Source organism: Magnolia sinica, chromosome 19, assembly GCF_029962835.1.
Source record: "Magnolia sinica isolate HGM2019 chromosome 19, MsV1, whole genome shotgun sequence".
In the NCBI taxonomy this organism is placed as follows: domain Eukaryota; kingdom Viridiplantae; phylum Streptophyta; class Magnoliopsida; order Magnoliales; family Magnoliaceae; genus Magnolia; species Magnolia sinica.
In genome coordinates this window covers 14,925,292-14,975,760 of record NC_080591.1, presented here as the reverse complement: position 1 = coordinate 14,975,760, position 50,469 = coordinate 14,925,292, and the positions used below count along the sequence as shown (strand labels likewise).

The following is a 50,469-nucleotide window of genomic DNA, read 5'->3' as shown; positions in this document are numbered from 1 at the left end:
CCAAACGCGGCCTTAATGCACTCTTTCACTTATAGTCCATTACTTAGACCAACAACGCTGATGTACCACTCATATTTTCATCTTTGCACGGCACAGGTTTTCAATTCTGACAAGTGGGGTCTATTGTTTTGTCATCCAGATCCAAACGTGGCCTTAATGCAAGTGGGGTCTATTGTTTTGTCATCCAAACGCGGCCTTAATGCACTCTTTCACTTATAGTCTATTCCTTAGACCCACAACGCTGATGTACCATTCATATTTTCATCTTTGCACGGCACAGGTTTTCGATTCTGACTAGTGGGATCTATTGTTCTGTCATCCAGATCCATTGTCCTGTTGAGTCCGACCGGGAGGGGATTTAAAAATGGGATTTTTACCATCAAAATCACTCGAATGATTGAATTTGATCGCATGGTGTTGTAAGAGAAGAAACTACATTACCGTCCCCTTTGCTTTTTCTTTACAACAAAGTAGAATATGGAAAGTTGTGGAGCTCATGTGGTATGTGTGTCACATTCAACCCGTCTTGCACACTAAAATTATTATCAGACAAATAAAAAATACGGCAGATCCAACCATAAGTCCATAAAAATAACGCACACCAGTTAAAGTGTCTCAATTCAAGTATAACCCAGCGAATGCCCTCCCACGAACAAAAAAAGTACGGTGGAAAGATGCCCTCACTTTCTTGACTTTTTCTATCCGTCGGTTTTGATTTAATTTAATTGAATGTGTGGTTAACTTAGATATAAAAATGTATTTGACTTGAAGTTGTCACTAGTCATGATAACACTTTAGAATCTATGGTTGGCTAGCATATGTAGAATCGCCTAGAGAATGAGAGATCTAAAAGAATCTCGACTTAAGTGACTTCCGTGTTGATATGCACTATAGATTCTGGGTAAGGGCCTCGGTTATGAAAAAGAAATGGATTAGGCACAATTTTCCTCCTATGTAATACATGTTCTCTACCTTACAAAATTGTATGGTTTTATTTATTTATTTTTTGGATTTAGAGTAACTTAGAATATTATAGAGTTAAGTCACGCTAGGCTCTAAAGGTAGAGCAGATAAAGTAATCTAAAAAAATGAAGCAATGGCTGCGTATGTATAATATTAAGTCATATTACACCGGTTTTCGAAGACCCGAGTTGGTAAAATGGAGAAAATAAAAAAGTATTAGTAAAATAAAGAGGGTATACAATATTAAGTTGTACTATGTAAGTTTTTTAGAATCCGGATAGGCGAAATATTAAGGAAAATAAAAGCAAAAAATATGTGAGTATATATATTGTTGGTGTATAATACATGTGCGGAGTGAAATATAGCTTAATTTTTTTATATGAGAGGGAAAAAGAAAAATCATACACCATTTTAAAAAATGAATAACCAAACATCCCAACAGCTTCGACCATACTCGTTGACTTCAATGTTATTTCTTTCTTTTGACTCTCAATTGCCAGAATGGTGGTTAAAAAGTGTTTCCCAAGACAACAAAGGATTGAAGTATATTTGGTGGCTCGTAGTGTTAAACAACCACTTTCCTTGAAAGCTTGAGCCACCATAGGATAGTGTATCAATGTATATCAATGGACTTTAATACTCCCCCGCATGTGTGGGTTGGAACAATGCAAGAGAATATAGTAGACAAGGGTTGGGTAGAATAAGAGTTTATTGATTTAAAATTAGGAGTCACCTACAATTTACCTCTGACTTGGACAACCCATGCCAATTCACCTGACTTGGGTAAATCACAACTTGACTCATGACTGAATGAGTCGGCCAGAGTCACCAACTTGTTTAGTACTATGCTGTTAAGGTAATCATCTAGTCCCCAATATGCTTTGAGTTGGACTATTCACAAGTTTGTTTTAAACCACGGTTTTCATAGGGGGTTGTAAGGTTATGTGTTCTTCACCTTGTTCTTTTCCTCTCTCTTTTTTTCCCCCTTCTTTCAGCCTTGGGTGATCTTCATTTTCCTCCCATCTTATGCAAAGCTCAGATGTCCTGCACACATGCCAAATTTGCAAGTGAGTTGGGTTGCATGTGATCATAATAATTATTGTTGATGCAGAAATCTGGTCGACCCTGCCCCACGTCCTGTTAGCCGGGGTACTTACAATTTATTGGAAAACAAGTGAAGACATTAGGGGCGCCGGTTAAGGCCGGAGACCCTCCAATGCCCAAGTCAAGTAGTTCCGCAGGAGAAGTAAAAGAATTGGTATAGTTGTTATACCTTTTACTGTAGAGGAGGCCTTTATTGGCCGCCTTTTAGGGGCGGTGGCGTATATGGAAATGCCTCTCTATGATGTATGCATATCGTAGAACGGATCTTCTTCCAGATGTGTCGTGGATATCTCCCCGATATCCACTTCAACGATCTCGAGAAGATCTTCTTCAGCTAAGATCTCCGAGTAGTCAGGATCTGAGGAGGTCTGGGTAGATGCTTGAGGCTGACCTCCAGGACGACTGGGTCGAGATCTTATAGATCGAACTGAACTGTTAGACGTGGTCGCGAATGGTATAAACTGAGCTAAAGTGTTGATCGTGATTGAGGCTCTTCTTTGAGGCCGAGGTCGGTATCCGAGGTCGAAGTTAGCACCCGAGACTGAGGTCGGTATTCGAGGTCAACCTCCAAAATCTTCAAGTTTGTACATCTGGTCAGTCCATTTTTAACCATAACAGTAGGCCCCTACTTCCGAGCTTTCTTCAGGAGCTCGGGAAGTAAGTTAGCATGGATTGACATTATGTGATGCCCTGCATCGAAGAAGTCAGGAGGTCGAGAGGTCGGACGAAGTAGACCCAGTGGGCTGAGCAATCGTAAGATCGACAAGTTGATTTTTTAGTGGTAGATCGCGCACGGTAGAATTAATAGGATGGACTTTTCTTCCCTTCAACTGAGAGAATTCCCAATCATCGAAGGGCGATATAGAACTAATATGAGAGCCTTTACTTCCCTTCAACTGAGGGAAGTCCTAGTCATCGATGGGCGATGTAAAACTAATATGAGGGGCTTTTATTCCCTTCAACTAAGGAAAGTTCTAGTCATCGACAGGCGATGTAGAACTAATATGAGGGACCTTTCTTCCCTTCAACTAAGGGAAGTCCTAATCGTCAATCGCATAACTCGGATAGTAAGATTTTGAAAGAAATTCTCCTCTCCTGACCTAGGGAGATTCTTTCATAGTAGAATTCACAATGGAGAACTTTCTTCCCTTGCACTAAGGGAAGCTCTCGCAATTAGTCAAGTAGAGGAGGACTTTCTTCCCTTGCACTAGGGAAATCCTCATAATAGATTACGCAATCCGAGTAGCGTTGCCAATTGTGGTCCGACCTCTTCTTTAAAGGTCGGACGACTTGTGAGAGGACTGTTTTTCCTTATACTATAAGAAATCCTCGGTAGACCATGTAGTTCGAATGGTCGAGAAATCATTTAAAAGAATTTTTTTCCCCTAACTTGGGAAAGTTCTTTTATTGTATAAGCCCATAAAGCAATAGAAAATACAATAGTATATTCATGATCACATTTTTTTTCCTTTTAAAAATGGAGGTCGCCCGTAGTCGAGTAGGTTGGGGTTGGCTAATGAGTTTAATTATCGAGCTTGATTGATTAGTTCAACTCGGTTGTCAGGTTTTCTTGACCAACCCAACTTCCTTAAGTGACTGCTCTGGCTTGGTGTTCAAATGAGTGTACCAATAGAAGCGACTATCTGGATATCAATTGATAGAATGGTCTCGATACAATGGTCTTGGTCTTGGTTGTTTTCTTTCTTTCTTTTGACATTAACGACGGAAGGCTCCCCTTCTTCCCTTCGCTTCATATCCTTAGTCGAGTTGTTTCCTTCTCGAGCAGCTCTTCGTGAACTAAAGAACTTATCGACATTGGAATATTTTTTAGCTTGTTTAAGTAGGTCGGCGAGGGTAGTCAAGGGGTTCTTACTAATTGAGAAGAGGAACTTTCCTCATTTAAGGCCGACTACCATGGCGGCTAGAGCTATCTAGTCAGAATAATCGTCGACTTGTATAGCTTCAGCGTTAAAACGGATGATGTAGTCCTTCAGCAGCTCGTCCTCTCTCTGGGTAATGGTGATAATATGAGTTGTCGGCTTTCTCCTAGCATTTTCATTGATGAACTGGGTGATAAAGGCTTTGCTAAGTTGTATGAAGGAGTTGATGGATCTCATCTTCAGCTGCCTATATCATTTTCATGCAGTTCTCGACAGAGTCAGGGAGAAGGCTCGACACATAATTGAGCTCGAGTGCCATTGAGATCCATCCATGCCCTGAACGATTCTAAATGCTCGGCCGGGTCAACAGACCCAGAGTAGGGGATGATTTGCGGCATTCAAAATTTGGGCGAGAGTTGGGCTCCCATAATATTGTCAATAAATGGAAGCTCGGTCTCCACCAGCATGGCCTCGATGGAGGTCAGTATTTGGGTGCGGTAAGCTTGAAGGATATCACCGATCTGACCTCGCAGTTCCTTGAGTTCTACCTTCCAAGGGTCCTTGTTCTTGGCTACCGCCTCGGGAGCCTTTCTATGCCTCTTCTTCTCCAACATGTGACGCAAGATGTTGCTTGGTTCTTTGCAAGTTGACCTAAGCTTAAGCTGGTGCAGAGACCTCGTGGCTACCCATGCATCTATCCCAAGGTTGATAGGTGGGTTTTGTTTCTCTGAGATCTACATTATCCGATTAATGTTACCTATCAATGCTTCGACTTAATGTTACAAAGAGACAAGCCAACCTCCTTAGTTTCAAGACCGTTGCGCAGGGCCTGCGAGTATGGAATCAGCCTAAAGTTGTGAGAGTAAGTCTTTATGGTCCGCAGACTGCTCCGCTGGTGGGGGAGAAGTTGTTGCGATCACGGCATGTACCCTCTTCCTGCTTTTCACCATTGTAGAACCTTGATGAGATGGGTGGCGTCAAATTGTTTATGTAGAAATCTGGTCGATCTTGCCTCACCTCCTGTTAGCCAAAGTACCTATGATTTATTAGAAAATAAGAGAAGACATTGGGGGCACCGGTTAAGGCCGCCTAAATTAGGTAGTTTCACAAGATGAGTACAAGAATCAGGATAGTATGTTATTTATCTACCCCATCCATTCATTTTAAAAGATCTTTTTAAGGGTTGATCCAAAAAATGATTCATATCGAAGCTGTAAATAGACCACATAAAATATTAACGATAGAATTTTTTTTTTTTTTTGGTGTAGTCTACTTAGACCTTCAATCTACTTACTTTTTAAGCTCATCTACTAAAATTATATATCAGAATTTATGGCCGGCTTAGATAAGACACATATATTCTAATAGGCCCCATGGAGCCCCTTGAGTACCATCAATCTCTAATAAGCTGCTGGTGGAAGGTAGGTTTTAGCTACAGATAAAGTAGGTTTCAACTACGGATTAAATCTATAGCATTCTAGCTACAATTTATATCCGTAGCAAAAAAAGAACGTGGTCTGCATCCTTTGCCCCTTTTTTTGGTAGTGAGTTGTCGTACCTTTTACTGTAGAGAAGGCTTTTATTTATAGCCTTTCAGGGGCAGCGGCGTATATGACAATGCCTCTCTATGATATATGTGTATTGCGGAAGGGATCTTTTTTCGGATATATCGTGGATATGTCTCTGATATCCATGGTGAAGATCTTGGGAAGATCTTCTTAAGATAAGATCTCCGAGTGATCAGGATTTGAGGAGGTCTGGGTAGATGGTTAAGGCCGACCTCCAGAACGGTTGGGTCGAGATCTTACAAACCGAACTAAACTGAGTTGTGGTCGAGAATGATATAGACCGGGCTGAAGTGTTGATCGAGATTGAGACTCTTCTTCGAGGCCGAGGTCGGTATCTAAGTTCGAAGTTGGCACCCGATACCAAGGTCGATATTCGAGGTCGACCTCCAAAGTTGATGATAAAGGCCAACCTCTGAAGTCAAGGTCTTTGGTCGAAGCCGACCTCCGAGGCCAAGGTTGGTACCCTAGGCTGAGGTTGATATCCAAGTTCGATATCCAAGGTTGGGGTGATTTTTTGTCCCTCAAGCAATCTATAGTATTCAAGTCTTACATATGGTCAGCCCATTTTTACCCGTAACAATTTATATATATATATATATATATATATATGTGTGTGTGTGTGTGTGTGTGTGTGTGTGTGTGTCCAAGGCCTGTGTGTGTTTTGAGTTATTTTTTTATGTCCAGTTTTCTGGTTGTGAGGAACAAGTAACTTGAGACGCAGCCGTATCCACTCCATCCATTGGTGTTGAAGCTAATTTTAGTACATGATTCCAAATTTGAGGCAGATCCAAAACTAAAGTGAGTTTTAATATAAGAAACAGTATTTTGGATGGAAACTATAACCGTTAAAATCTCCTTGGACCCACCATGATGTTTATATGCAACTCAACCGGTTCATCAGATGATTCCCATCAAGATGTGGCTGATTTTTTGGTATTAACCACATGAGCTGATGCATCTGGTGGTTGAAGTAAATTTTAGAAACTCACATGGTGGAGCCCACCTGAGCCAATCACTCCTTTGCTCTCACATAATTAAGGACAGTCATGGTCTGATTCACAGGAGCCAGCCAACGGACATGTATTGTTAAAAATCATTTTTGAATATTATATCATGTTCCTATAATACAATGGGACTCATCATGGAGGGACTGGATACTTTCTTCTTCTTCTTCTTTTTACATTTCAGACCTTAAATTATTTCAAGATCTTTTCTTTGCAGGGCTGGGCAGCCCACCGGGCAGGGCAAGGCTTTTTTAGCCTTATTAGGGTGGTCCCGCACCAAGGACTAGGGTAACCAACCCTGTCCTGACCCTAGCCTACCCCATTGCCACCTCTAGTGGCCCATGGTTGTCTCATCCAACCCATTAGTCTAATGCCACCTCGGTGAACGAACCATGGTAAAAAACTAATATATATATATATATATATATATATATATGGAAGATATCAACCATTGAATCTTTGACTTTTCTCCCTTGAATGTGAACTGTTCGGTGCATTATATATAATCCCATCTGTGCATGCCCACGTTGGAAAGGCTGGTTTTGACCAAAGAATGAGATTTTATTTATTTATTTATTATTATTATTATTATCTTTGGGAGGTCTGGGCAGGGTCTGTTCATCATAATGAGGTCCATTAGATCAATGGGTTAGACAAACCATCTATGGGCCCCACATTTCGAATTTGGTACACGGCATGGAAGTTTGGTGTTCATCACAAATAGGAAACTCGTCCTTTTTATTTTGTATTGTTTAATATTAAGTTGAATATTGGCAAGCGAACAACCACAATAGGACAGAAGATTTCTAAAATTCGAATCTAAGAATTAGGCTAAACACCGAGGACATAATCCAACTGGTCCACATACCACCGTCCTATTACGGTTATGTAAGAATCAGGGCCCTTCATCTACTGTCCCTATCATTCGATTGGTCCATGTTTGGTATGACACATTGACATGACGTTTGTGTCCATATAATATAAAACAAGGGACCTACACCCATGTGTCCCTGCACGTGATCATGCCTGTGTCTATATAATAACATGAGATGGTAGGTGGGGCCCACCGTAATGTTTGTGAGAAATCCATACTGTCCATGCATTTTGAGAGCTCATTTTAGGACATACCACAAAAAAAAATGAGGTGGATCCAAAACTGAAGTGAGCCACACCAGAGGAAACAATGGGGATTCAGTGACTAACGTTTGAAACATTCATATGACCACAAAGTTTCATATCAGGCAAATTTTTTGGTATTTTCACTTCATCCCAATGGGAATGACCTTATAAACGGTTTGGATGTAGATTCCAAGAAGGTTTCAATGGTTGAAAACTCTTTCCCCGATTTTCCATCTAATGCGGCACACTTGAGTTTTGGATCCACCTCATTTTTCGTAGCATGTCCGAAACTGAGCTCTCAAAATGGATGTACAGTGTGGATTTCTTACTAACATCACGGTGGGGCCCACCTAGCATCCCAGCGCAGGTCCTTTGTTCTGTGCACCTGTTCTTGTGGATCTGAATGTGATATTGTCTCGTTTGGCCCTTATTTTACAATATCTAAAAGCATCTCCAGCTAGCCAATATCTCATATCGCTTCCCAATAAAGATTTGTCCAACTGTATTTGTTTCCTGACCGTCGCTTTGAAGGCCACTAATCAGATGGATAGGATCATCAACCCATATATGTTTAAATTGATCTGTTTTACAGCCAACTAGATGAACGGTCATGATAGATTAATACATCAACATCTAAGATGTATTATGAAAAGATGACCGCATCATATGCTTGACTTTCTCGCTGGAGAAGGCTATCTCTCTTTTCTAACTTCTTTCCTGTATAGCTACTTGCTCCCATGATATATTCAATAGATTGCGTGGTGGTTATCACCAATTGTGAAGTGACACATCCCTTGTATCAAATTTCAAGAAATCTGCTGAATCAATTAGAAAATGGTGGATTGTTTTTTAAGTCACCCTAGCAATATATTCATTTCTATTATTTCTTACCTGACTAGGAAACAACACCTCCAAAGACTATCACATTAAAGTATTCTTAAATTTCTAATTAAATAAATTCAAGCTCTGTGGGCCCCACCATAATGTGTGATGGACATCCATTCCATTAATCAGATGCACGCCTCTATGATGAGACATGGGCCTAAAAATTAGCCTAATCCATGACTTAAATGGGCCACACCATAGACAACAGCTGAGAGTCGATGCTCACCCATTGAAATCTTTGGGATTGTATATAGGGCCGAGTAAGATGTTGTTTAGACATCCAGCTTTTCCATCCTGCATGTCCCACTTAAACGAGGGGTCTCACCAAATTTTGAGTCATTCCAAAACTCATGTGGACCCACCCAGTGCTTTTAAATGTTTTAGGCATGATTTCATATGATACGGTGCACTTGAGTCTCAGATATGACTGATTGACAAATCCCACAACGTAAGGGGGAGAACCGATTAGGTGAGACCCTGAATCCTAGACAACCCATTATCTAAACGCCTTTCATGTAACTGACGCTGAATGGATGTTGATGGTGAGGGCCGGATTAGGTGAGACCTATTGCTTACCTAACATGTGGCCGCATGTGTGTGTGTGTGTATATATATATATGGAAAAAGTTCTATACCGTAGAGCTCATGGGAACTTCTCATGAGGTCAAGCTGTGTGGGCCCCACCGTGATAAGTGTCGAACATCTACCCCATCAGTCAGATGCACCATTCCATGGTGGGCCTAGGGCATAAAAATCAAGTCAATCAGTGACTTTTGTGGGCCACACCACATACAGAATTTGAGAGGGACTATCCTTCATTAAAACATTCATAATCATTTGTTGGGCCTACTGAGATGTGGTTTACTAACTTTAAATTACAAGCCCTAATTTAGATTGACATTGATTTGATTTTCTAACCTTCTTATATAAGGGCTTGTTTGGATCTGAGGAAAGTACAGTAAAGGATATGTTGTTTATAGAGAAACCTTGTTTCAAGGAAAGCATGAGAAAGGAAACACTTTTTAACACTCCTTCGTATGTTTGGTTATCACGACATTTTTTATGTTTTTTGCAAGAGGATTGGCAAAATACCATTTCTCAAGTGTGGCAACCTCCCCTTCATTTGATGCGGCTGCTCATGATCATCTTATAGCCTAAAACTGGCCTGATCCAAAACTCAGATAGGCCCTACCATGTGGAACAGTATAACTAGATGATGGAACATAGACACTGTGGTTGACCTCACATACAAACTTATGAAAGGCATTTTCTTCCATTGTTGCCTATGGCACTGGCTCACTTGACTTATGGCTAGGGCTGATTTTTGTTGGGGATGCAACAAGCCCTAAAATGACTTGTTCGATTGGAAAGCAACCTCAAACAGAATGAAAGAGTGTAATAGAAAAGAGAAAAATTCAAACAACTATAGAGAAAATATGAATTTTATGTAAAAAAAAAAATCCTTGAGAGAAAAAACCACTGTATCAAGCGACAAACAATTTAGTATGAACAAAAAGTTATAAGAAATGGTACAAGTTACAGATTTAAAAACCTTAGTTTCCTCCCTTCAAAATTCTTGGCTCTAAAGCTCTCACAGTTTACTCTCTCAAAGTTACTCTAATCTAACATTAACACGATTTATAAAACCCTCGTACAAAAGTAAAAACAAAACTATGCACGATCACACCTTCCTTCAATTGACCGAGATATCAACAGAGTCTCTTGGTGAACCGAAGCAGATCTCGATCAACCAGGACATTACAGTGTGCTTTGGTCGACCCAATAATATTTTGGTCAATCGAATGGCACTGTACCAAATTAAAAGCACTATATCAACAATTTCTTAGTCCCACTACCCAACATTAAAGGGGCGCACCTAATACACAGAGTAGATCTTATAGGTGAAAAATGGTGCCATGTGGTGCTCAACAAAAGTTATCATGTCACCTCTTACACAAATCTTACGAAGATCTTCAGGGGAGTATTTGATAGCCTGGCAAATGGACAAATAGCAGGCACTTGAAAATGATATATTTGGCATATATTAGCTCGAATAAAACCTACCAAACTGTGAGCCCCACCGTCACTAAGTTACAGTTCAAAAACTAGATTGATTGGATAAAAAGCTATCCTTTGATGCTAAATACTTGGTTTTGAAAATAAGGGCCGTTGGATACTCTTCATTCTTAACTGTCAAATAAAGCTCGACCAATCCATCTAATACTCAGATGATCAAATAATCAAAAGTTCAACTGTCATTTCAGTGTGAATTTCGAATGATGGCCTATCTAATTAATCTCACACAGCTATGACCAAATGCGTTTACGTGGATTGTTTTAGCTTCCTATTCGAAGTTTCTAACCATGACTTTGATCGGGTCTTTTAGGTAACGTTTGGCAATTAGGTTACCCATAGCTTAAGGATTTGAAATTTTCATCTCAACTTATTCAAGATCAATGTAGCAGACATGTCTTGATCATCACTACTTTGATCCAAGTCGCAACTCAGATTGAGTTCGGCTGAGTTGTTCTTGTATTTTAAAATACATTGGTGTTTCAAAATTTCCGCCGAGCCGGGCTGGGTTGTGACCGTTGTCACAGGTATACACGCGGATGTATCTTTTCATGCAAATACAAAGAGTTGAACTCCTCATCTTTGTTTTGAATTTGTGTTTTTGGACTCAAGGATCCCGATAGTTGGGTATAAACCCAATAGTCACAACCTTGTATGAAAGGGTGTCTCTACACCATTAAGGATGTATACTCAAGTCTATAAATAGACTTCCCCTCATCTAGTTTTACATGTGAAAAGATTTTTTATTTTTTTTATTTTTTATTTTTTCTTAAAGTCCGGTTTTTACTTTCAAAATGAGATTTAAATGTTTTCTAATTTGAGTTACTCTCAAGTGGTTTGAGCCCATATACAGTGAGTGTGATGTTGAGACTGGGTGATTGTCATTGTATCTTTGATTGTCCAGATAATCTTATTACACTTGGGACACGGTCCAATGAGGGTAAATTCGATTTCAAGTTGAGTGGTTTCAAATGACGCCTTGACTTCTACAAATTGATAGGTTTTCTCTTTCACTTATTTTTAATTTTATATTGTTCAGCTAATTTTCTAAACCTTAAAGTCCAAACATTCCCAGTCAGCTACCTGATTTTCAACTATGCATTTAGACCAAAATTTAGTGAGCCTGTAGATAGTAAAGATATCACTAACAGTGGAAATCACTATACTATGATCGATAGTCCATTGAACTCCTCTATATGGTTTCTCTATGATATTCACTAGCTGAGCACCCCTCTCCACACACAGCAGACCTACTTTGGCAAGTTTTTGGGATATACAAGTGGGCCTCAACAGCAATCAAGGCCCTTTGCACAAATCAAACATACTCAGCGAAGTTTTTGGGACATCCAAGTGGGCCTCAACAACAATCACAACCACACCCAAGAATCGGCCTCGTCCACTCATCAAGAATGTCAAATTTTTGTTTTGGATGTAGAACTTTTGGAATGTTTTTCTTCAAGTGTCCATTGTTTTCTAAAAAGGGAAACCAGATTAGAGCATTTTTGCATATGCCTGTCTTTTTGATGGAGGCCACCTTATTCACCACCGCCGATGTCCCAAATTTGACAGGCGAACACTTGTGCTGCTCATAAACTCGCTGTGTATATTGAAGACTCGGACTCCGTCGAACCCAATCTGATTCAACAGCACAAGTCACCCCCGACTCAGATGAATCTGACCAGTTCACACCTTACCTGGGTGAGTCACAACTTGACTCAAGACCGGACAAGTAAGCCCAATTCGCTGAGTCTTAAATCCATAATTAAAACGACACTTCAACCTCTACAATCTCATCAACCAACAGAAGAGATTACCGGTTGCACAACAAAGACCATGATTCCATAAATTGTAACTGAGCACCGAAATCTGGGGTATACATCATCTCCCACCACTGAAAAAACCATTGACAAGAACCTATCAAGCATTACTAAATTCGATTTTCCATATATAACTACTTTGAAATACAAGTTAAGATTTCTCCAGCCGTCATTGGATTTCCTGTGGGAGATTCGCGTTAAGATTCCCATCCATCATTATTGGATCGAGTATGTGTGCACTGATGCTCAATACACAATATGCACACACAACTGTCATCGTAGCCTCCTAGAAATTTGTAGTTGGCTTCGAAATGATAAGAATAGCAAAAGATTTACAGTCACCTTCAGGCCATAAACAACTTTCCTCTTTCACCCTGTGCTCTTGGAGCTTGCCATTGCAGATGGCTGTAGAGAATGGCAGGGAACACATTGCCAATCACAACACACCAGCAAACACTTCGGGAGTGTTTGTATGCGCAGACTCCATTTCGATTCCATCTGTAACATATTGATTACACAATGATATTTTCCATGGTCACCATAGAAAATAGAATTTGACAAATGCAACCCATTTTGATACCATTTGGAATCCTCAAACTCAGTGACTGGAATCTGCACATCCAAACGGCCCAACTATCTTGTCAGTGGAACAAAAAAAAACAAAAGAAAAAACATCCATTTCCCCATGGATTCTGCGTATCCAAACAGGCCTGAAGGGTTTTGCTTTTCAGGAGGATAAAAATCCATGTACTGACTACCTTTACTATCAAATAAACAAAATACACAGTTCGCAGTCTGAACTAGTTCATATTAACATCCTCATGGCTGAATATTCAAGACAAGAATGCAAATAATTAAAATCGATAAAATATAATAAGCACTAGTGTTCTAACCAATTACAAGACATAGGGTGGAGACCCCATGCATGTACACATACATTAGCCATCTCCCACAAGACTCTTGGTAGCTTTTAAGCTATGTAAATAGACAGACACTCTCACATGAGCATACCACTGCAAGTTTACATAGTCCAAACAGCACATACAGACGGCAAGACTACAATTTTACACACAAACCTTTTATTAAAAGATCCTACAAAAATCCATAATCAAATTTACGAAAAAGAGAGAGACCCAAGAACGATGGTCTTAGCTGACACGGAATTCCCCGCTCGCGTGCACTTCCTTGACCCGCTTATCATACTCGTCCTCGTCATCCTCCTCTTCCTCCTGATCCACATCTTCATCCTTGTCCTCCTCTTCTTCTTCCCCAACCCAGCCAAAGCCTCCGATAGACCGGGACGATGGCGGCGGGGTTCTTGCCTCTCCAACGATTTTCATTATGTCATCAATGCTTTGGAGGGAGAAGCTCGGGTTATCTCTCTGATAGTAGATTGCTTGTTGTGTTTCTGTCAGCTCCCTTGGCAAGTTTTTCAAGAACCATGGGTGGCTCTTAATTTCTTTAATTGTAATCCTCTGCAATTTTAGAGAAAATGAGTATTCGAAAACATTGTACACTGACCGATCATTTCCTCCCTTGTAGGTGGGTGTAGACAGCCATACTATGTAACAATTGTAATTCATAAAAAAAAATTAAAAATTAAAAATTTAAAATTTAAAAAGAACCATTCACATTCACATATTGAACAAGACATTGGAGTGTGCCAATCCTCCATTGGGTGGCAACTCACCATTCCAAGCCTCAGTAAGTGTGATTGACAAATGCCTGCCTTTCTCGATTGGAAGTTGTAGGCCACTGATAAAAGGTCAGGATCTGGCAACTGGGAGATTTTTGGAAAACCACCATCCAGTAGGACCCATCAGATTATGTATGGTCTGGATCACCAAACTCTAGGCTCACATGTACAGTTGTGCCTCAATAAAGGGAACATTTGCTGAGACCCAGGACATTCCTCACTTGTCCTATTATGGAGCATATCCTAGGATTAGACACATGGATGGTACGGTCATCAACTCATGGTAAATGGTCACGCTGGTAATGGTGGGCGCTGTTACATGATACGGGGCCATAAAAGAAGGCCCAAACGGGCCCGTAATGGTCGTAACGAGCTTTTACAGCCCTTTAAGGCATGTAAGCCTGTAATAGACCATGTTTGGATAGTGGTAACAGAAGCTGTAAAGCCTGTAATAGGCCATTTTTGGATAATGGTAACAGAACTTTTTCACCAATTTCTTTAGAAAAATGGTAGAGGTGATTAGGAATGTGACTTGGTGGGATAAATCCCATAGATTGCACTAACATGGATTTAGTTATGGATATTTGGTGCAAATCTACATAAAATGATACAATCTATTTACCCTACACAAACTTTTTATCCTACATAAAATTTTATTATAAGAATTTTTTTTTAAATTTTTTTTTACTCAAATTTCTTGGGGGAAATGGTGTGTAATGATTAGATATGTGCATAAGTGGAAATAAGGTAAATAGAACTCAAGCAAACAGTGACATGTTTCACCATCACATACATGTTCAAAACCAGTAAACGATACAAATTTCGGATCCTCCTGTTTTTCTGAAAACTTTTGATACTCTTTCACTTTTCTCTCTCTCTCCCTCTCTTTTTTTTTGCTTGTTTTTTTCTTCTTTTTTTTGAACATGATGGGGCCATAACGGGCCATTACAAATCTTAACAGCCGGAAGGCTGGCTATTACAGCCACCATCACTGTATTGAATAACTCGCATCAACCAGCATGACGATTGGATTTGTCTACAACAAAATACTAAAGTCGAGTTGCAAATATTTGTAATCTAATGTTTAAGTTTTATATACAAAGAAGGAAACTGGTATGCATGTGGTAAGAGAGCAGGAGCAGTGGTGGTAGAGCCTAAAGAGATAAGCTTGACTTCTAACAAGCAAGGTGTTTTTGGAATAAATGGCTAAGGGTGAGTTTGGTTCCACCAAATATTATGTACCATGAAATTTCATGATATTCGCTAGATGATACAGCTAAGGATGCAAGTTTGCAACATTATGGGTATTAAGTTTCAAAAATGGTTTTAACCAGGGCAATTTTGAAACGGGGCCCTCATTCACGACCGCTCATGTTTATAGTATCACTATTCGTATTACATTGCGCCAGTGTTATAAATAGCACTTGTGGTGTACACGATGTAACATAGCACAGCCGTAGAGCTACGTAGCATAGCTAAAACTAGATGTCCAAAAACTCGGTGGTGATATTAAAAAGAAGGGAAGACAATGCCCATTTAAAAATAAATTGATGGAAGAAGGAAAGTGGAATGTCGAGGAAGAAGTAAACATTTGGTGAAGTAAGATGCCTAAGTGCATTAGGGAAGTGGCAAGTGGAATGATGATGTACAAAAACTATTAATGGGAAACGCGCACGTTTCCAAGCCTGAGAAGGAACTAGAAACAATGAAAATCTTAAATAATATAGCAATGCCAAAAAGATTTCTAAGAAAGTAAAGAGGCTAAACTTAAGGCTTATGATGATCCTTATAATAGATTGGAGACGAGAAGGGGAGAAGGATGTCTTCAAACTTGCAAAAGTGAGAGAGAGGAAGAGTAGGGACCTAGATAATGTTAGATGTATTAACAGTGATGACAAACGGGTACTAGTCAAGTACAATGAGATCATTAAAATGTGGAGAAGCTATTTTTAAAACTTGATAAATAACAATCACTTAGAGAGCATAGAGATAAAGGAACTATAAACTCAAATAACGCAGCAGTTCATAGATACTTTTGTAGGTTTAGGATATCTGAAGTGAAAGAAGCTTTGAGAAAGATGAAAACAGGAAATGCACGACAAAGGCATGAGATGAATGTATAAGAAAATCAGTTTAGTTTCATGCTAGAGAATTCTACCACTGAAGCTATTTTCCTTCGTAGACAATTGATGGGGAAATTTAGGAAGAAGAGGGATCTCCACATGGTTTTTATCGACTCACAGAAAGCTTATTATAGGTCCCTAAAGAGTTGATCTGGTGGGAGTTGTGAGAGAAAGGAGTTTCAAGAGGATATGTATGAGGGAGAGGTAACAAATGTGACAAACACTAGTGCAGAGACAAGTTCCTAATTACTATAGGCTTACACCAAGGGTTGGCATTGAGCCCGTCACATTGGTTATGGACCAGTTAACAATGCATTTGCAGGAAGAGAACCCATGTTGTTTGTGATTTGCAGATAACATGATTTTGATTTACAAGATGGAGGGCATAAACAGAAGACTAGATTTAATGAGAGGTGCTTTAGAATCTAAAGGATTTAAAATTCGTTGGACTAAAAAAGAGTGTGGAGTGCAAATGAGGACTAGATAAAAATTGTTGACCAAGTAGTTTCCCAAAATGACCACTTTTGATATATTGGGTCAATAATTCATGAGTGGAGAGACTGAGAGGGATGCTACCCATAGAATTCAAGCAAGGTGGAAGAAATGGAGATGTTCCTCTGAAGTTTTATTTGATCATCGTGTACCATTAAAACTGAAAGGGAAATTTTATAGGATGGCAATAAAACCAGCCATGCTTTATGGGGCAGAATGTTGGGCAGTTAAGGAACCACATGTCCATAGGATGAGTGTAGTTGAAATGAGGGTGTTGAGATGAATGAGTGGCAAAGGTAAAATAAGGATGTTGAAATGAATGAGTGGCAAAACAAAGATGGAATTAGAAATGCTTAAATTTGAGGGAACTTACAATGGCAGCAATAGATAATAAGATCCGGGAAAGTAAGCTTAGATGGTTTGGTCATGTGCAGAAGAGACCAAGAACCATGCCAGTTAGGAGTGAGTTTGTACAAGTTGAAAACTCTAAAAGGTGATGGGGACATTACACGCACACGCACGCCGCCCCCCTATGCATGTACACAAGGAGGGCCTCACCATCGATTTGGCTCAATGACAATGTGGCCTCCAACTTAGAAGATGAAGTTTTGATTCAAAAGATTGGGCCCGATAGTCAAGAAAAGCCCATCATGGGATCTCATGATCGTGGCCCACTAGTCGGATTGATTTCATATTTAGGTTTTGCTTATTTATATTATTTAGAATATCATGAACCATTTAGATTTCTTTGATTGGTTTTTATTTTTAGTTTACTTCATCGCCAATAATAGGTTGCGCACATGGCGCGAGTTTTGGAGTATAGGATTTTCTCTATAAATACGCACCCCTTGTAGTTCTTATGATTCATTGAAGTTGAATAAAAAATTCATGCATGTTTTTCTACTCTCTGAGTTTCTGAGTTATGAAAAAATTCAAGTGGGTGTGAAGCCCTCCCTTTTCGAAGGGTTAACTACCGTGGTGCGAAGCCACGTTTATCTTAATCTGCCCCTCCATCTTATTTCATCCATCATTCGATCATCTTCGCTTCAAATCCACTTGTTTGCAGCTGCTCGTCTTCCTACAGCCAGTTTTTAGAATCTGGCCCTGCAGAGGGCTGAAACTTCAGCGGAGCACCGCGCCTCAACTGTATGTCAGATCGCCATTAAATTTCGAGGGTTTGAAGACCCCCCCGGCTGACCAAAGTCAAGGAGTCCCTTTTGGAGGGCATCCTCCACACGTGCGACCACCCTACTGCACACGTGCGTCAGCTTCTGCCCTGTTGTCCGCACAGGGGAGTTGTTCTAAGTTCAGGATTTTCTTCTATTTCCTTTTTCTTACCTAGTTTCATAACCCTAATCCTAGTCTGCATTATCCATAATTTTTTTTCCCATTTTTTCTCACCCTAGGGTTCCTTGAATTGAAATTAGTGAATCCCTTGAATTAGGGACTGATTGTTGTGCATGTGTGGATGATTACTGCTGATCTTTGAGCATTGTTTGGTTTATAATTTTAACAAATCCAGCCCTAATATCCCAATCCAATCAAATGGTTCATACATCTCATTCAGGATATGAAATTTGTGTAATTGTTTCTGAACTAACGTGATCTTAAGCCTGAAATCTCGCACATCATATTTGAATTTCATGTCCTGCATCAAATTTGGTATCAGAGCTTGGGGTTCTTATAGGGGAATACATTACATGTTTAGGGTTAGTTTGTTTGAGTCCTTCATGCATCCAGTTCATCACATATAGCTGTTACAAGACCGTAGTCTCTGATATTAGTTGCTGAAATTTCTGTTAGCAGGAAGTTAGCAATTCACATTGCTGTAACTTTCTGTTATTTCCTTATTTTGACAACCATGTTGCTAGATTTTAGTAGCACTACATAGTTTCCCTCATATAGAGTCTCATACGATCATCTAGTCCTATTTAGTTGCATATAGTCGTCATAGAAAGTCCTTAGGTGGAGTTAACAAGTGTATGCATTGCCCATAAGTACGGGTCATGGTTTTGGCTTGCACCCTACACTAAACGTGGAGCAACTACTAGAATCACTAAATAAACTGTCCCAGCAAACCGAGTCTTTGGGTAAGCGCTTGGATATGGACCAATGCTTTGAACAACTTGATGTGCGCATTACCCAACTTGGGACCTCCACCAGGACAAATCCCACCATTGGGATAGATGTCCAATCTCAGGAAAGTAGCCAGGAGGATAGACCAATGACTGGATTTGGCCAAGGAATAAGTTATGGGCATGCACCCATGCACCCATCCCATGAGAGACATCAAGACTACTATTTTGAGGGGTACAACATGTGCGGCCTTGTGGCTGAAAAGAGTGTACCAGAGGCTAGTATAGAGTTACCCTCTGAGGCCGTTCCGGTAGTAGATGAGTTACGTAATGTCTTTCCTAATGATCTACCGGAGAGTCTCCCCCTAGGAAGGATATAGAGCACACTAGAACATAGGACACTGTACCACCTATAGTCGAGTTTGCGTTTAACAGTTTTGTCGATAAATCCGCAAGTCCAAGTCCTTATGAAGTCGTTACTGGTTATAAACCTAGGAAACCTATTGATCTTGTCACTATGCCACTGTCTCATAGGCCGTCAGAGCCTGCAAAGTCTTTTACGCATCACATTCATTCATGGCATCAAGAAATCAGGCAGAAAATCACTACTAGTAATGAACATTACAAATTTTTTACAGATCAACATAAATGTTTCAAGGAATTCGATGTAAGGGACTCTGTGATTGTCCGCATCAGGCCCGAGCGGTATCCTCTGGGAGTCGTTCGTAAGTTACACGCGCGTAGCGCTGAACCCTTCAAGATTATAAAACGAAACGGTCTCAAAGCGTATGAGGTAGATCTTCCACCCTCCATGGGAATTAGTTCCACATTCAATGTGAATGATCTAGTTACTTTTCAGGGGACCGCTGATACTTTGTCCGGCCCTTCGCCCACGCATCCTGAGTCCCCAGATTTTTCCCCTGATCCATGCCCCCCTCCCGACCCATCTTCCCAGTCTCTACCTCCCATACCTACCCTTCCCGACCCATTTTTCCAACCTCTACGTCTCATACCTACCCGTCCCGACCCATTTTCTCAACCTCTACCTCCCATACCTACGCATCCCGACCCATTTTTCCAACCTCTACCTCCCATACCTACTCTTCCTGACCTTTCTTCATAGCCTCTACCTCACATACCTAACCTTCACACACCAGAGAGGAAATAGAGGATATCCTGGACCATCAAATAGTTTCAACATCGGACGGCGAGTTTCAAAAGTACCTGGTCAAATGGAAGTCACGCCCAGCTTCAAACAGCACGTAGCTCACTGAGGAGGAACTTCAGAGACTTGATCCTGACATCTTGGAGCGGTTCAGGAGTTTTATTTCACCAGTGGCAAAATCTTCGCAGCCGAGGATAATTATGGGGACATCACGCGCACGCGCACACGCACACGCACGCCGCCCCCTACGCACGTACAGAAGGAGGGCTCCACCGTCGATCTGGCTCAATGACGACGTCCAGGAGGGCCTCCTAGTTAGAAGGCGAAGTTTTGATTCAAAAGAGTGGGCCCGATAGTCAAGAAAAGCCCATCATGGGATCTCATGATCGTGGCCCACTAGTCGGATTGATTTCATATTTTAGGTTTTGCTTATTTATATTATTTAAAACATCATTAACGCTTTATATTTCTTTGATTAGTTTTTATTTTAGTTTACTTCATCGCCAAGTAATAGGTTGTGCACATGGCGCGAGTTTTAGAGTATAGAGTTTTCCCTATAAATAGGCATCCCTTGTAGTTCTTTTGATTCATTGAAGTTGAATAAAAAAAATTCCTACGTGTTTTTCTGCTCTCTAAGTTTTGGAGTTGTGGAAAATTTCAAGTATGTGCAAAACCCTCCCTTTTCGAATGGCTAAATTCAAATGGGTGCGAAGCCCTCCCTTTTCGAATGGCTAACTACCGTGATGCGAAGCCACGTTTATCCTAATCCACCCTCCATCTTATTTCATCCATCCTTCGATCATCTTCGCTTCAAATCCACTTGTTTACAGCTGTTCGTATTCCTACAACCAGTTTCCAGAATCTGGCCCTGCAGGAGGGCTAAAACTTCGGCGGAGCACCGCGCCTTAACCGTACTTCGGATCGCCATCAAATTTGGAGGGTTTGGAGACCCCCCCTGGCCGACCAAGGCCAAGGAGTCCCTCTTGGGATCCGAGCCTCCTCCACACGTGCAACCACCCTACTGCGCACGTGCCTCGGCTTCTACCCCGCTGTCCACACACAGGAGTTGTTCTAGGTTCAGGATTTCCTTCTCTTTTCCTTTTTCTTACCTAGTTTCATAACCCTAGCCCTAGTTTGCATTATCCATAATTTTTTTCTCCCTTTTTTCTCACCCTAGGGTTCCTTAAATTGAAATTGGTGAATCCCTTAGATTAGGAACCGATTGTTGTGCGTGTGGATGATTACTGCTTAACTTTGAGCATCGTTTGGTTTGTAATTTTAACAAATCTAGCCCTAACATGTGTAGGCCTAGACCCGCATAGATTCCCCTTAATTGAATGGTTTGGACTTTCATGTGGGATATGGAATTTGCGTAATTGTTTCTGAACTAATGCGATCTTAAGCCTGAAATCTCGCACATCATATTTGAATTTCATGTCCTACATCAAAAGGGCAAGGGGAAGGCTCAAAAGAACGTAGATGGAGGTAAAATGAAAAAACTTGATGACATATGGTCTAACTAAGATTATGGCCCTTGATACAGTGGAATGGTGGAAAAGGATTCATTTCATGTAGCTGAATGCAATTAGTTGAGGCTTAGTTGATGATGATGATGAAGATGACGATTCTTGTACTACAAGTAGAAAGAATGGGCACTGGTTGGGTGTAGATGGTGATTCCTTTTCTTAGAAATAAATTATATAACTATTTAATTAAGATTAATGAATTTTCTATGATATGTAAAGGGCATTTTATGATAAGCAATAGCCACAATCTTAAGCTGATGGTGAATTCTATACTTATTAGAGTAGTCCGTGTTGGGGAAGCAAGTGTGTGACTGTACAGGTAAGCAGTTTGTAGCTTTCCTATACAAACTTTCCTAACATGAAATCAGCAAAGCAAACTTATGGATTTGTACATGTTTCAGTGTACTTCTTTCTATTTTGTGCAGCCAAGCACCTTAGCATGCCATTTCCTTTTTTTTCAAATGATGGTGCATGTGTGTGCCATCATCCTTGTGGGCATGTCTGACACACCATGCTCTAAAGCCTAAACATTCACATATTCACATAACATAGATAAATGGAAATTCAGTGTTCAAGTGTACAAATATCCCAATCCAATCAAATGGTTCATACATCTCCAACAAAAGAATCATCGTGGTGGAAAGCTTAATCTGGAAGTCTGAATAATGAAGGATAATATGCACGACCATCTATCAAACATTTCAATGCATGATAGGGGTCAAGCCCATCATAGCATACACACAGCTTGGGCTCTCCAGACAACAGAAGGATTCGTATAGTGTCGTAGGATGCGTAAAGTATCTGCTTTATCTCCAAAGGTTTGCTAGATGCATCCCTGTAAGGCTACAGAATGCACAGGACATCTACCACCACCCACTTCAATCGTGCATGAGTCATGATTCATTAGACAGACCACCAACACAAGCTCAAACCAAGAAAGCTTGAACCCAACTTTAACTACTTGCATATACAGTGGGTTGTCGTAAGCTTTGTCATTTAGTTGCACGAAACCTTCACCAAAAAGGGGCAATTGTAGACATCCTACCCTACGTGAAGGTCAACAAAACTGTTTGAATGATCCAAATCATGAGGGCCAACCCCACTGCTCTCACTCCCCACCGTAATCAAGCCTTAGAACTCATCCAATCCCAAGATCCTACTATAATCAAGATGCCAAAATGATTCATGTGCCCACGTGTCCGTCTGCACATGCCAATCCATGTGTCCAAGATGGGTCCATAGGGAGTAGGTGGGAATAAGATTGCCGCCAACGTATGACCACATTTTAACGTGTTTTTTGCATACCTCCCATGATAATTACCCTTTTAGATTCATAAATTACGCTTACATTTATATCTATTTTTAAGAAATTGCCATGTGGCAACCCCATGCTTTTATCCTTAAGGAAACTCTAAAAAATTCACCTACTTTGAACTGGCACCCTCCATGCTTTCATCCTTAAGGAAACTCTGAAATTACAAACCGTGCAACCCCTTGGCCTTACGAGGAAGTGACATGTATCCCCTTGCATCCATGGCCAAACAAGGTAATGCCCCACGTCCTTGATCCTCCAACTTCACCTAAATAACTCAAAAATCCACCTACTTTGAACCAGTTTCCTCATCCCATTTCTTAAGCACCTTCATCCTTGGTGAGAAAACCCTTAACCTCCCTACAACCTTACTATCACCCTTAACCTCTCTACACCACCATTTGCCTCTCTTTACGAGTCTTAGGAATCTTCCATTTGGGCTTTGGTACAGGAGTCCACCGGGAGGAAATGCCTTTCAGCCATTGCAGTGGGGAACATTCCTCCCTCAGATCTCCAATCAATGCCCTCGAGGAAACAGTACACACCATCTAACGAAGTTTCCATTTATCTTTCTTTGCAACATTTCCGTCTCCTCTACACCCCCTCACTTTCACATATTATCTTGCATTATCTTTTTATTTTTGTTATTGTTTACATCATGCTCTTTGTTTTTCTCTTATAGTGGAGATCTTTGCGTTAAGCACTAATTCAAGAAGACCAAATCCCGCAAGGTAGAGACTACACCCACATGCAAGCGGAGAAAGTGTCCCGTGCCTTCCTTCTTGCGTAACTAAGGCCCTTACTTGAATCTTTGAAAGCTAGACCATACTTGGAGTCATTCAATCAAGGGCATCAATTTGACATTCGAGTTGTCTCTACCAACTTAGCCTTCTTACTGGTTTGTTTTGATGCAGGACATGAAAATTTAAACATGCTATGCAAGATTCCAGGCTTTAGATCATACTAGTTCAGAAACAATCACACAAAATTCCACATCCCACATAAAGTTAAGCACTCAACAAGGATAATCTATGCGGGTCCAGGCCTACACATGCTAGGGCTAGATCAATTAAAGTTATAGACCAAACAATGCGCAAAGGAGAGTAGATTCAGCCACACATGCACAGGAATATTTTCCCCAATCCAAGGGATTTACAAGTTTCAATTCAAGAAACCCTAGGGTTGGAAAATGGGCAAAGAAATTGGGAGTTTAAGAGAATCTAGGGTTAGGGAAATCACGTAAGAGAGGGGTGAAAGAGAGGAGAGAGTGGACATAAAGCCCACCCGTGCATGTGGACAGCAGGCCACGCCCGACGCACGTGCATTGAGGGTTGTCCACACATGCGTGGGGCCCACGAACCCAAAAACCCCCTCCTTGGGGCTGGTTGGCTAGGGTTGGGCTACAAACCCCACAAGTTTCGGCCCAATCCGACATACGGTCCGTGCGTGGTGCTCTGCCAAAGTTTTAGCCCTCCTGCAGGACTAGATTCCAGATATCTGTTGTAGGGAAGGAACAGCTGCAAAATAACGATGGATTTGCAGGTGGAATGACTGTGAGAGAAGAGGAATATGGATGGTAGAAAGTGGGGACGAATCGGGATGGGTGTGGCTTCGCACCACGATAGTAGCCCTTCGAAGAAGGGAGGGTTCTACACTCAATTAGGTTTTCACAACTCAAAGATGAGCAGGAAAACTCAAAATTTTTATTCCAATCATCAATGAGAAAAAAGACTACAAGGGGTGCTTATTTATAATAAAATCCTACACCCTAAAATTGGCGCAATGTGCGCACCCTATTACTTGGAGACGAAGTAATAAAAAATAACAACTAATCAAAGCAATTTAAACCGTCCATGATATTCCTAATAACAATAATAAGCAAAACCTAAAGTACTAAATTATTTAGAATAGTAGGCCACGATAATAAGAACCCATGGTGAGATTCACATGACGATTGGGCTCACTCCAATGAACCAAAACGCAGTTCTCTAACTAGAAGGCCCTCCCTGAACGTCGTCATCGATCCAGATCGATGGTGGGGCCCTCCTCTTTGCGAACATACAAAGGGGGGGGCGTGCGTGTGAGCGTGATGTCCCAATCAACTCTCCCCAGCTGCGAAGATTTCGCCACTGGCGAAACAAAACTCTCAACCGCTCCAAGATGTCAGGATCAAGTCTCTGAAGCTCCTCCTCAGTGAGCCGCATACTGTCTGAAGCCGGGCATAACTTCCACTTGACCAGGAACTTTTGAAATCCGCCGTCCGACATTGATACTATCTAATGGTCTAGGATATCCTCTATCTCCTCTCTGGGTGTGAGAAGGGTGGATATGGGAGGTAGAGGCTGGGAAGAAGGGTTGGGAAGAGGCCATGGATCAAGGGACAGGTCCGGAGAATCAGGATGGTTGGGCGAAGGGCCGGACAATGTATCGGTGGTCCCCTGAAAAACAACTAGATCCTCCACATTGAATGTGGAACTAATTCTCATGGAATGTGGAAGATCTACCACATACGTATTGAGACCGTTTCATTTTATAATTTTGAATGATCCAGCGCTACGCGCGTGTAATTTACAAACGGCTCCCTGAGGGTACCGCTCGGGCCTAATACGGACCATCACAGAGTCCCCTACATTGAATTCCCTGAAACGTTTATGCTGGTCTGCAGAAAATTTATAACGTTCATTAGTAGTAGTGATTTTTCGCCTGATTTCTTGATGCAACGAATAAATGTGATGCGCAAAGGACTCTGTAGACTCTGATGGCCTATGGGACAGTGACATAGGGACGAGATCAATAGACTTCCTAGGTTTATAACCAGTAATAACTTCAAAAGGACTTAACCTGTGGACTTATTAACATAACTATTAAATGCAAACTCAGCTATACGTAGTACTATGTCCCACGTCCTGGTGTGCTTCCCCACTAAACATCTGAACAAACTCCCTAGACTCCTATTGACCACCTCAATCTGACCATCGGTCTGAGGGTGGTAAACCGAAGAAAATTGGAGCCTAGTATTCATCATATGTCATAGTGTCTTCCAAAAATAACTTATGAATCACACGTCACGGTCAGACACTATAGTTTTTAGTAACCCATGAAGTTTGACGACCTCACTAAAGAACAGCTTGGCAACATGAGATGTATTAGCGGCTATTTTAGAAAAACGGTCCACGACATCAAATATGAAATCATGTTTCCAAATAGTCTTAGGGAGCCCAAGCACGAAGTTCATACTAATATCCTGTCACGGGATGAATGGAACTGGCAAAGGTGTGTATAGTCCCGCGTTCTACTTTTTCTGCTTTGTTAGCTAACAAGTACAACACTGCCCTAAAGTTTTGGCCACGTCTCGCTTGAGGCTTGGCCAATAGAACTTATCATCCACTAGGGCAATGGTCTTGTCTCGACCAAAATGACCCGCGACCCCTCCTGAATGTAACTCCCAAACAAGAAAATCGCAGAGGGAGATGCGAGGTATGCATAAGCAGTCACTCCTAAACAAATATCCGTCCAAAATCAAGTACTCACTGCTAGCTCCTAACGGACTCTCTAACAACGATGCGTACACAACTCCAAAATCTAGGCACTCAGAATAATCTTCTTTGATGCGCTCGAGGCTTATGACTTCGACACTCATGGAATTGAGTAACGCGGCTCGACGACTCAAAGCGTCGGCAGGCTTATTCTCTACACCGGCCTTGTGTTTAACCACAAAAGTATATTCCTGAAGGAATTGCACCCATTGGCGTGCCTAGGGTTTAATTTCTTCTACGAGTTCAGATATCTCAAAGCCTCGTGATCTAAGAACAAGACGAATTCTTACGGCAATAGATAATGACGCCAGTGGCGCAATGATTGCACTATCGCATAGAACTTTTTGTCATAGGTGGAGTATTTTCGTTTCGCCTCATTCAGTTTCTCACTAAAAAAGGCAACAGGATGCCCTTCCTGACTACATACTCCTATACCGACTCCTGACGCGTCACATGCGACTTCAAAAACTTTCGAAAAATCTGGAAGTAGCGTAACTGGAGCTTCGGTCATCCTGACCTTTATCTCCTTGAAGGTCTTCAAGGTTGCCATTGTCCACTGAAACTCTCCTTTTTTTATGCAATGCGTGATGGGAGCTATAATGGAACTGAAGTCTCAAATGAACCGCCTATAGAAGGTGGTTAAGCCGTGAAAGCTGCACACCTTGTAAATATTGCGGGGTTCAGGTTAATTGATAATGGCTTTGACCTTCTCGGGATCAGCCGATACTCCCTCAGCTGAGACAACAAAACCTAAAAAGATAACACTACTAGACAAAAATGCACACTTCTTTATGTTGGTGTACAATTCATCGGCTTTAAAGATCCCACAAACATGCCTCAAATGGTTGAGGTGTTGTTCCTTAGTCATGCTATAAATCAAGATATCATAAAAGTATACGACCAAGAACTTCCCCATGAAGGGCCTTAACACTTGAGTCATCACACGCATAAAAGTACTTGGGGCGTTAGTCAGCCCAAAAGGCATAACTACCCACTCGTATAGCCCATCCTTCGTCTTGAAGACCGTCTTCCACTCATCACCAGGGTGTACGCGGATTTGGTGATAACCACTTTTGAGGTCAATTTTCAAGAAGCTAGTAGCATTGGTCATTATATCCAACATGTCATCAAGACGGGATATGGGAAACCGATACTTGAATGTGATTTTGTTGATGGCCCTACTATCAACACGCATCCTCCATGTGTCATCCTTCTTAGGTGTAAGAAGGGCGAGCACGGCACATAAGCTCATGCTCTCTCTAATGAAACCCTTTTCTAGGAGCTCATCAATCTGCCTATTCAACTCCGCATGCTCCTTTGGGTTCATTCTGTAATGAGGGATGTTTGGTAGAATCGCCCCAGGGACTAAATCAATGGCGTACGGTATGTCCCTCATAGGGGAAAGCTCATCCGGTAGATCCGCAGGAAAGACGTCACGAAACTCATCCACGACCGGAATAACCTCAGTAGGTAACTCTACACTAGCCTCTGGTGCACTCTCCCTAGCCACAAGGGCATACACTATCAAGTCCGACTAAGTCTCTCGCTCAAAAGTCCTTGGCATTTAGAATATGGAGAGGCTTGGACTTGGACTTCGATTCCTTCAATTCTTTGGAGCCACTCACACCACTCTTGTGTGGTGGACTCTTTTCCAGTCATGTTCTTGGTGGAAGTGGATTTAGCTTGACTTTCTTACCCTCAAACCAAAATGTACACACATTTGAACGACCAAATATGGTAACATCCCTGTCATAAAGCTAGGGCCTACCCAAAATGATATGGCCAACATCCATGGGAACAACATCACCAATTGATGCCACATTGGCACAACTACCACTGTCCATGATCATCTTGCAACTCTTATCCCCATACTTAGCATAGGTATAGAAGATCGTGTTACGGCGCCAATCGTTGGTATTCTTTGCATGAGTAAAGGCGCAACGCACAACTGTCAGGGTCGCAGACTCTTACGTTCCCTCTTCCTCATCAATAGGGGTTTCTGCTGGCTCATACTCTTCCTCCTCACTGTCACTTTCTGGGGGCACTAATTCTACTTGCCCATCAATAAGGAGCAACTTGGTGTCCTCTCTCGTGCTGCACTGGTGGGCAAAGTGACCATACCCTTGACACCTAAAACACCTAGTTGCTCCACTCCTACGCGAGCTAAACCCGATAACCTCTTTACCTTTATTATCCTTGGGCCTATACTGAGAACTACTGGAAGGTTTGTTTTGGTACCTAGTACTAAGCTTAGCCCCAGAAGGGTTAGCCTTAGCGCTTGAATCGCGAAACTCAAACCGCCCTCTCACAGATGCTTTGAGGCATTGCTCGACCTCCAACACTACTTGATACATTTGTTCAAGAGTGTCTGTCCTTGGCAAGCAACTCTCTCCTAATGTCAGAACGGAGGCCCGTCTTAAATCGAGCAAGGGTGAGTACGGGGTCCTCATCAACTTCGCAACGGGTCATTTACTCTTCGAACTTCTCAATGTATTCAGCAACACCCATGGAACCTTGTCGAAGAGACAGACATTCCTCAACCAACCTCAAGTGGTAAGAAAAGGAGAGGTATTTTTCTTTAAGAGTTTCTTTCATTTCTCCCTAATGAACTATTGGGAGCTCCCTCGCCCTTTTTTTCTTTCGCTATACAGTAGCCCAAAACCTCTTTGCTTGACCCACAAGCTTCATCTTGGCAAATCGGACTCGACGAACATCTGACATGTCATACCACTCAAAATAGTGGTTCATATCCGCCAACCAATCTAGAAAAGCTTTAGGGTCTAAGTGGCAATTAAACGTGGGGGCATCTACGCTAACTCCCTTAAGGAGTTTCGCATCGGGGTCATAGTGGTCTTGATGTCCCTTACGGGGTGGGTGCACGAGTGCGCGCCCATAACCGATTCTTTGGCCACCTCCATTCCTTAGTCGATCCTCCTGACCACCTGTCTGAGATTGAGCATCTTCCCCAATGGTGGGGTTTGCCTAGGCGGAGGTATCTAATTGGGTAACGCGCATATTAATTTGTTAAAGGCGATGGTCAATACGTTATTCCAAGCGCGTACCCAAATACTCAAACGGTCGGGTTAGGTTGTCCATTGATTCTTGCAATTGCTCCATATTTAACGTACGGTGCAAACCAAAATCACGACCAGTACGTGTGGGCATACAACTACTCCTCAACTCAAAAACCCTCTAACACAACTGTATGCATCTAAATGAGCCTAATGATCCTACAAGACTATGATGAGAATTAATGCAAACTAAACATGAATAGACTAAACCCTAAATATGCAATGCATTCCCCTATAAGAACCCTAAGCTCTGATACCAAATTTGATGCAGGACATGAGAATTTAAACATGCCATGCAAGATTCAGGCTTTAGATCATACTAGTTCAGAAACAATCACACAAAATTCCACATCCCACATGAAGTCAAGCACTCAACAAGGGGAATCTATGCAGGTCCAGACCTACACATATTAGGGCTAGATTAATTAAAGTTATAGACTAAACAATGCTCAAAGGAGAGTAGATTCAGCCACACATGCACAGGAATATTTTTCCCAATCCAAGGGATTCATAAGTTTCAATTCGGAAAACCCTAGGGCTGAAAAAAGGGCAAAAAAATTGGGAGTTTAAGACAATTTAGGGTTAGGGTTAGAGAAATCAGGTAAGAGAGGAGTGAGAGAGGAGAGAGTGAACATGAAGCCTACCCACGCGTGTAGACAACAGGTCACGCCTGACGCACGTGCGCTGAGGGTTATCCGTACGTGTGTGGGGCCCACGAACCCAAAAACCCCTTCCTTGGGGCTGGTCGGCTAGGGTTGGGCTATAAACCCCCCAAGTTTCGGCCCGATTCGACATACGGTCCGTGTGTGGTGCTTCGCCGAAGTTTCAGCCCTCCTGCAAGACCAGATTCCAGAAATCTGTTGTAAAGAAGGAACGGCTGCAAAATAACAATGGATTTGCAGGTGGAATGACTGTGGGAGAAGAGGAATATGGATGGTAAAAGGTAGGGGCGAATCGGGATGGGTGTGGCTTCGCACCACGGTAGTAGCCCTTCGAAGAATGGAGGGTTACGCACCCAATTAGGTTTTCACAACTCAAAGAGGAGCAAGAAAACACAGAAATTTTATTCTAAACACCAATAAGAAAAAAGACTACAAGGGGTGCCTATTTATAATAAAATCTTATACCCCAAAACTGGAGCCATGTGCGCACCCTATTACTTGGAGACGAAGTAATCAAAAATAATAACTAATCAAAGAAATCTAAACCACCCATGATATTCCTAATAACAATAATAAGCAAAACCTAAAGTACTAGATTATTTAGAATAGCGAGACACGACCATGAGAACCCATGGTGGGATTCACATGACAATCAAGTCCACTCCAATGAACCAAAACATAGTCCTCTAACTAGGAGGCCCTCCCTGGACGTCGTCATCGATCTATATCGATGGTGGGGCCCTCCTTGCGTACATGCATAGGGGGGGCGTGCGTGTGCACGTAATGTCCCCATCATGTTTCCACAGAGATTGATTTAACTCTAGTTTTTCGATTCAAGGATTTTTTCCATTTAAATGTTGTTGTTGTGTATTGTGTCCCCATTCCTCCAATAGCAGGGCAGTGGCCACCAATTGGGCTAAAGCCCACTAACACTATTCCAAATATTGGAAACAAGTGCACCACATGAGGACTTTAAATCAAGGGATACTAAGTTGTTGCATCCCTAAGCAAATAAGGGCACACCCAATGATTCAAATATCAGTATTGACACATGTATAACACCTTGAGAGGGCAAAACACATCATTATAGCATAGGAAATATCACACATGTATTGGGAAGCGTCTAGTTGTTTGAGGGAAACATTGAAATTTTAGGATATGTTGAAAGAGACATGATTATACACAAAACACTAAAGATTACAACCCAAAAAAAAAAAAAGCATTTACAACAAGTTTTCTTTGTATATGATCCTAAACTATGTTGTTTGATAAAAGTGATGCAATTATATCCAAAACAAGGTATTGCATGATGGTAACGGTGACCATAATGGCCACCATCGTTACCATTAGTACATTACAATACGGACTACAATGGCCATTGCAGTGTTTTTTTTTTTTTTTTGAAAAAACTTTTTTTGATCCCATAACATACCATTACTAGCCATTACCGGTCAATTTTTCTATAATAGCCCTTATATAACTGTTTTGGAATACCTTGATTGAGAATGAGTTTATATAAACCGGCTGTTACAGGTCAATTTTATCGTAACAGCCATGACATAACCGTTTTGGAGTACCTTGATCGAAAACGAGTTCATATAATTCATAAATGATACAATATGAGTATGAAAGAAATTCCTCCAAACATATATGGGAAAAAATGGTTTTTTGGTGGGGCTTTTTGTGAACCTTTTTTTTTGTGTGTGCGTGTGTGGGGGGGGGTGGGAATTTATTAATGATTTTTTGGCAAAATATGGTAGTGTATCGATATATCAGCAATACATTGCATTATTTTGAACGATACAAGAGAAACTCCCCTTTATATCATATCAGCCACATGGATATCAATATTATCGGCTGATACTATAAATATTTAAATCACTGGGCATACCCATGTATTATAATCAGGAATGATTTATTTGTCTTTGGGAGTAAATTCTATGGATCCCATTGTTCTGCAATTTAGTATAATGGAATGCCCCAACTAGCTTTTGGAATAGGGACCACGAAGTACATCATGGTCCTCTATTCATTAAATAAATAAACATAGTGGTCCCATAGTGATAAGTGGGAGAGTTCAATATATGGAGACTATCTTCTTTTCTTATATTAATAAGGGAGCCCTTTCCTCTTCTATCTTTTTCAAACTAAACAAAAGTGCACAGATATGTTATGAAGTGTATAAGGCTCATTATTCATCAGATGGGCATCATACTACCTACCACAAAACTTTTGGCTGGATGGATGGACATCGACAGAAGACATACAAATTGCATAGTCAATACACCTTACCGAAGCAAGTCATAAAACCAACTGCAAATAGCTAGGACAAGACCATAATGACAATGATGATAAATGATATGATGAACTTCCCTATTGTATAATACTACATACTTCACATGTTTATTTGTGTTAACTTCATCATGGAAAAGAATCCAGCATTACCATGAATATTTAAATTAATTATCTAGCTTTATCTACTTAGGTGTCCACCCATGTATAGACCCAGACTGTTCATCTACTAGGCACAACCATGAGTTCTATGCCCAAAAGGTGGGACAGTCTAAACACTGATAGTTTAACTTCCAATGATTGGAAATGGGTGTTAGGAAAGAAAAACTGCAACCAACAGTCAACAATCAATTTGCACAAGAATCCTCCACTCAGCAGCCAGAATCATCCATGATAGAAACCAAATGAACGATCCAAATATCATACATGGGTGGCATATTTGCAGAGATTAAGTGCTCTAATTAATTAAATACAAGCATTTAAAAGTGTCAGATGTGGAACTTCTTTACATCTTGTCCTATCATGTGCCGTTTCTACATGGCAGTGACGTATATGCATTTTGCCAATGTCAATGGCTACTGGAGGTGGGCAGGACCCAACTCGACTCGGCAGATCCGACTCGACCGAACTAGTCCGATCCGACTTGACTCGGCGGATCCAACTCGACCGAACCCGTCCGATCCGACTTGACCCGAACCGAATGCCAGGGTCGGGTTCGGATCGAGTAGACCCGCCCGGATCCAAATCCCAACCGAGTCGAGTTCGGGTTATGTAGTAACTCAATCCGACTCGGTCCGAAATCCGATCCAGTCAGATCCGATCCGATCCGGACCGGAATCGGATACTATAAAATCAAATTTTTTTTATTTTTTATTTTTACCTTTTACCATTCATCTACCCAAACCCTACCCGAGCCGGTGCCGCACCGAACCCGATCGGAATCCGGGCCAATTAGCAGCCCAGCACCCTATCTTCACCGGTCATCCTCGTCCATTCATCAGGTAGGTTAATTTTATAAGTTTTTTTTTTTTGTGTTTTTTTCGAGCTCTGGATGTCGAGTGCAGGCCGCCGGTGGCCCGCCTTAGCTTGGCACCTCGGGTGCAGCAGTGTAGGCCGCTGGTAGTCCAGCTGAGCTCGGGACCTCGGTTGTGGCCCACCCTAGCTCGAGACGGACGCGAATTATAGATCAAAATGGGAAGGAGAGATGACAAACAAAAAAGAAAGAGCAATGATTTTCTCCTCCTTTTCTCTCTGCAAAGGCTATGGTTTTGGTGTGTTTTGGATTGCAAAGAAGAAGAAGAAAAGGAATCATTTTCTTTCTTCCTTTCTTTTCCTTGGGGTTTCTTTTGTTAAAGGAAATGAACTACAGTCGTTGAATTCATGTTTAGATAATCCAAACCGTTTATATAATGGGCCACACTATAGATGAAGCGTTGGGCGAAAAAAACCACTTGTGCGAAAGATTTATCACTTCTGATATTTCAAATCTCTCTCTTTAAATATATACCGTGTGCTTTGTCTTTAACCGTTGATTTATGGGCCATAGAATCAATTCGGATCTGAACCGTACCCAGCTCAATCCGATTCGGTTTCTCTGACTGAGTCGGACTCGGTTCAGGTCAGCCCAGCCAAGAATCGGTATGGATCGAGTCAGGCCTGCTGGACTTGGTCTCGAGTCCGATCGAGTTCGGGTCAAGGACTTGGCAAAACCGGATCGAGTCGAGTTGGACCTAACTCAGTCCAACTCGACTCGATGCCCACCTCCAATGGCTACGAACGACCAGTCAAGCTTTTCAACATAACGGGGATGCAACACCTCAAAACAAAACCATGTAGTACTTGGACATACCTTGGATGGATTTGCAACAAAAATCCGAGAAAGGAGCTGCCTGCACTCCTGGGATATATGAACATAGTCGGGAATTTTGTATTGGACTGCCATGATGCGCTGCAAGAAAATTTCCAACAAGGACATTAGAGTGATGAAACCTAAACAGGAAAAAAAAAAAAAAAAACAGAGAAAGAGTAGAGAGATAGAGGTGGGGCCCACCCCGATGGTCTTTCTGAAATTCTTGGGGTCCTCTTGGTCTTCAAAAGGGTAAGCTCCCACCAGCATAACGTAAAGGGTTACTCCGCATGACCATACGTCAGCCAACTACATTAACCGCAGAAAACAGTAACAAATGAAATTTAAGCCTTCTGAATGAAGCCGTCTCAAACTTCCTAGTAATACACTATTGGCTCCATTTCAAGGATGCAAATTAGAAAAACTAGGGCCGGATCTGGCAGGAATAAGTACAAATTGGACAACATGTAGTCAAATAGTGTGACTCATGCAATATATAAGATTGGCTAACACAGCCAATCCAAACCAACAACAGCTCTAAAGTACCATAGCCCACTTGCAAAAGGGAGATGGATCAAATGATCATAACCTTCCAATTGTGTTATTTGTGCTATTGCTCAGCCAGGAGATTGGCCCTTTGAACCCTCTGGATACATCACTGTATGCAACAATCATATCGTTTGAGCATCAGCACATTGTTAAATAGTACCTGACACAAATCCCGACCGAAGGGTGAAGAGAGACATAGGAGACCCACAAAGATGAACTCATGGATGGATTGTGTTACACATGCCAACATCGTGTGAGAATCCAGCTGTTCATCAGTGAGGCACCACTTAGAATGCTCCCTGGCTGAAAAATCAGGACAACCTGCCAACTAGCTGGACTGCCATAATGTTTTTCGAGCCAGTCGATATGTACATGGTGGCCCCACATAAAGAATAGCATGGGCTTCATTCACACATTACATGTTGGCACATTTGGGGATACTCATTTGGAATGCAGAAAAAAGAATCACCTAGCATGGCCTAGAAATTTGTCAGAAATGGCATTTGAACCCACGCCTCTCTAGGACCAGAACTTGAGTCTGGCATCTTTAGAGCATTTGGCTATAGCATGGCTTATAAAATAAATCAAAACTCTAAAATAATCTCCAGCTGGTGGGTTTACGAGCCCCACACATCGCATATGTCACAACAAAATTCATGCCCATCCAACATGCATTACTAAATGAAACCCATCCATCTGTATGTTTTTGAATGATCTGAAGTGTCCATCTAATGGGCATGACCATGGATGGGATACAGCAAAAAACTCAAGCTGTATGCTTTTGGATGATCTGAAGTGTCCATCTGATGGGCATGACCATGGATGGGATACAGCCACGAACTCAAGCTGATTGATGATCCTGACCACCCACTTGGTGCTGACTGAAGGCTGAAGACAAAACTAATATCAATCTACATTTTGGAAAGAATTGTGTATTAAGATGTCCAGCGATTGTGATTTGGAACTACATCCCATCTGCTCCCACCGATTGGACCCTTTGGGTCATCCAAATTTGAAGCCATGAAGAGCCCCATCAACAAAATTGCTGGCAAGTATTAGTCCCCATTACCAGATAACAGGTGCCTTAGGAGTAATGCAGTAGAGCCCAGCGTTCCAAATATCGGTGATCTTATTGATAATATCAGCGGTTTCAAAATTTTCAATTATCAATATCAGCATTTTTATTTTTATTTTGAAAGATGATATCGGTGATATTTTGAGAAGAATCCCTTATAAAGGCTCTCTAGTATCTGAGATAACATCGATAATATCTCCGATACCAACAACAATATCCCCAACACAGGGGAAACATCCATAAATAGGCGAACTTCGATAAAAAGAAATTGGACCAAATTTTTTTTTTCCAAAATCTAAAAAATCTCCTCTCATTTTATTTTTTTTTTGGAATTTTATTCCTACGTGATTTTGATGCCTCTTGGTTAAATCAAAGTTTGAATTTGAGGAGAAATCTTCACTCGAAAAGAAGATGGGCCAGAGGCCCAAAACTCAAAGGTGACGAAAAGTCTATGGAAACTTCATTTTTTTGAATGTTTAGCATGGATAGCAATGGATATCAATGCCTATGCACAATTCTCATACATTGACACGGATTTGTGGCGAAAAATTAACATTGAAATGAAAATGGGGGAACTAGTGAAATCTTTTTTCTTTTTTTTTTATTGGAAAATATGTGTTTTTCATAGTTAATTAATGTGAAATTTTTATATATTGATGAGTATTGGCTAATCTATCGACTGGCTACAAAATTTATATATTTATTTTGCACATATTTTTTGATAACACATGGTCAGGTCCCTATAACATGGAAACTTATCATGTATGGTTATCTTTTGCAATATTTTCATTCCTACATATGTAAACATGTATCTTTTGACATTTCATACCAATACCCTGAACACCAGTAGAACCCAAGAAGAAGTGGCGTTATTCAGGATCATCCATCAAGTGATGCCTGCTAAGAACATGAAATGGTTCAAAACAAACTGATTATACCATTCTAGCCATCAAACTAGCGGCCTAATGATCGAGGTTCAATGTGAATGAGTGCAAGAAAACTGATGGCTAGAATTGTCCCAAATTTCTGGTATTCACATTGTGGCGCATGTATCCAGCTGGAAAACGCAGCTGGTCATGATGCCATCTCACCCCCTACGTTACCCAGTCCAAGACCTAGTGCAGGTCTCCATCTAGAATAGCAAAGCAAGTTATGGATGGAACTGCACTAGTCTAACAAGGCATAACAAGGTGTGCCCACCACTAACCAAGCAGCATGTGGGGAACACATGCATGAGATCCACGCTGTTCATCAGGTGGCTTGCCTCATATAACCCAGAAATCAGGCCAATCCAAAACTACGGTAGGCGACACTGTACAGAAAAGTTGGGATGGGATGCCAACCATTAGTTGAGTGCAAAGCCAACCATGGTTTATGTATGCTATCCAATTTGTTCATCTAATGCAAATCACCAGGATGAAGAGCTTCACCTAAGTTCAGATCAGTTTGATGTTCAAGGTCAAGGGCTAATGGATGGTGTGGATATCATGCATGTAGGGATGAAAATGGGTCAGGTTGGCTCTGGTCAATGGGAGGCCTGGACCCGACCCATTTAAGAATCAGGTCAGATTTTTGGACCTCGACCCAACCCATTACAATTCAAGCTAAGTCTGGTTAGGTCCAAGTAAAAAATAGCCAACCCATTTACTTACGGCCTGTTTGGAACATGGGATTAAGTGGTGTGGAATTGCGGGTCCTTACTCTTGCTCAGGTGGTAGACTCTCAGGAGTTTCAACTCCCGGTCAAGGGCTCGAGTACTCATAGGTGGTGAAATTCCACCAGCGTGAGTGTGTGGGGTGTGTGCGCGTGTGTAAAAAAAAAAAAAGTGGTGTTGAATTGCATTTGGTCCCATGTAAATTCCATTTGGCCTTTCAAATTGATGGAAAGGATTGAATTAATTCAGGTATTTGACCTTCCGGTCCTATCGTATGAAATACAACGGGATTTTTGGCAGATTTGAAATCCACTACTGCATTTGTGGGCCCCACGTTGATTCATGTGTTTTATCCATGATATCCATCAATATGCACGCTTTACGCGTGAAACTTGAGTTGCATATGAATATAGGTGACCGGCATCGGTTGTGAAATCCAATCTATTGATTAGAGTTCTAAGATCCACCAAATGCTAATTTCACAAAAAACAATGTTTTTTTCTCAAAGGAAAATTATGATCCCAAAAATGATATCATATTATTAAAATACTATGATATTTCCAAACATATAATAATGGTTTTAATTCCATCTAATGCAATTCAATACCACCTAATTCCACATTCCAAATTGGCGAATTGGGATTAGTATAAAAGGGTGAGGGTTTGGACCTAGACCTAGACCTAGACCCAAACCCAAACCATTTAGTACATGAGACATGTTTGGATCAAATATAAAAATTATAATTGAGCTTTCCTACAAATAATAGTCCAAACCATTCAATTAGTGGGAAGGTATCAATTTCAATGGTAATATATATATATATTGGCCAATGGTCCAAATTCAACAAAATAAATTAACATAGCTATGGTAATTCAATTCATTAGATTTTTTTGGTATCTTCTCCATCAATAATGGGCCCAATATTTGCAGCTTAATTGTCTTAAGTAATAGATGGGTAACTAATAAAAAGGTAGTGAACCATAGTTGAATCTACCAATATATATCTGTGTGTGTACGGATCAAGTTTATTTTAGCTTCACCCAGTTGGACTTATTTTAAAACTGAGTTTGGGTTAGTTGGGTCGGGTCAATTTTGCCCATTTAAAAATTTGGGTTGAACTTTTGGACCTAGACCAGTCCAATCGGTCTGAAGTTTGAAACAACACCTACTAGTTGTCAGGACAGTCAGGTCAATCCAACCAGCTTCACGCTTACATAACCATGAGGCCACTCGCCCCACACAAGTGGAAAGTATGCCCAAGTCTACCCTATTCATAAAGTTACGGACCTGGTTGAAGAGAAAACACAAATATCAGCTCCGTCTAAAACCTGTGTGGCTCTAAGATGTTTTCAACGGTAAGAGTTTAATCCCCATTTTGTAGTCCACCCTAATTGAGCTTTCCTCGTACGGTAGCCATGGAGGAAACGCACTGGCTACTCCCCCTGCCACTAGCCCGGTGGCTGGTGGTCCGTGCTCTGTGAGCCACACCATGATGTATGTGTTTCATCCACGCTGTTCATCCATTTTTACAGATCATTTTAGGGCTTGATCCCAAAAATGACAGGGATATAAATCTCAGTGGACCACACCACGGGAAAACAATAGTATTGGACATCCACCATTAAAATCCTCCTAACGCCCACTGTGCTGTTTATTTGACATCCAATCTGTTGATTAGGTCATACAGACCCAGATGAAGGAAAAAACAAAGATCATCCAAAACTTTTATGGCCCCAAAAGGTTTTCAATGGTCAACGTTCATTCAATGCTGTTTCCTGTAATGTGGTGCACTTGAGGTTGGAATATACCTCATTTTCTGCGTAATACCATAAAATGATCTAGAAAAATAGATGGACGGCATGGATGAAACACATATATCATGGTGGGGCCCACAGAGCACCGACCACCAGCCCTTGGCCGGTGGCAGGGAGTAGCGAATCCGTTTCCCTCCTCAAGTGCACGAGCATGGGTTTTGGAACGTGGCACGTTCTGATAGAAGCCTCACATATCCCAAAACTTGCACACGTGTTCACGATGGCACGTGTCGGACCAGACCTTTCCCGCGAGGAAAAGACGCTGCTCCTCACATCCGCCCATGTGTCAGCACTCAGCAGTAGCTCTCAGTTAGGTGGCGTACTACGCACTACGTGTACCTTACTCTGACGCCCGCCCCTAAATTTGGACCAACACAAAAATGCAGAATCGAATTATCTGCCCTCCAAAAATTAGAAAATTAACAGAAAAAAAAAAATCTCAGCCCTAAAAATTTACTACTTAGACCAGATTAAAACCCCTAATCCGGATCTAATGGACCCCAAAAAAAAAAAAAAAACTAAAATAAAAATGACTGTCATTCCTCCCACTTTGGATTGATTTCTCATAAAAGTGTACTACTCTTATTCCAAAAATGAAAACTGGGTGTGTGGGGAAAAAAAAACAGTGGGTATAGATATCAGCATCTATTTTACCTTCCCGTCGTACTCGCGTCGAGAAAGTACTTCAGGCGCAATATAAGCGGGCGTTCCCACCGTTGATTTGGGTCGGGAATGAAGCAGCGAGGACTGAAATTTCAATTTTAAAAAAAAAAAAAATCAATTTTATGAAGTTTGTTGGAAAAAGCTAATATTTCCACCCTCAGAATTGCTTGGAACAACCCCACGGGAAGTTTGGTTGTCCATTGAAACTCAAAACCACAGGATACCATTTTAGGGGGTGGAAATATCAATTTCTGGGGGTCTTTTTTAAAAGTACCTTAGAATAACCAAAATCGCAGATTTTCAAGCGCGGAGCTGGGCTTCCATCCAACAGAGTATTCTCCAGCTTCAAATCTCTATGGCAAATTTGCTGCAATGATTTAAAACAAAAATAAAAATTTTAAAATATATAAATCAGTAAAAAGAAAATGATTTTTTTTCCCGTTTTCTCTGATTGAAATTACCATGGAATGGCAATAGCTGACTCCTGAAATCAGCTGCTGGAAAAAATACCTTGCCTGAAAAAACAAAAATAAAATTCAAGAATCAAAAAATTAACAAAAAAAAAAAGGTTTTTTTTTAATTCAAGAAAGAAAAAAAAAAAACCTCATCTTCGCTAAATCTCCCAGCGTTACAGATCCGCTCGAAAAGCTCTCCTCCTGCAGCATACTCCATCACAATCGCCAGATGCGTAGGCGTTAAAACCACCTGGCAAAAAAATAAAAAGATAAAAATAAAAGAATATTCCAAAAAACCCAGAAAATTGATAGACAACACCACCCAAAAGCAATCTCAAGGTATAAATCATACCTCCTTGAATCGAATTATATTAGGATGGCGAAGCGATCTGTGATTTATAATCTCCCTCGCCACGTTCTCATCAATCTGCAAAAGAAAGAAAACCCAAATTCCCGAATCTTCAAAAAACCAGAAAATCGATTAACAAGATAGAAACAACACGAAAAATTGAAAATTTTTTGGACCTTGAGGCCTCTCTCGATGTATTTCATCGCGACGAGCTCTCTCGTCTCCTTATTTCTCATAAGCCGGGCGACGCCGAAATTCCCAGATCCGATGTCTCTCACCAGCTCGTATTTCTCCATCGTCCTCTCCCCTGCTTCTCCTCTACAAAGATCTAGATAGTCGGATCTCACAAGAGCTTGGGATGATTTTTCACATTCTCCAATCTGAGTTTGGCTTGAAATAAGAGATCTCGATGTCTCATCCCTTTTTCAGATCTTGAGAGTTTTTCGAATGTTCTTTGAGAGTGTGAAAACGAGGAGGATTTTCTAAAGACCGTGATTGGAATTTCTTTAATGGAGATCACGTGAGAGGGAGGGATTCCATGCTTTGCGTAGATCAGATGATTTTTCTTTTCTTCTCTCTCTCTCTCTCTCTCTCTCTCTCTCTCTCTCTGCTTAGATCTTGAAAATCGCCGGTATGTGAGGAGAGTGAAAGATGGGTTTTTGACTTTCTTTCTTTTTTTATACAGGGATTGCGTTGAGAGCGGTTTTGGAGAGGACTTTGGGCGGTTTGGGGATATTTTGGAGGTGGTTTTTGAAAGGAGGAAAGAAAGAAGAAGAAAGCATTCGTTGGATGGAAGAATCTATCTTTAACATGGAGTTCTTTGATTTTTTTTATTTTTTTTTTCCTGTAGTTTTTGAATTTTCTTTAGTACCAGTTTGGTTTGTCGCGACGTATCAATACATACAGTTCATCGCAACGGATGAATTATCCACGTGGTCGCGTCAGTGGAAATTGAGAGGTTGTGAAGTTCGTTGGGCGATGAAAGGGCCATGGTTTATTTCTACTGGCGTAGTCTACAGTAGATTCTGCTGCATCGTCTAGTCAATCTCTACCGTACAAGGTTCTGATCGAATGATTTCAGCCGCTGATTAAGATTTTGATAGGCATGCATGCACCTGTCTGTATCGAAGCATGTGGCAGCTGGTTGGTATTGTAGCACATGCGAGCGAAGTATCCAGTGGGATGCACGTTTACCTCATTCGGTGGAAATTCCGGCGGAGCATTACTTAGGTGGGCCACACATGTCCGGAAATATCTGATGATGTAAGAAAACTCGTAGCTTTTTTTCCCAAGCGTCAAGATATTTCAATACACCTGCGGTATACATGACATTTGACGGGCATCAGTTTGGGACGCGGTTTGGCTAGTGACGCCGCTACCAGCCAGGTGGCTATGGTCAGTGCTATGTGGACCCCACCACGATGTATGTATTTTATCCACGCTGTCCACACATTTTGAAAGATAATTTTAGTGCTTGATCCCAAAAATGAGGTAGATCTAAATCTCAGATGAACCACACCATTGGAAAACAGTATTGATTGAATCTCCACCATTAAAAAATACCTAGGGCCCACTGTAATGGTTATTTGACATCTAACCTGTTGATTAGGTCATAAATACTTGGATGAAGGGAAATATATATATAAGTTTGATCCAAAACTTTTGTGGCCCCCAGCAGTTTTTAATGGTGGGCGTTCAATCAACACTGTGCGGTCCACTTGAGATTTGGATCAACCTCATTTTTGGGTTAATACCGTAAAATGATCTGGAAGAATGGGTGGACAGAATGGATGAAACACATACATCATGGTGGGGCCCACAGAGCACTGACCATAGCCATTGGCTAGTGGCAGGGGTAGTAGCCAATCCCTTTCCCTCAGTTTGGACCCAAATGGTGTCGAATGTGGGCCCCACCTGATGCACGGCTTCCAGATCATAGACGTGATATACCGTCTGACTTTCTGTTTGCATCGTGAAATTTGGAGGCCATAAATTGAGGGCTAGGATTGCTTATGGGTCGTTGATAGTATGAGCGACAAGCTGAACGGTCCAGATTCACCATCCTTACAACCCATGTGGCACGTTTCGCGGCAGATGTGAGTTAGCTTGAATCTGGATCCTCCGTCCAGCTGGCACTTTCATCGACGGCTCCCCAGACTTGGAATCTCGCTGTCTCATAGGATCTTCGAAGGAAAGTTGAATATAGAAACGTTTAATGGTCCAGATTCCACGGAGAAGTGTCCAGTAATCTGATGGCCAGGATCGACCATGGCCGAGCACGTAACTTCAGTCCATCCACATTTTTTTCCTGTGGCGGCGTGCAATGGAGCAGCGCATGGGCGACGCGCGATTCGCCCATCAGCAAGCTGCTGCTGTGGTGGGCCATACTCTACAATAAATTAATTTATTACCATGTGGTGCGCTGGGCCACTTATCAGATATTAAATTGATAAGAACTAGCCGTCCACGTGTAAGATGGTGAGTCATTGCTAAGGGATCAACGTCCACCAACATTTTCATATGGCATAGGCTTGGCAAATCCGTCCGTTCATCAAGAAGGTGCTCTCTCCGAAAGTATTCATCAGACCATCAGAATTGTTACACGTGTGCGTTGTTGGTACACTTGCTACAGGAGATACGTGCTAATGGAAAAGAACTCAGAATCTCAAAAATAAGCTTTAGGCCTGTTTGGTAAATCTGAAGCATGAAGTTTTAACATGAATGTAAAGTATAAATATAAAGTTTGAATATGATGTTGGAAAATTAGTATTGAATATAGAATAATTTGTAGGCTAACTAACTTTTGATATTTTTGAAATATGTTAATTTGACATGTTTGACCTTTTGAATAGTTGTGATTGAATCCCTATCATTAAAAACTTTGTAGATAAACTTCATAGATCGACCTGAATGTTTATTTGTCAACCTGATAAGATTTTTTATTTTTATTTCAAAAAGAAAAAATAAAGAGACCTGGATAAAGAGACCAGATATATCATCTTAATCTAAAGCTTTTATAGCTCATAGGAAATTTTTAATAATCATCTACCATTGTTTCTTGTACAATGGTCCATCTGATATTTAATCTACTTCATTTTTTAAATAATGTCTAAGAGTGAGCTTTCAATATAGATGGACAGCATAGAGGTAGCCACATACATTACGGTAGGCCTCATAGTCAGGGGTCCCACCGACTCGGGTGGATTCAGACTGCTTACTGCCGATGCCAGTAACCCTGGATAGATATTTGACTGTGTTATATGCCCCCGTCATGGTGTATATATTTTATTCACATTGCCAATCCATTTTTAAATATCATTTTAGGGAATGATTCCAAAATTGAGTATGATCCAAATATCATGTGGCGTATTACTTTCATGGCCCCATTAATGGTCAACCACCATTGTTTCTTCTTAATTAGATTTGCTTTTTTATATATATAATGCTGTAAAATGATTTTGTAAAATGATTTGGAAAAACAGATGGGGAAAGTGGATATAAAATACATACATTAAGGTGGGCCTCACAGTAAGGACCAGTTTCGATGGCCCGTGGCACACCACGCAATCATCCCCCTAATCAACCAACGTGGGTGGGACCCTTGACTATGGTGCTCATAGTGATGTGTCTACCGTAATCCACACCGTCCAACCATTTTTAAAGTTCATTTTACAGCATTATCCCAAAAATGAATTCGTTACAAATGTTATGCAAACCATGGAGAAGTGTCCAGTAATCTGGCGGTCAGTGTGAATACAACATATACATCATGACGACGACCACATAAATTTGCCACATCAACACACCCCCAAGGTGGGTCCACACCACGAATTTAATTTAATTTTTTTTTTCTGTGAACACAGACCGTTGATCATTTAAAACAAGGACACTAATGAGAAGGATGAGATCTTCCCACCATGATGGATTTGTACCGTGGGCCAAATCAAAACTTGCTATTGTAACCGTGACCTGCAAATCCATCTCGACGGACCAAAAGGACCGTTCTCCTTTTCTTTTATCCCCACATGAAACAGCCCGTGACGTGGGATTTGAGCGGGACCTGCCCACGTGACCACAACCTGCGTTTTATTCCATATATTCCCTTCTCACCTGCTAGGCAGCATGCAGGAGGGGGTGTACGTAGTCGTGGTGGGCCCCACCACATACAACTTGCACTATCCACCATCGATTACTGTATCAGCGTCTGTTTGTCTTTTTTGCGTGTATTGGGGTCTGCCAACCGCGGAAATCTCCTTGATTTGAGCAAAAAATACCTTAAATGTAAAAAAGGGGTTCTTTAAAAAAAAAACACCTAAATTGGAACTTTTAGCTGTGGTGACAGTTCACCTCCCCATTTCCTTAAAAACACCAAGTTGTGCTTACTCTTCGAACGTGCGTCTTTCATACACGTCCTGCAAGCAAGATTGCCAGAATTTTCGGCCCATTTGGATGTGATAAATATTTTTTGACCATATGAATTCTCTAGTTGAATTTGGACTACTGTTTGTTTTATTTTATAATTGTCTTTTTCATAGATACGTATTGGATGGTTAGGATGACGTGATAATTTAGTTTCGGTCTTTGATCTATACAAAACGGGCCCTACGATGGAAACGGATTGGCTACTCCCCTGCCATCATCCAGATGGCTGATGGTCAGTGCTCTGTGGGCCCCACCATGATGTATGTGTTTCATCCATTCCGTTCATCCATTTTTGCAGATCATTTTAGGGCTTTTTCCGAAAATTAGAGGGATATAAATCTCAGGTGGACCACACCACAGGAAAACAATAGTGATTAGATATCAACCATTAAAATCCTCCTAAGGCCCATTGTAATGTTTATTTAGCATCCAATCTGTTGATTAAGTCATACAGGCCCAGATGAAGTGAAAAAACAAAGATAAGCTTGATCCAAATCTTTTATGGCACCCCAAAGGTGTTTAATTGTCATTGCTCATTTAACACTGTTTCTTTTAATGTGGCCCATTTGATATTGGGATATACCTCATTTTTTGTCTCATATCGTAAAATGGTCTGAAGAAATAGATGGACGGCGTGGATGAAACACATACATTATGGTGCGCCCCACATATCACCTAATACCAGCCATTGGCTGGTGGCAGGGGGAGTAGCCAATCCGTTTCCCCTACGATTTGGATGCTCTGAAATGACGTGCATATTTGACGTGGGTGTATTTGATGAGACATCACAACGTAAATAATGGTGGTGAACTATCATCCTAGATTTTTTTCACTTAGTACGGTAGATCCCACCGTGAGATTTCGAAGCGGTGTACCATTCTCTGGTAGAGTATGGAGAATATTACTCGTTCACGTAGCCGCTGTATACTAGGAACATATATAAATCAATCCTAACCGTCGAAAGCACTGCTTCCATTGTAAAATTATACTTATCGTCCTCTTAGTTCATGGTCACAAATTTTTAGAGTTCAAAATAAAATATTAGCGATCCAAGTTTAACTATAATGGTTTTTTTTTCTCATAGAGTTATCTGCTACGGTCATTTACAGCATTCTATATTTTTCCCTGGACTATTTATGGTGGGACCTACCACTTTAATGGTTCTGATCACCCATACACGTGACTCATCTAGCAAATTATGAATTCAACTTTCTTAGTTGGCGCATAGGAAAAGATAGGGTCTATTTTCTTTCCAAGCGTAGCTAAAAGATATGCATCAGATGTAAGTCCCGCGGGCTACTGGCGGGTTAGAATCAGTTCTTCTCGGTGAAGAAGGGCATGGACCTCTCCCCGAGGCAAAGGGGTGGCATCATGGTTTTGGAAGGATTCGAGGGGATTTAAAATATTTGGAAATTGAAAATAAGTGGGGTTTCAAATTAAGAGGATTTCAATGTAAGATCACTAAGTAGTGGGCCTTACTAACCAACAGCTTGGATTGTACTCTAGTTGGACGGTTTGATTGAGTTAATCAGTGGGCCCCACTTAAGGTGATGCGCTGCGCAGTCTATCTGTGCAGCACTACGTATTTGGAGTGAAATGCTATAGCCTTACACAAGGCAATTTGAGTCGAATTAGGACACAGTGATGTGGTGCATGGGAGAGAGAGTTTTGATGGGTTTCAAACTCCCTCTCCACATACTCTATATAAGAGAGTTGGGTCCCCAATCCTACACCACGGCAGAATTCGAGTCTCATCTTTTGAGTTGCAGAAAGAGTGTGAAGGAGAGGAAGATCTTAAGCTCTATAAGTATTCTAGTATTCTTATTCTCAGCAATAGCGTCCCACTTATGTAAGCCATCCGAACCCTTGATCCCCATGTCCTATGCACAGATAGATACATGGGCCTATTTCGCATATCTAATAAATCTTACAGTTGATATCAGAGCTACTATGCAGAGGTATGGATGATTAGATTCAGATTCATCCATTAGATATTCAAATTCATAATCAGATTTTCGAATTCCCAAATCAGGCATATTGGGATTTCGAATTTCGAAATAAAATTAGGGATTTTCGAATCCCTGAATTCAAAAATCGAAGATAATAGGGTTTTCTGATTTGAATCCCCAAATCAGAAATTAGGGATTTCGAATCCCAAATCCCATATTGGGGATTCCACTCCTATTACCCCAAAATCTAGTTAAAATTAGGGATTTTTTGATTCGAACCCCTAAATACAAACATCCAGTTAGCGATTTCAAATTCCCCAAATCCAGTATTACTGGAGATTTCGAATCCTAAATTCAGATTGGGAATTTCATGTTCTGAGTCCCATATCAGAAATTGGGGATTTCAGTTCTATAACCCCAAATCCAGTAAATATTGGGGATTTTGATCTCATCGGACCTTATCGATCTAGTTTCTTACCTTGATCTGATGGACAGACGACCATTGATGAATCTCGTTTATGCAGACGAAGGTGATGGCTCACCACCATCTTTCTTCATCTTTCTGGAGCCATTACCAGCATCTCAAGCTTTCATATTCATCAATGGCAGCCGCGGCCACAGTCGCAACCACTGTTTCCGACGCCGTTTACAGTGTCGTGTTGCTATGACTACTAGAAATCCAGCAGACGATCCCTTCTTATTGTGAACAAGGAGAGCGGCTTGCCTCTCCCTCGCTCTCTATCCCTCCCTCTTACGGTCAGAGAATTTCGCAACCGGACTCGTGAAGAGTCTAGGGCATTCTGCCCTGATGAGACGCAACAATCGAGATTACTCCCATTTTCACTATCAGGTATATGGACCCGTTTTCAGTTCATTCGGGTCCATCTTCTGGACCCACGAACGGAAAAGGATTGTTGGGCCTGACCTTTATTATGGGCCCATTTAGTAAACCTTGGCCCATTGGACCGTGTACTCCATCACACAGTAGGCCTCATCTAAAGGCCATGCTTGTGCATTGATATGTCTCCATGATATGGACCGTACATTTAGTTCACAATGAGCAATCCGTTTCATTAGTTGAATAGACAATATTATTATATGAACCAATAGACATATGGATCTTTAATATTTGGTATGGGTTGTCCATATGGACACTGATTTGATGATCTATTAATCCATCTGAATTATTTAGTGACAATCGTTTATCATGAGAATGTTGAAAACCAAACACATAATGCTTATTGATGATGAACAGATCAAATTAGAGTACTGATTCGGCCCTATTATAGGTCCATCACCCATCCTAAAGAGTTGATATGGACCATTGGAATATATGGTATGAAACTTATCCGCTTGTTTCACTTTAAGGTTCATATATTTTCCAATGATCAATACCGACCATCTTGTGGGCCGCATCGGACTAATTAAGATATAATCCATGGAGAAGCAGGATTATAATAGTAATCCTAAAGTTTATATTTATAGTTTTGGATTCGGTTGTGTTAGCCACCATAGTGACCTTAATTGATGAAAACTTTACAAGTACAGACTGTAACATTGGAATTAGAAAGATTGCATACAGTTGCGTTTATATTTTCATGCATACGGTAATGAAAATACAGACGATTATCATTTGGCAGTCACGTGAAGGGGTGAAGTAAATGGTGCTGGTAATGTAAAGCTGAAAGACTCATCTCACCCACAGGTGTTGAGTGTCTCAGATTTACATGACCTACATTACTTAGCTTCATGTTAAAGAGGATCACTAGCATATTATTATTACCGCCCACAAGAAGAATAATGATGATGTAACAGATCCTCACCAGGATGTGATGGTTGGGCCCATCTTCATCTTGGATAATTCAGTTAATGCCTCCCTTAGCAACTGAATTGATTAACTTTACCTGATATTTGTACATTTACGAAATTGCTTTGTGAAATAATGAACTAATGTGAGTATATATGTATTTCTTCTATTTCAATCTCAATTCCAACTAATACGCATCAAGTCCCTGCCCTAAATGGGTCTAACCATGCTTAACAGAAAAACGTCATTGAAGTTGTATTGGGCTGCCTTCAATTAGATCTAGCCCTCATAATACCAGAGCCACCAGAACCATCTGATAATGCTATTGAAGCTGAATATAATCGATGGGTTGCATGGTTTAGATCAAATGATACATGCCTGAAAGTCATAAAGTATTCAATTTCTAAATTTATGAAGGGCGTCATGCCTGAAACAGATCAGGCCAAAGTTTTCTTGACTAAAATGGGAAAACGATTCAAGAAATCTGATAAATCTGAAGTGGGAATTCTTTTGAATAAATTGACTTGATCATCCTATGACGGAAAAGACAATATCCGTGAATACATTGTAGAGCAGATTGAAGTTGTATCTAAGACCGTTCTCTAGGGCTTGTACTCACGGATGACCAACTGGTTCATTTGATCATGAACAACCTACCTCTCCAATTCGGCACGTTCCTGATAAACTATAACACTCTGAAGGACATGTGGATATTGGATGAACTTATCACTCAGTGTGTCCAAGAAGAAGACAGGATAATGCAGATGGTTAAAGTTCAAAATGTTAATATGATGACCTCTAGTCATGGGCATGGGTAAGGGAATAAAGGTAAAAGGAAAAGGAAACAAGGTTCTAATAATGGATTCTCTAGTCCTTCATCTGGAAACGATGAGAATTAATCTGGAAATGGAACTAGACGCAAACGGGTTAAAGGCAAACCATGCTTCTTTTGCAAAAAGGTGGGACATCTAAAGAAAGACTGTGAAGGGTTTAAGAATTGGCTCATAAAGAAAGGTAATCATGTTGTTCTTGTCTGTTTTGAATCCAATCTAATCGATGTGTCAATGGATTCCTGATGGATAGATTCAAGAACTACTATTCACATATGCACTTCTATGCAAGAATTACTACAGGTCAGGCCACCAACTGATGCAGAGCCTCAGTATACGTAGGCAATGGTATCAAGGTAGACGTGGAAGCAATATGAGTCTATAGGCTTAAGTTGAAGTCTGGTTATTTTTTAGATTTATTAGATACATTTTGCGTGTCGTGTATAAGACACAATTTAGTTTTAATTTCCTATTTGGATAAATTGGGATATTCATTTCAATTTGGAAATAAATGTTTTAGTATTTACTTTAATTCGATTAAAGTTGGGACCGGCTCTATAGTAAACAACTTATACCAGTTAGACTTGATTGCCTCTCATGTCTATAATATTAATACCTTGCATGGAATTAAAGTGCGATCCAAGCGAAGGCTAGACTATGAGAATTCCTCCATGTTGTGGCACAGGCGGCTA

The 50,469-nt window shown here is 41.0% G+C and overlaps 1 protein-coding gene across 1 annotated transcript; it reads right to left on the bottom strand.

The window, feature by feature from the left end:
• Window positions 1-13,258: 13,258 nt before the first annotated feature.
• Window positions 13,259-41,595, bottom strand: LOC131234507 (serine/threonine-protein kinase SAPK7). Its single transcript, XM_058231441.1, has 9 exons — window positions 40,946-41,595; window positions 40,773-40,847; window positions 40,569-40,670; window positions 40,427-40,480; window positions 40,240-40,332; window positions 39,957-40,049; window positions 34,414-34,518; window positions 34,213-34,311; window positions 13,259-13,888 (listed from the first exon to the last, which is right to left on the bottom strand). Exons 1-9 carry the CDS (start codon window positions 41,063-41,065, stop codon window positions 13,562-13,564), a joined length of 1,068 nt encoding a protein of 355 aa, XP_058087424.1. The 5' UTR covers window positions 41,066-41,595; the 3' UTR covers window positions 13,259-13,561.
• Between the last annotated feature and the right edge of the window lie 8,874 nt (window positions 41,596-50,469).

Coding starts and splice junctions, on each gene's coding strand:
- LOC131234507 (XM_058231441.1), bottom strand. CDS start 41,065: ATGGAGAAATACGAGCTGGTGAGAGACATCGGATCTGGGAATTTCGGC. Junction 40,481..40,568: donor GGAGATTTAGCGAAGATGAG/GTTTTTTTTTTT, acceptor TTGTTTTTTCAG/GCAAGGTATTTTTTCCAGCA. Junction 13,889..34,212: donor TTGTTGCAAATCCATCCAAG/GTATGTCCAAGT, acceptor CTAAAATTGCAG/AGGATTACAATTAAAGAAAT.